Genomic DNA, 72089 nt, shown 5'->3' with positions numbered 1-72089 from the left:
AACAGACAACGAGTTTCTTTAACAACAGATCTGCGGACTTCTAGGCAAAATCTTAGTTACATGTGTTTGACAGCACATTTTATCGATAAAGATTGGACCATTCATAAAAGGATAATCAACTTTTGTCCGGTTTCTGGTCATTCCGGTGAGATAATTAGAAAATATGTGGAGAAGAACTTACTTGATTGGGGAATTGACAAGGTTTTCACGATTACAGTTGATAACGCTAGTTCAAATGACCTTTATATTCGATGCTTAAAAAGAAGACTGAATGCATGGAAGCGTAGTGTGTTAGATAGTCAACATTTGCATATGAGATGTTGTGCCCACATTTTAAGTCTTGTTGTCAAAGAAGGTTTAAAAGACGTAGACACAAGTATTCCTCGTATTCGATCAGCTGTGAAATATGTTAGGTCTTCTCCGGCTAGGCTCCAACGCTTTAAGGGATGTGTTGAGAAAATGAAAATCGAGATCAAAAGCCTTGTTTGTCTTGATGTTGAAACAAGGTGGAATTCAATATACTTGATGCTAGAAAGTGCCATCAAGTTTCAAGATGCTTTTGATTTATTGGAGGAGCAAGATAGTAAGTACATGTCTGAGCTTTTATCATTGAAGGGGTTGCCTAAGGAAGAGGATTGGGAGCATGTTAGGTGTATGTTACCTTTCTTGAAAGGTTTTTATACATCTACTTTGCGTATTTTTGGCTCTTTGTATGTAACTAGCAACAACTATTTTCATGAAGTCTTTGACATTGGAGCAATGATAAAAAAAAAGATGATAGCAAGTGATGAGGGTTATAAAAAGATGGCTGCTAAAATGAAGGAGAAATATGATAAGTATTAGAGCAATTCATCAAACATTAATGTGTTTTTATTTATTGCTCCAATTCTTGATCCACGATACAAGTTAGGTTATGTTTCCTTCATTGTTAGCCAAAGTTTTGATGAAGAAAAAGCCAAAAAATTTTGTGATCAAGTAGAGAAAGTATTGCGAGACTTGTATGCTCATTACTTACATGAAGTTGGAGTTACTAATGAAAATCCGACTACTAGTTCCGGACATTTTGAAGAAGAGATTCTTATTGATGTTGATGATGATCCGACAACTTTCTTGAACAACCAATACAAAAGATTGTTGGAAGAGAACTCAAGTGGTACAGGTAATTTACAAGTTGTGTTTCTTTTAGTTTTGTTAGTTATACTTACATAATTAATTTTTTGTTTACTTTAATATTTGGTGATAATTGTAGCTGCAAAATGCGAGTTGGATTGGTATTTGAGTGAGCAATGTGTGTCTTTTGACAACAAGTTCAATTTACTTAGTTGGTGGAAGAAAAATCAAGCAAGATTTCCGGTCATCGCGGCAATTGCTAGGGATGTTTTGGCAATTCCAGCTTCAACTGTAGCCTCAGAATCTTCATTTAGTACCGGGGGACGCATTCTTGATGCATTTCGTAGCTCATTAACTCCCAAAACAGTTGAAGCGTTGATATGTTCTCAAAATTGGCTTAGGTCCAAAAATGTTCCTATTGATATTGAGGAAAGTTTTGAAGCTCTTGAAAATTTTGAAGCCGGTATGAGTTTGTTTTTATAGCTCTTATAGTTTCATGTTTTATTAAATCTAATGTTTAATTTTTTGTTGTTTCAGAAGTGAAGGACTTACCTCAAGCTATATCCGCTCTTAGTGTGGATGATTGAAGTTTTATGATGGTAAAATTTTATATTTTTTTGTGCTTTAAAATGTTGTTTATATGCAGTTTTTTATTACAATTTTATTGCTGTTTTCTATACATTTTTGTGCTGTTTTTGTGTGTTTTTAAGCTGTTTTGTGCAGTTTTTTGTGATGTTTTGTGTAGTTTTTTTGTGTTGTTTTTTTGTGCTGTTTTTTTTATGTTTTTTTTAACTGTTTTGTGCAGTTTTTTATGTGTTGTTTTGTGTTTTTTTGAGCTGTTTTGTGCAGTTTTTTGTGATGTTTGTGATGCTTTTTAAGTTGTTTTTATATTGTTTTATATGTGCTGTTTTTTTGCTATTTGTACTAAATATATATGTTTTTTTTGCAGGTTTGGTGCTTATTTTGAGACGAGTTGTTGTTTTTTATTTGTCGAAGGGATAATGGAATGTTTTTATGTTATCAAACTAGTGTTAAACACTTTTAAAATATCTCTTGTTGAATTATTTTGTTTTGGATGATTTTGTTTTGAATGAATATTTTACAGTTGACTTATTATAGCTTGTATTTTTTGATTAATTTTGTTTTTTATATTAAGCGGGTAACCGTGAACCGAACCGTGGTTACCCACCTTTAAACGGTGCGGTTCGGTTCGGGTTTTTGCACAATTCGGTTCGGTTTCGGTTAGTGCATATAAGGTACCTGCCCCGTGATAACGGTTTACAATTTTATTACTATCCGAGCCGAACCGCCCCGTGAACACCCCTAGATGGGTGAGAGGGTAGGGCCTAGCAGTGACAGATGATGGAGATCTGGATTACAGCAGGGAATGTTGTAGGTATGTATCTATGACTATTTTCGATTCTATGTGTATTAGGGTTGCTCTTACCCCAGACTCTGGTAGTAGTATGTATGAGTTGTCTCTCTGCTTGTATTCAGATTGTACTTTCATAATTATCTTATGCCAATTGCATACCAGGAGCGATTAGTAGCTAGTGTAGGGACATCTCTCACTTCGGGTTCAAAGTGTCCAATATTATCTCAATTATGACCAAAAGCGGTTCAGGAGCGTTGCCTGGAGGTCGGTAGGCAGGGTCCAGGGTGTAACCCTCCACCATTATCAGGGTTGGTGGATCTGGTCTCGGTACTTGGGATAGTTTTTAGAAGCATCAAGGGGAGTGGTCTATCACTGATGGGGTTGATCTGAGCATTAGTTATTCGGACTTTAAGGGCACTAGTTGGAGCCCAGGGGATTATCAGTATCGGGAAGCCGGAGGTGTTCATCTAGTTTTCTGTAATCATATGGTATTTGGAATGGGCTAGTGATGGATCGCTAGCGACATCAAGGCAATGGTAGTTACCATGCCTGTTGTGCAAGGGAGGAAGGAATAGAAATCCTTGGGTTTTCGCGTGCAGTAAAGACTTAGCCGAAGCTAAGTGGGGGAGAAACAATCATGTTTTTGGAACAGCAACGGTTTTGGAACTAGGAGAAGTTTTGCTCTCCTGTCAAGATGAAAGACGGCCCAGGTGGCTGTATGAATTGAGGAAAGTGTGAACTGGAAGTTCGGAAAACTTGCCAATTGTGAGATCGCATTCTTGGGCTGCCCGATAGCAGATTGCAGAAGAATCGGTTGGGAATTCCAGATAGGTCATGAGTACAGCTTGGGGGTACTAGATTGTGCTTGCATGCTCGACTATGGGTTAGTCGTAGCATCCACTAGCAGCAAGTCGGTGTGGAAAAGTGTTGTCAGACTACCGGATGGTCGTAGCATTCACCGATGGTCAGATAGAAGAAGAGTGTAGTAAGACTGCGGTGTGGCCCGTAGCATTAGTTTAGTAAGATTGCAGTGTGGCCCGTAGCATTAGTTTATTAAGACTACAGTGTGGCCCGTAGCATTAGTTTAGTAAGACTGCGGTGTGTCCCGTAGCAATCATATGTAAGTATAGTTAGGCTGCAGTGTGGCCCGTAGCATTCACCGGTCCCTATTCGCTAGTGCGAATATATCAGGTGTGTGATTCATTGGCAGGCTTTTTCAGATAGTTAAGTTCAGGGCGAGGTAGCCACCCGGATGTGAGTGGCCCACGTGATGATTGGGTCCGGAAGACGGTAGGTCATTGGAGGCCAGGAGTGGCGTAAGACTATGGGTAAGCTGTGGCTTTCATTAGTAGCTTGGTTCGCAAAGAGTGGGAGAGGGGCCCGCATCTCTGAGGTAGCATGTGGGAAACCGGTATTTCGGGTAACGATAGGTCAATTGGGGTCTGGGCGACCTAGGTTCATCCGGTAGGCGGATGGGAGTCAACAGGACTTCAGGTAGGAATGATGGTAAGGGATTCGGTGTGAAAAGTCGTGAACTAATCGGATGATGATAAGTTGCTCATCGCGGGATCAAATGATCTCAGAGTAAAGGGTTTGGCTCGGTGGCGCCATTCTCGTCTGAGCCTTAAGCGTAGCAGAGAGGGATCTGCTACCCGAAGGATTGTCTGAATTCTCCCGATTGGGTGGAGCTTTCAGTATTGGAGCATTGTATGGGGGTTATTTCGTAAGTATTGGTATAATGGTCGGCACTGGGAGTGGCTAGGATTGCGGTTTCAGCAGAGGATCGGTCCTCGAAGGAAATTAGGAAGGTTGTTGCTTGTGGAAAGTACCTTAGAAAGACCAGTGACAGTAGAGGGTAAAAGGGGAAAACCCCTTACGAATCAAGGGCAAGTTTAACAGGAGTATCGGTATGATTACCGGTTGGATAAAAATGTTTTACTTGAAGGTAGTAAGGAACGGGTTATTCTGAAGATGACATCTTCAAGGTTTGATTAGATGGGAGAAGTGTGTACCTAGTGGTAAAGTGGTGACCAGATGGGACGGTAGTTGGTCGTGGCAGACTTCGAGGATGAAGTCTAGTTTAAGTGGGGGAGTGTTGTAAAACCCAGAATCAGAAAGACCAAGAAAAGAAAAGAAAGGCTCTAAGTCAATAGTCAACTCATTGAGTCCAAGGAGGAACTCGACGAGTCGGAACGGGATCCGGGGTATAAAGTAAGTGACCGACTCGGCTAGTCGGCTAGTGAACTCGGCGAGTCTGGTCTGGGCGAGAAAAACCCTAATCCCAGAGGTTGTACCCTATAGAAATCACATTATAACCCACCCTCAGCCTCTTTACTCCCCTTTTGAGTTCAAGAAACCCTAGAATTGAGTGAACCTTCATTATTTGAGAGAATAGATCCTTGGATGAGAGAATCTTGGAGAGGCGCTTGAAGATCAAGGGCTTTGCTGCAAAGGAGTGGTGTACATCCGGGATTTACTTTAGTTTGAGCTTTCATTTGAGGTAATAGTCTGTTGTTCGGGCTTATGTGCATCTAGATCTATCTTATGTTTGATTTTTGGGCATTTTGAGTATGGATGAGATCTATTTTGAGTTTGGAGTAGATCAGAGGTTGCTACCTCAGATCTAGGTTGGTAATAATCCAGAAAGTCATAAAGTTTAGGCCAATAAGTTGTTGGTGAAGCCTCTTTGTTGCAAACCCTAGCCCTAGAGTGTTCTAAGCCTATAACTCCTTGGTTACACGTAAAGTTTGCCACTTTGCGTGGGGGTTAGGCTCTAGAGGAATGGATCTATGGATTTGAGCCCCTGCATGGCTCGAAAAGCCACTGTATGGATTAAGAACTGAGGAGACTCGGCGAGTCACATGGGTGTACTCGGCGAGTTGTATGAACATGAGCATGGACTCGACGAGTTGGAAGAACAACTCGGCGAGTCTGTTGAAGATTGCCTAGGACTTGGCGAGTCTGTTCTTGGACTCGACGAGTCAGATCGCAGAACCCCCAGCCTCTTCTGGTTAAGACGCAGATCAATGAGTTGAGTGGTGACTCAGTGAGTTGGTCAGGATGGTGATGGGTTTTGGTCATAAGACATCCTATGTGCTCATACAAACCCTAATGCTTGGATCTAGGTTTCTCTATTGTACATGCTTTGAATCCAAGACTATAAACCCTAATTCTAGCATATGGAAATCAGAATTCACATGTAAATAGGTTTAAGAACATACCTTGATTGTTATATAGCAATAACAATCTAATTCCTCCTTGAATTGACCTTGGAAAGCTGAGAGTCACAAGTTCACTCCTCTAATGGCTTACAAACACCATAAGCAAGTGGAGAAGGTATAAAGAGAGAGGAGGGAGGTTAGAATTCGTCTCTAAGACTTCTTGGGAAGGGTTGGCCGAATTCACAAGCCTTAGGGGATTTATATAGGTGTAAAGATTAGGGTTTTAGTCCTTATCCTTATCTAGTTGCTTGTCCACCAAGCAACCATAAGATAAGTCCTAGAAATCCATATCCTAGTCAAATTCTAAGGGATTTACACCTCAAATTCGTTCACCATATATATAAGATAATCCTTACCTTATTTTGTAACTATCACATAATTACAATTCAGCCCCTCTAGTTTAATTAATTACACTTGATCACAAAATTAATTCTTAATTAATTATTGACCAATATTAATTAAACAAATATGATTTCTCCTTTAATATATTATTCTTATAACATCATAATAACCTCTCTCTCTTTATTAATTTCTCCAATCAAGTTGCTTTGGTGAAGGCAACCCAAAAGGACCATGCACCATCGGGTCAAGTACATACCAAAATAGTTATGGACTTAGACACTAATCCAACAGTCTCCCACTTGGATAAGTCTAATAACTATTCTGCATATGACTTCGGATCCCGATCTGCAATCGTAGCTTTCCAAAGCCGCTGTCAACTCTGATCCTATCAGATACGCATGTCCTTAGATAAGGGATCATATATTCCTCCATTCTAGATATCATATGAGATATGATTTCAAATCATTCTGTTTGTACTATGTCTCGATTTCCGATTTATGACAACTGACTAATTGAACAAATCAAATTAGCCCTAGCCCGGCCGAGCATTTACGTTTGTCATCACTAAACCATCGAGGGGACCAAAGATATCGCTTTTATCCTACTTTGAATAAAAGGAATGGATAAACTTTGATACAATGCTCGCTTGCACTCACACACCGAATTACACACAACAATATGTTTTATAACACCAAGTTACTGGTGCGTTTACATATTATCAATGTGCAACCGATTTGCAAGATACAACTCACACATCTCGGTTTCAAGAATATAAGATGTTATCGTCTCACCAATCACTCGCGATACAATTCATGGAGTGATCCAAGTGAGCGTGGGTTTTATCCAATGCTCAAATCATATTCATAAGCACTCATGAACGTTGCAGCAAACATTTGCTTATGTCTAATGCTCTTTAGACAATCCACACACCAATTCACGACAGTCTTCATTCATATCTACTTCCAACATATGAATGACTGTGGCCCGTTCGAATAATTTGATTATTCTTAATAAACTCAATTATTCTGGAAGTCAAAACATGCAAAGTGAAACACAAGAATAATACTAATCCCATATGGCCTCAAACCTTTGAGTAAAAATAAAACACCTTTTATTTATCACCATATCGATTACTCATTATTTGTCGTTTCGGTTAATCAACTTTTTACTTGAATTCCAACACTTGTCCCATGCTCCTAGCATGCACACAATGTTTACCTATGGTTCTTACTTTGTGAAATAGATCACATTGAACACATTTTCAATCCTTCTCATTTCACAACTCCAAATCCATTTTTCATAAGTCAAAGAATATCAAATTCTTGCTACTTATAGAATATGCTAGATTCTAACATTCTATGCAACTATCCTTTCGTAATGTCACTACACCAAAGTCACAAAGACTATTGCCAATGATATTACAAAGTCTTCTATCGTAGATTGTTACAAGACAATTCCATAGACGTGATGTCTCTCACTCAAAGTACATGCTTTGAACATCCTTTTGCATAGAAGTTTCTAATCTAATCATAGATTTCTCAATATTCAATTCCCAATATGACACACTTCCATATGTTCCATATGACAACTCATTCTTAATAGAATCTTATCTATTCGTAATGATGTCGATATGGTCCATCCAATATGGAAACATTTCCATATTTTCCAATACTATACTTCCAACTACTCACAAGCGACCAATCCTCGTCGAACTTTGGATTGTCCTTTGATAGTTGTTTAATTATTTTAGTCAAAACCGATTCTAGTCCCTTTTCCCTCTAAATGCGCTCGACATTTGGAAAATTTTAGAATGGTCAAACATTAAAGCATTTGCAATCGATCCTATACCCGAAGCGTATGGGACACGACGCATAATGTTTTATTTGCTATGTTCTCAAAATTCGAATTGTGAAGAGGGATGCCGTAATCATAATCGAAATCTTAAGAACACACTTTGTACCTTTGACTAAATTTTATTAACATTTCTCAACCTAAACCTTTAGATTTGAAATGAAGCATAATATTCTATCCCTTAATTATAGCAAAACAACTTTTCAACTATTGCGACTTTGCAAAGTATGACTCATGTTTTCTATAATTAATATTGCTAACCTTGCAATACTTTCCTTAATAATCATACAATCATAACATTTATGCTCCCACTATCATGATGATTATTATAAAACATAACACTTATGCTCCCACTAGCTTCGACATGTATTCATAAACATCTTAACTTTCAGAAAAACAATGCTTATTGAATTTCTTAAGTTCATGTTTCTAATACTTAGTGCTTTGATAATCTTTTATCAAGGTATCTTGAACTTATACACATTTGCCTTCGATAGTTCATATGTGTGTCTAAACAATTAAGACTAGTTGCCAAACTTCACAATTCAAATTATGGAAAGGGATGCCGTAACCATAATTGAATTCGAGAATGCATTTTTACAATCACTATCTTCTTAAAATCTGTCTTAGTGAAAGCATTTCCTCACAATCATTTTCATGAAGGAGGAAATCTTATGACACTTAGATTTAAACAGTGTATTTGTACTATCCATGTGAATTTGTCAAAACCAAGTTTACGACAAATTCAAACTTATATGGAGCAAACTTTCTTAATCTTGATTTCTTGCCTTATGGTAGCATAGCTGCCCACCATGTCTTCCAAGTAGTTAAGTAGCTCACCCTTTCCTATCAATGTACCTTTCATTGATTAAGGTGCTTTGCCTTTTATGCGTTCAAAATGAGAACTCATAGAACTCACATGCATAATTAACTCAATTGGATTGGCACAGAATCAAAATAATGTCAACACGATAGGTTGTAAACCTCAACTCGTGTGCTAGTGATGATCGATATGGTTTATTTGATTTGTTCTTGAAACCTTTCAAGACCATTAAGACTCCCACTGACTCCTTGACATATAAGATTCTCTTGTCAAAAACCATTTCTTGACAAACAAATATTCAAGAGTTAGTGTAGCTTTTATCAAAACACTTCATAAATTGGTCCTAGTTGATCTTTGTCTTATCTAAGACATCACAGCTTACCACATTTAATGAATGTTTTAAACCTTCTTAATACTTTTCACTCATTGTCACAATCTTAGCTCTAAGACTTGTTTTGGAACGAAGTATGATTGACTTCTTGATTTGACCATTTCTTCAATCTTTGATTCCTCTTCTTGGACATACAATTGTACCAAGACTCACTTAGAGGATCAATTGAGATATGGTTCTTAATCATCAAGACCTATCATAAAGCATAAAAGGTACTCTCCCATCTTCTTAGAATGGAGAAACTTTTATCTTTCTGCCTACTTGATTCTTCTTATTCGTTCTGCTATTGATCTAAACCCTTTAATCAATTCAGAATTACACTTAATCTTGTAAGTATAATCATATTTACTAAACCTTTAGTAAATCATGACGAATATCATTTTTACTCTTATGGTGGTCTTGATCAACACGCAACATTGTGTGCTCGATCTCTTAGTCCTTCACTTGACACTTTGTCAATGAATTTGTCTAATTTTCAAATATGAAATTTCTCATTCATCGTGCAACCAAGTTGCGTGATTCCAAATTTCTGTCCAATTGAAACTTGGGCGATGAGAACCTCTCCCTATTTGGTAATTTCTCGACTTTCCATAAATAACATAATAAGAACCAAATCCATTATTGCTAATAATAGAACCATTTTAACATCAATTTTTCATACACGCCATTGTAAGGATAAATAAATAAAATTTAAAATCAAAATTCATTTTATTGCGGAAAAATTTTGTCCTTACAATGCAACTCATTTGAAAACTTATGTTAATACATCTTTCTTAGCAATCTAATTCTAACTCTAAGTAGTAGCTCAAGAATCTTATCTTCGAGAAATGCGATCGAAATCCATTCCTTTACGGTTAGATTTTGCTCACTTCTTCCCTTAAGCTCCCTTTCTTTTCTTCGATTCTACAAAACATCAATTGTAATCTTATTACATTATGTATTAAGAATCTAGAATAGAAGCTTAAAAGAGTTAGTAAATGGATTTTACCTATATTAGAGCCATACATTTCGACTCTCCCATCTCTTAGATCTCTTAGGTAAATGGGGCAGCTTCGTCTCCAATGCCCTTTCTCTTGGCAATAAAAGCAAATTGACTCTTTTGGAACATGACATGGAACTATTTCAGACATTGTCTTTCTCTTATGATCAAACTTTTCGATCATAGCATATCTTTCGTTGCCATTGTCTATATCCATAGAGGTCTCGAAGGCAGATTCACCAATCAACTTTGCTTTTCTATTGCACCAAATCATTGCTGATTCAGCAACAATAAGCATATAGGTGAGATCTATAAGGGTCACGTCGTAGTTCATCATATAGTACTCTCTTACGAACTCACTATATGAGTTAGGAAGTGACTGAAGAACCCAATCAACAGCCATTTCCTCACAGACAACGGATCCCAACATTCTTAACCTATCAATGTGTGACTTCATCCCTAGGACGTGTGCACACACTGGCTTTCCTTCTTTATGTTTACTTGCCAAAAGGGCTTGAGTGATCTTGAACTTTTCAAGCCTTTGAACTTGTGGGTTAGGGAGAATAATTGGAGGAGGAGGAGGAAGTGAAGCATGATCTCTTGTTCCTCGATCGAATCGTGGAATATCATCTTCATGTGGAATGCTTGTTCCACGGGATTTGAGAAGACCATAGTTGTCAAACTTTGACATCTACAATACGGGAGAAAAACGAATTCAAGTTAGTTGATAGATTTGAGTCCTTGGTAGATCACCCAAATGAAATTCCAAGGCTAGGACCCAACACAATACGCTACAACCTAGAAAAGGGATGCCGTAATCTAGTTGCAGAATATTTGAAGGTAAGTGAATGACGATTCACTAATTTCCACCATGAAAACGAAAAAGAAATTTAAGTTTTAAATCTATGAAAACTCCTAGATCCTTTGAGATACATTGAACTTTCAATGGCATGTTTATATCTCGATATGCCCCTCTTGTTTGTGACTGGGATGCCGAGGATCACAAAGCGGGTGTGAATAACCATGCAAACTTACATGGTGCCCTCACATGTTACAGTCACCTATTCGATGTGCCGGTAAACCACACACGCTCCACCGAACTATGACAAACATTGAGTCACCCTTTGCTACCTTTGCTTAGACCCATTAGTGTGCCGGTTAACCACACACGCTCCACTAACGTCTTCGCAAGGGCACAAAGTGTAATTTCATGGAATTGCATCAATTCACTTTTGCCTAAGTAACTAAGATTGGGAATTTTATGAAAACATTTAGTTACTTTAGTAATTCATTATACTTACAATAGAAGGTTTCGTCCTATCCTACCCGTTCGGCTAACGACCCTCCACTAGTCAAGAGTGCGGTGGGTAAGAGTGGATACCCATTCAATCGCCATTTTATAGGCAATTTCCTTAAACACCCCTTATAGACCAGCTTCGTGAATGAGGCCTACTAACGGTAAGACTGACTTTTAGTTATACATATATATAATGTTAGACTTTTAATGTTATATATAGTATAGGGTGTATTTTATAACTTTTAAAATACTATGTGGTTAACTTTAACAATTACACTTTTAATTCTATTAAATGGTTAACCTAAACTTTTATGGATTTATTAAACCTCTTTTAATTATACACCTTAATTAATTAATAAAACCATAAGGGTGTGAATTGAACTTTTTCAAAACAATAATAGAGTTTTAGAATTTAACATTTCTAATTAAACTTTTAATCAACTTTTAAATTCCAAAACTTGAGGGCAAGTTTTGAAACATTTCAACACATTAGGGTTTAGAATTTAAATATGCATCAAAATTAAACTATTTAATCAAAATTTAAATTCCAAAACTTGAGGGCAAGTTTTGAAACCTTTTTCAAAACATTAGGGTTTCAACTATTTAAATTTCAAAACAACAAAACTTTTGGGGTTCAAATTTAAACTATAAAACCTAAAGGGATAAATTGAAACTATTTCACAAGATAATTCAAATCTAAATTACAAATAATCAAACTTTATCTAATAAAACAAGTGATTATCTAAATTTTGACAATTATCTTCTATTTAGGTAAGGATAATCACATAATAATGAAAAAATTCGGATTTTATCACAAAAACGAGTTTATGGTAATTATCCAAAACCAAAACAGGAAGAAAATCGCGAAAACGAGCTGTCAGACACTTTGACTCGTCGAGTCTAGGCTTGGACTCGTCGAGTCCAGCTGACTCAGCGAGTTCACCAAGTGACTCGGCGAGTCAAACCTTCAAGACTCAAAAAAATCGATTTTCAGTGCTTATTTCGATCAAATATGCATCAATATAATAGAAACCAATCAAGTCTCTGATACCACTGATGGGTTTTGGTCATAAGACATCCTATGTGCTCATACAAACCCTAATGCTTGGATCTAGGTTTCTCTATTGTACATGCTTTGAATCCAAGACTATAAACCCTAATTCTAGCATATGGAAATCAGAATTCAGATGTAAATAGGTTTAAGAACATACCTTGATTGTTATATAGCAATAACAATCTAATTCCTCCTTGAATTGACCTTGGAAAGCTGAGAATCACAAGTGTCACTCCTCTAATGGCTTACAAACACCATAAGCAAGTGGAGAAGGTATAAAGAGAGAGGAGGGAGGTTAGAATTCGTCTCTAAGACTTCTTGGGAAGGGTTGGCCGAATTCACAAGCCTTAGGGGGTTTATATAGGTGTAAAGATTAGGGTTTTAGTCCTTATCCTTATCTAGTTGCTTGTCCACCAAGCAACCATAAGATAAGTCCTAGAAATCCTTATCCTAGTCAAATTCTAAGGGATTTACACCTCAAATTCGTTCACCATATATATAAGATAATCCTTACCTTATTTTGTAACTATCACATAATTACAATTCAGCCCCTCTAGTTTAATTAATTACACTTGATCACAAAATTAATTCTTAATTAATTATTGACCAATATTAATTAAACAAATATGATTTCTCCTTTAATATATTATTCTTATAACATCATAATAACCTCTCTCTCTTTATTAATTTCTCCAATCAAGTTGCTTTGGTGAAGGCAACCCAAAAGGACCATGCACCATCGGGTCAAGTACATACCAAAATAGTTATGGACTTAGACACTAATCCAACAGATGGGACTCGGAGATCATTGAACTCGACGAGTCTTGGGGTGACTCGGCGAGCTGGGTCGTATTTTGAGAGCTTCTGAGTTTAAGGACTCAGCGATTCTAAGGATTGACTCGGCGAGTCGGGTCAACTGGAAGGTTGACTTTGGCCAAGACTTTGACTTTGACCAGAGTTGACTTAGTTTGACTTCTAGAGTTCAGTTTGAAACTAAGTGTTATATTGATATTAGTAGCTAGAGGAGCTAGTAGGGCAGCGGTTCAGAGAGTTGTCGGACAGCAGCCAGAGGTTTATCAGCAAAGTTCAGCAGTGCAAGGTGAGTCTCCTCACTGTTTGTATGGGTCTACGGCCACAATGTCGGCCCATGTAGTTTTGTATGATAGGAAGACCCGAGGGTTAGCCCTAGGCATTATGCACGAAAGACCCGGAGTCGGCTCCTGGTACACAATATGTTATAATGTATAATAGGAAGACATGGGGGTTAGCCCTAGGCAATATGTAATGAAGACCAGGAGGTGGCTCCTGGCGTACTGTATGCTATTGTGTATGGAAGACCAGGAGGTGGCTCCCGGCACACTATATGTGGAGTAGCCTAGTAGAGTAGTATGTATAGTTGTCTTTGTGATACTTGCATGAAAGACCAGGGGGTGGCCCTTGGCACTTGTCTGTAAGACCTAGGGAGTGGCCCAAGGTTTGACCAGGAAGACCACTTGTGGCCCGTGGCATAACCACAAGACTATGTTTGACACATAGCACCTTGGCAAGACTATGTTTGGAACATAGCACCTTGGCAAGACTATGTTTGGCACATAGCACCTTACTTGATTGTGGATATGTTGGTTATGTATGGCTCTTAGCTATGTATGGCATGTATGGATCAGTTGGTTTGTATGGTATGTGGTATCCGGGGGAACTCACTAAGCTTCGTGCTTACGATTTTTAGTTTTGGTTTCAGGTAAATTATTTTTAAGGAAAGGAGCCGGCTCGATCGTAGCGCATCACACTATGTTTTTCGCATATGAGATTTTTGGGATTACACTCTGATATGGTTTTATGATAATATGTTTTGATTACTGACACTTTGGGTTGTCATGAGATATTATAATGAATGTTTTTGTACTGATGGTTTTTTGTAATATCTTATTTAAAAATGAAATTTTTAGCCTTAAATTTTGGGATGTTACAGAACGGGTCTACGACCACAATGTCGACCCGTCTAGTTAGCAGTAGTTCCGGACTTCGGTCCAATGCAGTAGTTATGTGTGCTTGATGTCTTTTTTGATTCAAGCATGTCTTTGTGTTATGTGTTCCGGACGTTGGTCTGATACAGTATGCAGTATATGTGCTCATGCCAGTAGTTATGATTATGCTATGCTATGTTCAGTCAGTTTCCGGACTTCGATCTGATACAGAGGGCAAGGCCCTGGTTAGTTCCGGACTTCGTTCCGATGCAGAGGGCAAGGCCCTGGTTAGTTCCAGACTTCGGTCCGATGCAGTTTTCAGACTTCAGTCTGATGCAGAGGGCACGACCCTGGTTAGTTTCGGACTTCGGTCTGATGCAGTTTCTGGACTTCGGTCTGATGCAGAGGGCAAGGCCCTAGTTAGTTCCGAACTCCGGTCCGATGCAGTTTCCGGACTTCGGTCCGATGCAGTGGGCAATGCCCAATATGTGTTTATATGTTGTTGTATGGTATGTGGTAGTTTGGGGGAGCCCACGAAGCTTCGTGCTTACAGTTTCAGTTTTGGTTTCAAGTACTTTCGCTAGCAAAGGGAAGAGATTAGGTTGATGGCATCACACACACCACAACTTCAGTTTTATCCTAGGAGTTTTATTCAGATATTTTGTTATGATTGGTACAGTTTTGTTTTGACACAGTTACTATGACTTTTGAGTTACTCATTTCATGGTTCTTATTATATATGACATTTGAGGATGTGATTTTTAGTAGTATTAAAACAAAAAAAATTTGGGTCGTATTATTGGGATGTTTCAATACGAACTTTCCAAGTGATAACTTCTTGTTAAAATAGCGAGTTGTACAATAGTAACATAATGTAAACCCTAATATACAAGGGTTAGTTGAGTTGACCGGTTTGACTTGTTGACTTTATTTGATTTTGACTTGACTAGAAATCGACGGTTGTCACGATATGTCGTTCTCTATTAGTCTTATTTGTATAAACAAATTAAGCATAAACAAATTTACTCAAACGTTAAACATTAAGATTTTTTAGCCAAGAATACTTGAGATATCAAGTAATCTTTCACAAAAATAATTCCATTTACAAGAAACCTAAATGCAAGAAGCCAATACCCTATTTACGAAATCATTTACAAGAAAATCACTTACTTTGAAGTTTGAAGTCTAAATTGATGAGTTTTGGTGACAACTTTATGACCGGTGACGACGAGTTGAGTTAAGTTTGAAGTCTACTGGAGATGTCTCTTTGTCTTTGTATGGTTCGATACTTCGATGGAAGACTCAAGAAAGAGAAAAGGGTTTTTTTAAATCAATGATCGGGAATGAGGATAAAACCGTAAACAACATATGGATAAGTGTGGATATTACCTAAATGGCCATTTTATTTTTTAAATAAATTGGGTATTTCGAGTATACCGAAACCCTATACATATACCCTATACCCGGTCTAAAAAAATCGGGTAACCCAAAAACCCTAAAATATATACCTAATACCCGATTTACCCGAATTCAAAACGGTTCGGGTCGGGTAATCGGGTATTTCAACAGGCCTATACGAGAGACGATGTGCAGAGATATAGGAAGGTAGTATTGGGGTCAGAGCAACCGTAAGAAGGAGCCAACCTGATAAACAAAATTTTTGGACCATAGTCCCAAATTGTAACATCCATGAAATTCATGAAAAATTTAAACTTGTAAACACCCATAAATCATCATTGTTTACAATATAGTTTTCAAAACATGTTTAATATCAGAGTCTTCCCAAAATCATGAAAACGAAACACGATGAGGCGCACGATCACGCCTTCGCCTTCCTGCGATCCTCTGAGGTACCTGAAACATAATCCAAAACTATAAGCCCAAAGCTTAGTGAGTTTCCCTAAAATACTAACACACAACAAATAAGACACATACAATAACAACATGTAATGGGTCCATAGCTAACAGACTGGATTACCCCTGAGCCTACAACATAAGTTTTCCTTGCCCTCGACCCACAGCTTATGTTTGGCTTGCTCCCCGACCCGATCAGTCCTCAGACTGAATACCACTAAGCCCTCAGTACGAGTTTGGCATGCCCTTCCCGACCTTCAGCTCGTATCTAGAATGCTCATAAGCCCTCAGTATGAGTCTGGCATGTCCTCCCAAACCAATGGGTCAGCCTTGGTACCTTTAACCCAAAAGTATAGTGAGGAAAACTCACCTCACAAAGTGGACAAAACTGATAAAGCTCGACTCCAAATCTCATCTCTCTACACAATACCTACATCCACCAAGTGACCAGTTCCATCAAAATCCCGAAATACCCAAAATGCCCTCAAATTCAAACTTCGTCAAACTTAAAGTCAATTGGTCAAATCCACTAAACCAACTGGGTCAATCCAGGCGAGTCAACTCAATAAGGGCCGACTCATGCGAGTACACAGGGGGTAACCCAAACGTATGCTAAGTGTACGCAGCTTCACATTGACCAGCTTACGGGGTGGCTGACTGAGTACGCAAGGCGTACTACCAACTACACACGGTGTACTCTCGCAAACCTCAAATCCTCATTAAGTGCTTAATGGCTTAAGCACTTAAACCCATACTTCAGATCCACGGTCCAAATGCACCCTAGAGCCATAAAGCCTCTAACTTTATGACTTTGCATGTCCATAAAGTCCTTAACACAAGGTCTTAATCCATTAATACCTTCTACAAGATGCATGAGACAAAACTAGCCATTGGAACCTCATTTTAATGACTTAGGACCCTTCCTAGGGTCTGGAAGGACAACTCAAAATGACAATAACCAAACATGCATAGAATGGGACCTTAGTGACAAGAAAATCAACATAAAACTCCCAAAAAATGGGATCTGACAACCAATACATGAAGGTATAGACTTTATACCTTTTGGAGCTTCACAAAAGGGCAACGATACTAGATCCACAAGCTTGCTTCCACTTCAAGGCTTCTTGATGCAACTTCTCCTTCCTCTAGCACACCAAAAACACACTCTTGGGCTCAAAACACACTCTAAGGGGCTAGGGTTTTGCAAGGACGTCTCAAACACACTCTTGGGCTCAAAATACCACAAAACCCCCAAATATAGGGTTTCCTCCAGACATTAGTACGCTCAGTGTACATAAGCATACGCCCAACATACTAGGGTGCGCCCTAATACACCCAACGTACCCACATGTACGCTTAGCATACTCCTCCTACCCCAAAATTACAATATTTCCACTTGGGCTTCAAGGCACCTTTACTTGAACTTAGAGACCAAAATGTATATAATAAAATTATGTGGACCTGACTTAGAAGTACCTGAACCTCGAGGTGTTACACAAATAATTGTTGGGCTACTAAATCCAATTAGCGCCCTGATTGTAACACCCATTTATTAATTAGTTAAATAAATTAATTAATGAACGAATGGTAGCCTAAAATAAATAATTATATATGCAGGGTGTTGGGTTCGAGGAGTTAATCGCCACATTTTTAGAAGTCAGGGGTCAAAAGTGTGAGTTTGGGACTCATTTTATAATTATCTATGAAGACAGGGGTTCCGTGGTAATTATCAGGAATTATTTTAAAAAGAAATGAGGTGGAAGGGCTGAATATGTTATAATTAAGACATTGGGGGGCTGTTTGGTAAATTATGTACCTAAATTGTAAGGATTTTAATGGTGAGGGTTCAAAGGGTAATTATTGGATTTACTTTGAAAGAAAATGGGAAGGGAGGGACTAAAGGCATCATTACGGGGACAAGATTTATGGGGTCGGGTATATAAGCATAACTCCACTGGCCACAAACCCTAACCCTAACTCTCCCATCATCCGCCACCTTATACCTCCCTCACCGGCCGCCACCCTCTCCATTTTCACTTCCGGCTGCTGCCATCGCCTTTGGAACCCTTGCAGCGCCGTGTCTGACAACCCGGTTCCGCCTCTACCTCGTCGACAAATGCTACCGAACTGCCACCCAGCACCGTCGATGTCCGTTTGCTAGTGACGACGAAGACCACCGACGGGCTTCGTTCCTCTACCGTTGCTGCTTTGTCGCTCACAGTTCCTCTGTCCTTCTTCTTTCGTCGGTTTTTCGTTCCAGCTTTGACCACCATCAGCCGCCGCCGTTGCATTTTCTAGTCGATGAAGTGAGAGTTTGAGCCTCGCTGTGGTCGCTAGGGTTGTTACAACCGTCGCTAGTCGTTGTGTTGATGTCGTTTCCGCCATTTTTGCTTTCCGCCACCTTCAACCACCGGGTATAGGTGGTTGTGGTTATGCATTGGTGTGTGTGTGTACTATGATGGTATAAGGTTACATGAGTGCATCTTGGCCGGAGATCATAAGATAACCACCACCTCTGTGAGGTGGTGGCTGCCGCCGCCGACCACCACAAGGGTGGTTGTGTGAGTGGGTGTTATTTTGAGATTTTTCATTGTAAATTGTAATAGTGGCTAGAATAATAAAATGAAAACTCAAAACCACCACCGTGAGGTGGTGGCTGCCGCCATCGGCCACCGTGTCGGATGGCAATGTACTTGTCTTGTGAGTTTGATTAGTTTTAGAGGTGCTTGAAACCCTAATGGGTCTCGTAAGCCCTAATGGGCCCAATAAGGCTTAATGGGCTTAATAAACCCTAATGGGTCCAATGAACCCTAATAGGCTTAAGGACTGGATTGTGGGCCAATTGGGCTAAGATGGGGTTGCAAACCCTAATTAGGGTTTAGAAAACCCTAATATTGGATTTATGGGCTTGGACTTATTGAGACCCACTTTTGGGCCATCGAAATGGAATTGTGTGATTAAGCCCAATCACACCATATAACTTATTTAGAAGAATGATGGACTTAATGGATTAAGTTCTTAATGGGTAAAGTGAGAAACACTTAACCCTAATCGTCATTTTATGTGAAAACCCTAATTTCACTTGGGTTTATTGTTGGGCCTTTTATTGGGCCTTGATGATTGGATAATTAATAGGCTTTGAGGTAAGGCCCATCTGAGGAGTTGGGCCCAATTTGGAAAATTGGGCCATAGATGGGCCATAGTTTGGGCCTTTGTGATTATGTGATATTAGGCCGTTAGAATGTTGAATGTTGGATTGGACTTTTGGTTGGGCCTTAGAATAAGACCATATGGGGGTATAGGCCCAATTTGGAAAATTGGGCCATTTGTTGGGCTTTGATTCCTAGTTAACTTTGGGCCTATGGATTGGGCCTTGGGCTTGTATAAAGCCAAGCTTAGGGTAATGAAGTAATTATCCAAAGTATGTACTCATGGTTATATAGTGGAACCCAATTATTAATTGGGTGTTATTTTGGTATTGACAGTTCGGGAATCTATCATCCAGCAGCTGGGGTTGAGTCTGTGGGACTTCAGCAGCGTGGGATTGAGTTTTCGGGACTTCAGTAGTGCGAGGTGAGTTACCTTCCAGTAGGGGTGGGTCTAAGGCCACAATGTCGGCCCACCAACAGGAGTAGTTGGTAGATAATTATCTTTGTGATAATTATCTTGGTATGCTTATGTGATATGCTTATGAGATATACTATGTGTGTCAGTGGTAGTACCAGGGAATAGTTCTTCCCTGACTTGGTCGTTAGGATCGAAGGGTAGGTCAGCACCCTAGATATGTCTGACCGTATGATTACATCATGTTATTATATGATAGTGGTAGGGGGTGAAATAGTCCTTGGTTACCGGTTGAAAGATACCGATGGCGGATACCGATGGCAGATACCGGTTGAAAGATACCGATGGCGGTTACCGGTTGAAAGATACCGAAGGGGTATACAGAACCCATGCAATGCTTATCTGTCTGTTTATGATATGTTAGTATGTGATCAGCATGTTTATGATATGTTAGTATGTGATCAACATGTTTATGATGTTAGTACGTGATCAGTATGTTTATGACATATTATTATGTGATAGTAGTAGGGGTGAAATAGTCCCCGGTTACCGGTTGAAAGATACCGTTCACAGTTACCGGTTGAGAGATACCGATGGTGTTATGTGGTATGTGGTATGATGGAGGAACTCACTAAGCTTCGTGCTTACGGTTTACAATTTTGGTTTCAGGTACTTTGTTTCAAAGGAAAGGAGCCGGCTTGGTCGCAGCGTATCACACTATGTCTTCCGCACACGAGATCTTGGGATTATACTCTGATATGGTTTCATAATATTATTTTTTTGATTATTCACACTTTGGTTTTATGTAATAACCTAATTAAAAATGAAATTTTTCGCCTTGAATTTTGGGACGTTACACTGATACTACATGACGAATCCAAAATTGAAGCACTATATATAAACACTTCTGTACGAATGTTTTAAGTGTGTTCTCTTGTCTATTATTCTACTCTAAATGTTCATTCTTTGTTTGTCGGTATTAAATGGTATTCTGCTCCAAATGCGTGTTGCCATTATTTTCTCCAAACTTTAATACTTTAGTAGTCCTTTAAAATAGACATTTGTTTGTGTTTGTAATCCTTTGAGTCTATCTCTTATTTTCATTTTATTTGTTGAATTTGCTAGTTTTTTTGTTCATGCCTTATGGCTACTATTTGCTTCATGCCGTACCGATACTATTGGCTTTCATTGTTGTGTATATGTTATTGATGTTATAATATTAAAACAAAATAGATTGTAAAATGTCGAAGCTAGAAAAGATGTATCGACATTAGTGGCATACGCATAAATTTTTGTTGTAGTTGTACCTTACACTGGTAGTTACACATATTCTTTTAGTGGGTGCACTTTAATAGAAAAAAATGGTGGCCCAGGACCCTCCAGGATACACTTAAATTTGTTATTGATCGACACCATGACAAAAGATGCATGTATCTCTGCATAATCAAGTAGTATTTGGAATCTTTTTCCATAACTCGAAAAGTAAAATGTTGAAGGTAGAAAACCTATTCTTGTTGTCTATCCATATTGTTTAGTAACTTGAAGTTGTTAAACATGAGGAAGGTGCTCATATGATGGTATCTAAACTTGAAAGGCGAGCATATAACTTGAATAAATCTCTAGAGAAGCTATGTCGAAACGATGTAAATAGCCTTTTGATGTGTTCATACTTGATATTGTAATTATTTATATAATTATCATGCTCTTTATATGAATCCAATTTTTCATGACATCCAATTGTGCAACTTGAGAAGACGTTATTGAAATTGTTGAAGAGAATAAAGAAATCAAATTTCAATCTCAAACCAAATAATTTAGTTGATGCATACATTTGTATCTGACATTGGATGTAAATTTAGGGATGTTGAAGAAAAAATGGATGAAGTGGATGTAAGACTTGTTCAGACAAATAGAAAGAGTTAGAGACTCAAGAAAGATTGCTACAAAGTAAATCGTTGTGTAACGCTCGGTTCTTGGTATGCATTTTTAATAAATTTTATTTATTTTTATGAAGGGACTCGACGAGTTGGAGGCCCCAAACTTGTCAAGCAGAAATGGTTTTGGACACGGGTGGCAAAGTCTACTCAACGAGTTAGAGGCCCCAAACTTGTCAAGCAGTAGGACTACCAGAGTGAAACCCTAATTTTCAGGGTTTGCACCTTATTTAAACACCTCAAATGTCCTTCACTACAGCCTCCATTACCTCCAAACCCAACTCATGAAACCCTAATTTATTTTTGAGTGTTCTTGAGCTATTTGTGCCATTCTTTGTGTTTTGAAGCTTGAAAAAAAAAAGGAAGGAAAGGCTTGGAGAATCAAGAAGAAGGCAGTACATCCAGAGCTTGTGTTGCATTTCCAACTCATTTGAGGTATAAAGCATATACCTTGGCTTTTCATCATTTAGATCTTCTTTTAGGCTTGCATGTTGTAACATTTGGGCCATTTCAAGTCATTTTCGGGGTTTGAGTGCATATTAGAGTGATGACTTCAGATCTAGGAACATATGAGTTCAGGAAGCTTAAAGTTGCCACCTTTATTGAGCTATGGCCCTATTCCATGCATAAGATCTCTTTTATGGCCTAGTTTTGGTGTTCTAGCTTCATAAAACCATGCATGCACGTAAAGTTAGCAACTTTACGTGTTATGCTAGCCCAAGGGTACTAGATCTGCGGACTAGAGTGTAACACCCATAATCAAAAAGACCAAGAAAGGAAAGGAAAACCCAAAGTCAAGGGGGTCAACTCGTCGAGTTCCATCCGGGTCGAAGAGTAAGTAACCGACTCGACGAGTCGGCAAGAGGACTCGGCGAGTCCGGTCTGAAGAGGAAAACCCTAAATTCGGGACTTTATGCACTATATAAACATCTCATTCTCTCCCTTAAGGATCTCTATAACCTCTCTTATCCAGAACACGAAACCCTAAGCCTCCATTTTAGCACATTCAAGCTTTCTTGCCATTTTGGGTGATTTGAAGGACGAAGGAGGAAAGGAACCTTTGGTGATTCAAGGATTGGCTTTAAATCCAGAGTTGGTGTGACTTTTCAGATCCCTTGAGGTAATAAGCTGACCTTATTGCATTTAGATTTATCTTATGGTTGAGATTTGGGCATTTTTGGGTATGGAGGAGGTTTATTTCGAGTTTGAAGTAGATCTGAGGTTGCTACCTCAGATCGAGGCTATTAAGGATCCAGAAAGCCATAAAGTTTATGCCAATAAGTTGTTGGTGAAGCCCCTTGGTCACAAAACCTAGACCTTGAGTGTTTTAAGCCCATATCTCTTTGGTTACACGTAAAGTTTGCAACTTTACATAAGGAATAAACTTGGGAAGGGTGGACCTATGAGTTGGAGCCCCTGCATGGCTCGAAAAGCCACTGTATGGATTAAGAACTGAAGCTACTCGACGAGTCAAATGGGTGGACTCGGCGAGTTGGATGAAGATAGGCAGGAACTCGACGAGTTGGAAGAACAACTCAGCGAGTCTGTTGAATATTGCCATGGACTCGGCGAGTCTGTTGTTGGACTCGACGAGTCGGATCGCAGAACCTCAACCTTTTCTGGTTAAGGATCATATCAGTGAGTTGAATGGTGACCCAATGAGTTGGACAGGATGGGATTCAGAGATCGTTGAACTCGACGAGTCTTGGGGTGACTCGGCGAGTTGGGTCGCATTATGAGAGTTGTGAGTATATGTACTTGACGAGTCAAAGGACTGACTCGACGAGTAGAGTCAGCCAGAAAGATTGACTTTGACCAGAGTTGACTTAGTTTGGTTTTTAGACTTCAGTTTGGAACTAAGTGATATGTATATTGATATTTATAGCTCGGGGAGCTAGAGGAGCAGCGGTTCAGAGAATTATCGGACAACAGCCAGAGGGTTATCGGCAAGTTCAGCAGTGCAGGTGAGTTTCCCTTTGTGTGAATGGGTCTAAGGCCACAATGCCGGCCCATGTAGATATGAGTAGGAAGACCCAGGGGTTAGCCCTAGGCACTGTATGCCAGTATAATATTTAGGACCAAGGTTCATTGATAGCGGGCGGGTGCCCAAGGAATGGTTTGCATGATAGAGTATACTGGTTGTCTGTGTGATACTTGTATGTGCCTAGTAGGGAGGTGGGTGTGGGTGAGGTCCCGTATCTCACCAATAGCAGAGTGTGGACGGTGTTCCACATCTCATTAGTAGCAGAATAGGGGCGAGGCCCAAGTTAGGGAAGGAGTGAGTGTGGGTTGGGCCTGTATCTCACTATCAGTAGGAGCGTAGACGGGGTTCCATGAATCATCAGTAATAGGACAAGGGCGAGGCCTTAGGACAGGATTCATTAGTATATGTTTAGCTTATGTGTTGTGATATGTTTATGTGTTAATATATGTTAGCGGGCGAGGCCCAGTGACAGGCGAGGCCTAAGTGAAACAGATATATATCCGAGCGGGGCACGAAGCCAGGCGGGGCCTGGAGCGGCGGGTCCGTTGTAGCGGGCGAGGCCCGGACTAGCGAGCATGACCCAGTATGTGCAGTATGTGTTTATACAGGGTATGTAGTATGTTGGGGGAACTCACTAAGCTTCATGCTTACGGTTTCCAGTTTTGGTTTCAGGTACTTCCGATAGCGGAGGGAAGAGCTCGGGGTGATCGCATAGCATACACCATTGATTAGTCGGCCTGGGATGTTTTACTCTAATAATGAAATTATGTTTTGGAAATAATACTCTGAATTATGTTATGCTTTATGATATGTTTTTATAAACATGGTTTTAGTAATGATTTAAAGAAAAAATTTCATTCGTGATTTTTGGGATGTTTCAAGGTTGTATCAGAGCCTTGGTTTGAGGGATTCGGACATACCCTCGGGCGTGTCTGAACTCAAACTAAGGGATTGATATAAAGGTTTTCAAAAGGAAAAGACAGCTTTGTAAAAAGGGTTTTGAGAAAGAAAACAGTTTTAGTAAAGCAAAAAGAATTCAGAAAGAAAATAATTTTGATAAGAGAAAAGGATGTGGTGCATGCAATCAGCCGAGCTCAAGTAAGTACCCCAAAATACCCATACAAGTTTATGTTATGATTATCAGTTAGTAGAACAACATGATAGATTAGGACTAAGGATCTAGGGAGGATGCCTTATGTGCCTGTTATATGTGCTTTGAGCTGCATGATAGTGTTGGTTAGACAGTAGTAGGATAGCCTGTTTAGGTTATGCCTGAGTTTATGAGCTTATGTCGCATGCTCGAGTAGATTCTTGATATGAGATTATGATTGCTTGAGTATGTTATGGTTAGATTTTCCCTTCTCTGGATGATGCTTGCTTTGTGCATTGTGGGATTCTAAGTGATGGGAGTTAGCCATTAGGTGAATATGTCACGTCACATGTGGTCAGGGTTGAATAATCTCAGAGTGTTGGATTTGGCCCTATTGCGCAGCTCTCTTTGGAGTCTAACCGTTGTAAGGACGAGTCTTTTACTCGAAGTATTATCTGAACCTCGTCACATGTGATGGTATTCAGGTGATGGCTAATTGGCATCACAAGGAGGCCTTCAGCAGCTGAGGACTGGTTTGAGTTGAGTCAGAGGTTTCCCTAGGGTAAGCCTAGGATGGGATAGTGCTGGGAGCTGTAGTATTAGAAAAAGGGACCTGGTAGAGTCAAAGCAGTTCTCGAGGAAAGTACGGATAGATGTGGAAGGTAGTATGGGCCCATACTAATGAAAGCATAGGATCCGTACTCGATTCGAGAAAGGTAGAGATGAGACCGGGAAACTTGTAGTGTGTATGTATGATCCCTCAGTAGTGATGAGTATCCTGATAGTTATTGCGATATGTTTCAGCATGGTGACGTTGCGTGAGAGACCAGTGGGCAGATCAGGCACTGGAGAGGGATCAGGCTCGGGTTCAGGGGCCGAGCAGCTCGAGGAGCGGATGAGGGAGTTGATATCAGCTAAGGTTATGCGCAGTATCTTAGATCAGACTCCTGTGATCTTTGGCACGGTCAAGGAGGGTATACTGGAGATCTTGGATGAGAGGCTGGGAGCCTTTCGTACCGAGATAATGGCTTTGATGGGAGCGCGTACTATGACATTCCAAGAGTTTAGAGCTTGCAGAGCGCCATATTATCACGGGGCTAAGGACCCCATCGCTAGTAGTAGGTGATTGGCCGATGTTGCCAACGCATTCCGTACGAGTCGGTGTCCTGAGGGGGACAAGGTCAGACTCGCCTCCTGTCTTCTGAAGGATAGAGCAAGGGATTGGTGGGAAGAGGTTGGTCACGCCATTGGTGATGATCTCGCATTGGACGCGATGACCTGGAGCGATTTCTCAGCCAGGTTCAGGGCTGAGTTTTCGCCAATTATTGAGGTGCAGTAGCTGGCACGGGAGTTTCAGGATTTGACACAGACTACTGAGACTGTGGCGGAGATCACCGCCAAGTTCAGGGAGAGGGCCCTTCTTGTTCCGCAGTATGTCGCAGACGAGGAGATGAAGAAGGCCCGATATCACGAGATGTTGAGGGCTGAGATCAGGGAGTTCATGAGCAGGTCCAGCTGTAAGACGCTGGAAGATATGATTTCTTGGGCTAGAGAAAGGGAGATTGATTTGGAACAAATCCGGAAGAGGAAGTCGGATGAGGTTCGGGTAGCCACTGGTTCGGGCAAAAGGCCCAAAGGGTCAGATTTGAGATCGAGGGAGTACCAGATCCACAACCGATGCGGGAGGTGCGGTAGGACGCACGAGGGTGCGTGTAGGAGTGGAAGTGGTGGAGATTCAGGTTGCTTCAAGTGCGGCCGAACTGGTCATCTTAGCAGGGATTGTACTACTACCACCACACAGGGATCAGACCTGATATGTTTCCACTGCAGTCAGCGGGGACACAAAAGGCCTAGTGCCCCAGTTTGTTTCGGTAGGACGGGTGATAGCACCTGCCCCTGCAACTATGAGGATCACAGATGGCCGTCAGGGCCGAATAGAGGCGCCTGCGGTAAGAGGCAGGGCTTTTCAGATGACTACCTTGGAGGCGCGAGCAACGCCAGACGTAGCAGGTACGCGACTGTTGCTTTCTATTTACTTCAATCATGGTTATATTGTTATGGTTCTGCATCGTTGGTGGTGTAAGTATTTTAGAATTGAGCAGCTTGCTTGTGATTTAGTTATGCCATCTGCATGCCTTTGATAACAAAATGGTAGCTAGGGGTCGTGCCTTATGGAAGCAGGTTACTTGGGATGTAGTAACTATAGCATGCTTGTGTGGAACTCAGTAGTGACCCGCTGGATTCAAAAAGGTGTTATTGAGTGATGGATCGGTTAGATCCCTAGCTATGGCAAGCTTGGTTCTTCAGCAGATTGATTGCGGTATAGCAGAGAAGATGGGGAATTCTTCTCAGGCATTGAGCAGTGAGGTATAAGCAGGATCAAAGTGGGGGAGAACCCTCCGAGTGTACAAGGGTATGAGCACGTGAATCCAGGATGAGTACACGACCTCTGAGAAGGAAAAGAAGTAGCACGGAGATTGATGGATTGAGGAGTTCATCGTTGGGAGTTTGAGAAACTTCCCAACAGTTAGTTCTAGTAACCGAGATGGTTAGTAGCTGGTTGGGAATTCGGGTTGGCGGGTCGCTTGTAGGACTCGAGAAAGTTGGAAGGAGGATTTTGAGAACGGTTAGCATGGGATGCTTTTGTGTTAGCATTCAGTGGCAGAGACAACAGGTAGAGCATGGTAGAGTGGCGGGAGAGCCGCAACATTTTTCGTCAGCAGCCAGTGAGTATGGAAAGTGTTGTAAGACTACGGGTAAGCCGTAGCATTCAGTAGCAGCCAGTGAGTATGGAAAGTGTTGTAAGACTACGGGTAAGCCGTAGCATTCACTAGTAGCCAATGAGTATAGAAAGTGTTGTAAGACTACGGGTAAGCCGTAGCATTCCCTAGCAGCTTAGTTAGCGGAGTGTGGGCGGAGGCCCGTATCTCCTAGTTAGCGGATTTTGGGCGAGGCCCTTATCTCCTAAGTGATCAAGGTGGGGATCAGGAATGGGTAGTAGATGAGAATAGTATGGAGCTAGCCTGCATAGTTGGGTAAGACCCGTGGGCGAGGCCCATATGCGAGTAGCAGTATAGGTGAGACCTGAAGAGCAGGGTTGCTTAATAGTATGGCCGGGTGAGACCCGTGGGCGAGGCCCGTATGTGAGTAGCAGTATAGGTGAGACTTGAGAGCAGGGTTGCTCAGTAGTATAGTCGGGTGAGACCCGTGGGTGATGCCCGTGAGTTTTAGTAGCACAGGTGGGACCTGGTAAGGACCTTAGGGTCAAGTTATGGAATCGAGGACCCCAAGACTTGTAGCGCCAGGGTGGCAGAGTAGAGGGGGCAGTATTAGGTAGCCTAAGTTTCCTCGGAAGTCTCTGGGAGCGACTAGAAGTTTGTGTTGGGGATAGCGACCGGTGGGAGCCGGTAATCCAGATATTTATAGATCAGTAGGGACCAGGGTGGTCTCGGTTCATCCGGAAGGCGGATAAGGGACAGCATAAATTTTCAGGCAGTGGCAGTGATGGTAAGCAGACTATGGTGGAATACAGTTAGCTGATCGAGGGGTGCCATGAACATCACAGCAGGTTGGATAATCTCAGAGGGAAGGGTTTGACCCTGTTGCGCAGCTCTCTTCTGAGTCTAACCGTTACGGGGATGAATCTTTTACTCGAAGGATTATCCGCACCATTCGCTGAGAGGGGTGCTCAGCACTAAGTTATAGTGATGAGAAGTGTCCAGTGGATACTGGCGGTAATGACCCGTACTGGAAGTAGCGGTAGTAATGGATTGGGTGAAGGATAGGACCTTCATAGTAACAAAGGAAGTAGTTGGTTATGGAAAGTTGCCTCGGGGAGTGCCAGAAGGATTGGCAGTTGAGTAAGTTGTGTTTCCAGGATGGTCAGGGTTAGGGTAAACCCGAGAATGTTATCCGCAAGGATTAATGTTAGTCAGAATGATCGGGCGGAAGGCCAACGAAGGTGGTCAACGGGTGTTAGGTCTACCAAACAGAGTGTTGAAAGCAGATTGCAGGGTGATTGGCCGTAGAGAAACTTCGAGGACGAAGTTTAGTTTAAGTGGGGGAGAGTTGTAACACCCATAATCAGAAAGACCAAGAAAGGAAAGGAAAACCCTAAGTCAAGGGGGTCAACTCGTCGAATCCAGGGTGGAAATCGACGAGTCCGAGCGGGATCGGGGTCGAAGAGTAAGTAACCGACTCGACGAGTTGGCAAGAGGACTCGGCAAGTCTGGTCTGAAGAGGAAAACCCTAAATCCGAGACTTTATGCACTATATAAACATCTCATTCTCTCCCTTAGGGTTCTCTATAGCCTCTCTTATCCAGAAGACGAAACCCTAAGCCTCCATTTTAGCACATTCAAGCTTTCTTGCCATTTTGGGTGATTTGAAGGAAGAAGGAGGAAGGGAACCTTTGGTGATTCAAGGATTGGCTTTAGATCCAGAGTTGGTGTGACTTTTCAGATCCATTGAGGTAATAAGCTGACCTTATTGTATTTAGATCTATCTTATGGTTGAGATTTGGGCATTTTTGGGTATGGAGGAGGTTTATTTCGAGTTTGAAGTAGATCTGAGGTTGCTACCTCAGATCTAGGCTATTAAGGATCTAGAAAGCCATAAAGTTTATGCCAATAAGTTGTTGGTGAAGCCCCTTGGTCACAAAAGCTAGCCCTAGAGTGTTTTAAGCCCATATCTCTTTGGTTTCATGTAAAGTTTGCAACTTTACGTAAGGAATAGACTTGGGAAGGGTGGATCTATGAGTTGGAGCCCCTGCATGGCTCGAAAAGCCACTGTATGGATTAAGAACTGAAGCTACTCGGTGAGTCACATGGGAGGACTCGACGAGTTGGATGAAGATAGGTAGGAACTCGACGAGTTGGAAGAACAACTCGGCGATTCTGTTGAATATTGCCATGGACTCGGTGAGTCTGTTCTTGGACTCGACGAGTCGGATCGCAAAACCTCAACCTTTTCTGGTTAGGGGTGTTCGTTTGGATGGATCAGTTTGATCCGATCCAATCAAGTAAATACAAATTGATTTCAATTTTCAAAACATGGATCCGAAGTATCCAAACTAAATTCAAATCCGATCTGATCCGATCAAATTACAATTCGGTTGGATCGGTTTTTATAGTTCGGTTTTCAAAAACCGAAACATTTTAAAACGACAAATAACTATAATATTACCCAACTTTACACAAGAAGAAAAACAAATAATTTAGTTGTGATTTGAAATTTATAAACAACTAATAAGAAGATATATTATAGTTAAATATTTTATAGATACAAAACTGTTGAGAGAAAATGCATATTAATGTTTTTTTTATCGGGTGAAACGTGTTGAACCTAGTTGAAAGAATAAATTACAAAATTAATAAATAATTATAGATATATATTATAAATAGATAAATAATAAATGTTTATTCGGTTTTTTTGGACTATTCGGTTCTTATTTTATAAACCAAAACCAATCCGAAATCCAAAATAATAATTCGGTTTTGTTGAAAACCAATCCAAAAATCCGAATATCCAAACCAAATTGTCCAATTGCATAATTCGGTTTTATCCGAATTGTGAACAGCCCTATTTCTGGTTAAGGCTCAGATCAGTGAGTTGGACAGGATGGGATTCAGAGATCGTTGAACTCGACGAGTCTTGGGGTGACTCGGCGAGTTGGGTCGCATTATGAGAGTTCTGAGTATATGTACTCGACGAGTCAAAGGACTGACTCGGCGAGTAGAGTCAGCCAGAAAGATTGAATTTGACTAGAGTTGACTTAGTTTGGTTTCTAGAGTTCAGTTTGGAACTAAGTGATATGTATATTGATATTGATAGCTCGGGGAGCTAGAGGAGCAGCGGTTCAGAGAATTATCAGACAGCAGCCAGAGGGTTATCGGCAAGTTCAGCAGTGCAGGTGAGTTTCCCTTTGTGTAAATGGGTCTAAGGCCACAATGTCGGCCCATGTAGATATGAGTAGGAAGACCCAGGGGTTAGCCCTAGGCACTGTATGCCAGTATGATATTTAGGACCAAGGTCCATTGATAGCGGACGGGTGCCCAAGGAATGGTTTGCCTGATAGAGTATACTTGTTGTCTGTGTGATACTTGTATGTGCCTGGTAGGGAGGTGGGTGTGGGCGAGGTCCCGTATCTCACCAATAGCAGAGTGTGGATGGTGTTCCACATCTCATTAGTAGCAGAACAGGGGCGAGGCCCAAGTTAGGGAAGGAGTGAGTATGGGCTGGGCCCGTATCTCACTATTAGTAGGAGCGTGGACAAGGTTCCATGACTCATCAGTAACAGGACAAGGGCGAGGCCCAAGATAGGCGAGGCCTTAGGACAGGATTCATTAGTATATGTTTAGCTTATGTGTTGTGATATGTTTATGTGTTAGTATATGTTAGTGGGAGAGGCCCAGTGACAGGCGAGGCCTAAGTGAAACAGATCTATATCCGAGCGGGGCTCGAAGCCAGGCGGGGCCGTTGTAGCAGGCGAGGCCCGAGGTAGCGGGCGAGGCCCGGAATAGCGGGCGTGGCCCAATATGTGCAGTATGTGTTTATGCAGGGTATGTGGTAGGTTGGGGGAACTCATTAAGCTTCGTGCTTACGGTTTTCAGTTTTGGTTTTAGGTACTTCCGGTAGAGGAGGGAAGAGCTCGGGGTGATCGCATGGCACACACCATTGATTATTCCGCCTGGGATGTTTTACTTTGATAATGAAATTATGTTTTGGAATTAATACTCTGAATTATGTTATGCTTTATGATATGTTTTTATAAACATAGTTTTAGTAATGATTGGAAGAAAAAATTTCAGTCGTGATTTTTGGGATGTTTCATAGAGGCATTGGACTCGAGTAGAATTGACTGAATGAGTGTAGACTAAAGGGAACTCAACGACTCGATCAAGCTACTCAGCGAGTTGGATCGTAACCCTTTACTTTCTGACTTCGAACCAACCCATTGAGTTTAGAAGATGACTCAGTGAGTTGGTCAAGGTTCCTTGACTATGAAAGACTAAGGAACTCATCGGGTTCAAGGAGGTACTCGATGAGTTGCCTGGAGATGTCCCGAATGTATGAAGGACAACTCCACGAGTCCAAGAAAGGAATCGACGAGTTCAAATGGAAAGTCCCGATTGTAACATCCCGTTTATTGAGTAAATGAGTAGAAAAAGATTTATAAATGAATAATAATCCTAGAATAAATAATATTTAGTAGGGTGTTGGTGTTGGGGAGCTAATTGATATAATTTTTGGAGTTTAGGGTTAAAAGATTAAGTTATGGAATCAAATTGAGAAGGGTTTCAGAAGTCAGGGTGTGTATGGTAAGTTTTGGACCTGATTTGAAAGGCGTCTATAGAATCAGGGGTTAAAGGGTAACTTTTGGAATTGCATTGAAAATAAATTAGTGGGGAGGGACCAAAAGTGTTTAATTTTCATCATAGTTTGGGAGGATCATGAGTTAATCTTGTATACTTGTTTTCCTTTTGTTCGGATGGGATTAGGAACCCTAGCGCTACACTATTGCATATCGGCCGCCACCATACCTTTAAAGCACCTTCAGCCGTCGCGAGTGAGTCCTTAGCTGCCACCCATCATCTCCATCGATATTCCAATCAAGCGATGTGTCACCTGTTGCCACCATTGTGCACCGCCTCATACTGCTGCGGAGAACGGGATGTGAAGCCGGAGGGAAACCGCTGAAGGCCGTGATGCACGACGCGTACATCGTGTGTGAGCCGGGAGCCATCATAATTGCTCATTAAGTCCAACCGCAATATGTTTCCTCTTCCTTTCACCATCCATTGCGTATATGGCGTTTTGACCGCCGACGGTGGTCGCTGGTGGCCAAGGGTCGCCGCTGCTATGCCATTATTAGTCGTCTGCCACCTGTGAGGCTAATTTGGTTATGTTTGTGTGCTCAAATCGCATCTGTGAGCGTGTTTATGGGTTTGCACAGTTAAAAATCAAAGAGACCGCCACCACCACCACTTCAAGGTGGTGGCTACTACCCATTTCGTTTTTCTGCTACCATTGGCCGCCACCAGTCACCGTGGGTGGTGGCTGTGTGTGTGTATTCTATATGGGAGGTCATTTATACACTTTTTGGACAGGAACCATCACTACCACCAATAGAAATGGTGGCTACCGCCAGCCCGCCGCCATGAGCCGCCATGACCTCCACTACCCGGGGTGGTAATGGGTGGTGCTTGGCATAGTAAACCCTAATTGGCCTAAATGCTTGATCTGGGCTTGATGGATGGCTATTGGGCTAAAAACCCTAATTTTTGGGCTTGTTGGATTGGGCCTATTAGGACCCGCATTTGGACCAGTGAATGAAGATATAACTCATGACAATTCTATTATATGATGTCTTAGTGGAATGATGGGCTGAATGGGTTAAGTCCTTAATGGGCTAAGTCTTTAATGGGTCAAGAGAGAAACACGTAACCCTAATCGTCATTTTATGTGAAAACCCTAATTTTTCTTGGGCCTTGTGTTGGGCTTTCCTATTTGGGTTGGTGTTTGGGCCATTGATGGGCCATCCAAGAGCAGTCATGTGAACCAGAATATTTAGATGGGCTTTAGGGTAAGGGCCATATGAGGGTTTGGGCCCAATTTGGAAAATTGGGCCATGATTGGGCCTTGGTGGGCCTAATGGACTTGAGATATTATGGACCGGATTGGTGGACTATATTTAGACCTAATAATCTTAAGGTTGTACCTAATGGGGTTATTTGTGGGTTTGCTTAGTGATAGAAGCCAGAGTGTAGCAGCAACATGTATAGGATCTGTTCGCCATTCGAGGTGAGTCTTCTCACTATACTTATATGTGTTGTAATTTGTGTGTGACCGGAGGGTCTTATTTTTGTTGATGAATAGAGGGTCTTATTTGCACTATTGACCGGAGGGTCTTAGTATATTATTGACCAGAGGGTTTCAGTACATATAGACCGGAGGGTCTTAGTACACTATCGACTGGAGGGTCTTGTTTGTTTATTATGTGTTATGAGTTATCGTGCATATTGTCTTTGTGACTTATGTTGTTATGGTAATATGTGTATATATTGATCTTATGTGTTTATTTGAGTACTGCGATGTCCTGCATTATGTCCATGTGAATTATGTTGTGTATTTATTATAAGCTTATAGAGTTAGGACCAGAGGGTCCACATAGTTAGGACCAGAGGGTCCACAGAGTTAGGACCGGAGGGTCCATTAGAGTTGTGGAACTGGAGGGTCCCACTGAGACACATTGACCGGAGGGTCTTACAGAGTTATAGCCTCGAGTGGCTCATGTGTATTTGTGGTATTTTGGGAAACTCACTAAGCTTTGTGCTTACCGTGTTATGTGTTATGTGTTTCAGGTACTTCTCAGGATCACGGGAAGGCGTCGGCTTGATTGTACACATGAGATAAAGAGTTATCTTTTTTAGGATCCTGGATTATTAATCAAACAATTATGGAACTGTTTTTTGTTAAATTGATAATTGGGATTTTTGTGAACTGCATTATGAGAATTTTTGTAATTTAGAAATGAAAATTTTGTTCGAAAATTTACGGTGTTACACCGATTCTGTCATAAGGAGAAACTCGGCGAGTTAAAGGGTAACTCAACGAGTCAGATCGTGAATTCGAGATTCTCTGAATTAATCACGACTCTCAAGAAGCTACACTAACCTTTCTACAGTCTCGCAGAAGGGTAAAAGACTAGTTTTCCCCTCAATGGCCATAATTGTCCATAAATTGACCAAACCCTAAAAGTCAACCAAAAGTCAACGGCAGGGAGTACGTTACGCGTACCAGCTCTCTACGTTGGGCGTACTCAGCTGCCATGCAAACATCGGGGATGCACGACCCCTACATTGCGCGTACTGGGATTACACCCATCTTACATCCCAGTTTCACTCTTCTCATTCATTTGGTCTTAATCAGTTAAGTCCTTGACTCACATAACAGATCTGGACTCCCTAACAGCTCTTACTCCATAAAGTCAGTGCCTTTAAGCCTTTGCATGGCTGATGTGGTCACAATCACACAGAACATCCACTCTCTTAACTCAAAGAGCTCATATTTCATGCATGGCTTGATTCCAACGTCCAAGATTGGATTTTTATGACACTTCAACACTAAATACACTAAAAGGGGGTTGATCATGGTCTCTGGAGTACAATATCTCATAAAGTCTCAACTTTTGGGACAAAACCCTAAAATACTCTACTAAGATGTACAAAAAAAGAGTGGGAAAGCTTGAAGATTTATACCTCAAAATGAAACTCCTCACTCAGATAAGCTCAGATCCAAGGCCTGGAATCCCACTTCTTCTTCTTCAAGGCTCCTTCTTCACTCCAAAGAAACACAAGAATACTCTCAAGGCTCTCAAATACACTCACAAACCCTAAGAACGAAAACTATAGTTTAGGAGGGTTGTTGTCTGAGAATAGTGGCCAGGAATGAGGCCATCATATCCTTTAAATAGGGGTCTCACCCTAAATTAGGGTTTTCACTCTGGGCCTAGTACGCCCAGCGTACTAGGTGGCTTCCGCGTCAAATGCATGCATATGAGTACGTTGAGCATACACTCACGTACGCCTCACATACTCATTCACCACCTTTTTCATAAAGGGACTAAAATGGACAAGTACTCAAAAGACCAAGGGTTATGAGGTATACCTGGACTCGGGATGTTACACAAACCAGCCACCATGTCGTGGCAAGTATGCCACCACGTTGTGGCAACTGTTTAGGTACAAATTAATGGATCAAGCTCTTATCCCTTTACTATAAGGGCTCCAAATCTCATATCTAAATATCTTCAAGGTCTTGATGGGTAAGGTTTCCAACTTTATCCATTAGTATATTGCAATAAGTCAAAATCTCTAATCCTAAGCTCTTAACGGTTACACCAATTGCATGGACACCACACTAGGTCATGCACGACCACTTTCCAACCAACACCATGTTCTAGACGCTAGATAATGCTCTCAAATGCTTTGGAGTTCACCTAAACTCCAAAGACAAGAAGATTGGGACTAAAAAGCTCATAAAATGTCCTAACACAAGATCTAAAGATACAATGAACAAGGTTGAGACTTTATACCTCCACAAAGTCAGAAAAGATATCAAGATGCTAGATCCAAGTCAAAATCAAACTCCCAAACCACAAGAGTGCCCATTTTATCCCGATTCAGGAGAGCATCTCGGCCGAGAAGTTGGCCAACATCTATATCCGGGAGGTGGTGACGCGGCACGGTGTGCCAGTTTCAGTGATTTCAGACAGGGATGTGCGGTTCACTTCCAGGTTTTGGAGGAATTTTCATGACGAGTTGGGTACTCGTCTGCATTTTAGCACCGCCTTTCACCCGCAGACGGATGGTCAGAGTGAGCGGACCATCCAGACCCTGGAGGATATGCTGCAAGCATGCGTATTAGACTTCAGAGTTAGCTGGGATACCTACCTTCCATTGGCAGAGTTCTCCTATAACAATAGTTATCATGCGAGCATTGATCGTCCTCCCTTCAAGATGTTATATGGGAGGAAGTGCAGGACCCCGATATGTTAGGGTGAGGTTGGCCAGAGGGTAATGGGGAGCACTGAGGTAGTGCTCAAGAAGACATAAAAGATTCAGCAGGTCCGGAGCAGGCTTCAGACTGCTCAGAGTCGGCAGAAAAGCTATGCCGATAAGCGTCGATCAGACCTAGAGTTCCAGGTTGGGGATATGGTTCTCTTGAAGGTGTCTCCATGGAAAGGTGTTATCCGATTCAGGAAGCGGGGCAAGTTGGGCCCCAGGTACATTGGACCATTCAGGGTTATAGCCCGGTGGGCAAGGTGGCGTATAGGCTGGATTTTCCAGCCGAACTCAGTCAGATACACAACAGTTTGCATGTTTCTTAGCTGCGAAAGTGTCTGGTGGACGCCTCAACAGTGGTACCCTTGGAGGACATTCAAGTTGATGGCAGCTTGAACTACATTGAGCGACCAGTGGCAATCCTTGACCGGAAGTCAAAGGATCTGAGGAACAAGAGAGTGGAACTCGTGAAGGTGCAATGGCAACACCGGAAGGGGTCGGAGTGGACTTGGGAGCCGGTGGATGAGATGATGGAGCATTACCCTGAGCTGTTTCAGGATCGAGCAACAGACTTCGAGGACGAAGTCTAAAATAAGTGGGGGAGATTTGTAGCACCTGGTTCTTGGTACGTATTCTCTTCTTTAAAATATTTTGCATTTTGGCCTTAGACTCGGCGAGTCGAAGGACCAACTCGCCGAGTAGAAGCGGGATGAGATGCGGAGTTTAAGTTGTGGACTCGACGAGTCGAGTCCCGGACTCGGCGAGTAGGCCCTGTCTGGACAAAAACCCTAATCCGAGGGTTTGCACCATATTTAAACACCTTAACTCGGCCTCCTTCGTCCCATTAGTTCCCAGAAGACCCCCATAGCAAACCCTAGCCGTTATTAAAGCAATCTAAGGCATTTGGAGTGATTTTGGTGCTTTTGTGATCCAAGGAAGGAAGGAAAAGATTGAAGGATCAAGAGGAAGCTTGAGGGATCAGATTTTGAGCATCATTTGCAGTCTTCAGAAGGTATAAAGTCTATACCTTGTTTGCTCTTTAGATAGATCCCATTTTGTGGAGTTTTAGGGCATTTCTAAGCCATTTTGGTCACCAACCATGTTTGCAAGCATGGTTGGGGGTTGATGTTTCGGATCTAGGTCCTTAGAGGGGTTACAAGGCAGAAAGGAGTGGCTTTTGCACTCAAAGAAGGCCCCATGCATTGTAAGAGCTTGTTTTAGGACCTTTTGAGCTCAAAGTCCCATGCAAGCACGTAAAGGTTGTAACTTTACGTGCTAGATCGATTGTAGAAGCATAGATCTATCTTTTGATCAAGGGTTGTACATCAGAAATAGAAGTTTTAGTGAAGGGATGTGACCGACTCGGCGAGTCCAAAGTTTCTGTCCCATTCAGTGAGGGTCAAAAGGACCCAATTGAGTGTGTAAAGGTTTTAGGGAGTCCCGGGGAGTGACCCAACGTTCTGGACTAATCCATTGTTCTGGAAATTCATGGGACTCGGTGAGTGCATGAGCAGACTCGGCGAGTCCAAGGCAATCTTCTTAAGGATGAAGATGAACTCGACGAGTTGTTCATCAACTTGGCGAGTCAAGGACAAAACTTGTTCATCATATGAAGGTGAACTCGACGAGTTGTTCATCAACTCGGCGAGTCGGATGAGTTTTCATGTGATGTTCATATGAGAGAAGAACTCGTCGAGTTGACGGCCCAACTCGACGAGTGGGGTCATGGATGAGGACGAGTAAAGGGATAGGGACACGGCGAGTTGGCGAGCCAACTCGGCGAGTCAGGTTGTGACATCCCCTAATTTCTCGGCCAAAAAAGACCGATTTAATTTATGTTTTTTAAAATAAAATCAGAGAAATCTTTTTAAAAGATGTTGCAGAATTGGTCCCCAAACAACATATGATGAAAGTTTATCAAAACCCTTCATTAAGAAGGTATATATTTTCCATATATATCAAAACCTCGGGATGTCATGTTCCGATACAAATCAAAAGCATAAACAAGACATTATAAGCCTTTCAACAGTTATTTACAACTACTAGCCTATAATCCAAAAATCTTTCGTCGTCCTCCAACTATGCTCAGGGTCCACTACCTGTAACATAAAAAGCTGAGTGGGTCAGGCTTGGGAGCCTAGTGAGCATATAGGGTTTTCAACCCACAGTAATAATAAACTTATTAAGTTCACCAATCAACAATAGCACTGATTACCCGTTCCCGTTATCCTCACTTTACGTCCCTAAACACTTTTCACAAGGGACCTAGCCTAAAGAATATCATCAGGATGGACACTACTGCTAAGGGGTTTCCTCGGCTATACATGTCCTAAAGGCAAACATGAGGGGGATGGAGTACAGCGAATGAACACTCTTAGTTCATTGACACGTACATGTTGCGGACCTGCTAATGTTTCCCACTGGACTGTCTAGAAAGTCCGTGGTTGTCATCCAAACTCCGCTAGATGACTGGATCTCAAAACACATCAAGGCCTCTCATAAAATTTATTTTATCACATATCACTATCTACCCATGTTCTACCCAACATATTTGTAGATAAAAATACTTATACAGTTTAAAACTTGTATAAAACATCAACTCAACAATCACCTCAAATAAACAACTAATATATTTACACATAGCACGTATTATAAGGTAAATACTTCATATCTATGTGTAGAATGAAAGTGACTATACACTCACATGATTTGATGATAATCGGGCAGCAATTCGCTTCCTAAAACGATCGTTTCTAATAAAACCAGGAGTTTTATTGAGAAACTGGGCTTTGCAAAGGTCAGGCTTCGAAACCGAAAAGATAAATTTTCCGGGCTTCTCGGGCACTTCGTGGAGTATTCTGGGGCTTATAATTGATATCGGGGCTTTGGGGGATGTTAAGATGAAAGAAATATGGGTTTAGGGGCTAAAAATGACAAGATTCCAAAATATATCTGGGAGGTCTCGCACCCTTCTATATATAGGGGCGAGGCTTCTGATTTAAGGGCTGAGAAGAGGCCACGTGTCGCAGATCCGAAGCTCGCAGGGGATGGCTCGCACATGGTCTGCACATGCGAGGGGCTCGCTGTCACCTCCTGGTTGGGCCACGATCTAGTCGAGGCTTCGGACGTGGCTCCTTCTTCGAGGCTCGGACGGATGAGTCACTACACATGCGTCGGATGCGAGGCTTGCCACCGAAGTTTATACGTGTAGTCAACGGATTGGACCGCAGCTCGGACTCGGAAGGACATGACATGCCTCGCCAGGTGGCTTTGTGACTCAGCAGCTCGGATACGTGGCGCGTTTTGAGCGAGGGCGACGTGGCCGAAGTCCACGTGTGCGAAATTCCTCGGTTTTGGGATTTTTATCGTTTTTCGCGCCAAAACATCTAAAATCCATAACTTTCGCATACGAACTCCGTTTTTGACGTTCTTTATATGCACGCGTAGCTAAAATTACGCTCTACAACTTCCGTTTAGACTTCATTGACTAATTTTGAATTTAATTTTTATATTATTATTTTTAACAGACCGGACAGGAAATCCGTTAAAAATTCATAATTTCTTCATCCGACGTCCGTTTTCGTCAGACTTTTTACCGTTGTGCTACTACGAGACCTTCAATTCTCATTTAGGTTGTGTCGGCTAAAAATCGCTCAATCTAAAATTCGAGTTTTTAGTTGTCTACTGCTAAGCTGAAACTTCGAAAAATCATAACTTCCTCATACGAAGTCAGATTTGGGCGTTCTTTTATCAAACTTCTCAATTTAAAGAATACTACGACTTTCGTAGATTACTAAGGCTAAAAAGTAGTTTATCACAAACTCACTTTTTACGACATTCAGCACCGTGCCGGTTTTGTCGCGAAACTTCGACAGGTCATAACTTCTTTGTTATAACTCGGATTTTGGTATTCTTTATATCCTTGAATTCCTTGTTTCGGCCATTAAAACTTTATGTAAAGATATCGGGCTTATCTCACACTTTAATTTTGACGCTTATTTTTATTCTTAATTAATTAAATGCTAATAATTAAGCATAAAACACATAATTCACATAATATTCACATAATTCTTTTTCATTTCTTCAAAATGAGTTACAAAGGTTAACCTAGACTATCACCTCAATATAAATGCCTAGGCTAGAAACACGAGTGTTACACAGGTCAACTGGAAGTTGACTTTGACTTTGACTTGGTCAGGGGTAAAATGGTCATTTTACCCTAAGAACAGTTAGCCGGGTATGACTAAGTGTTTTGTGGGAATTATAGCCGGAGGATTTCCGGAGCAACAGTAGCAGCAGTCAGAGGATTCCCGCACAGTTCAACAAATACTATGAGGTGAGTTACCTTCCAGTAGAGATGGGTATACGGCCATAATGCCGACCCACCAGTAGGAGTTGTATGTTAGATGATTATCTTTGTGATATCATCTAGGTTTGTTACTACCTAATATGTTATATGCTGGCACGATATGTTATATATGATAGTAGTAGAGTTCGGTTGTTAGGACCAAAGGGTAGGTCAGACACCCCAAATACGTCTGACAGTATGTGATGATATGTTTATATGCTGGCATGATATGTTATATGTGATAGTGGTAGTAGGAGGGGAATAGTCCCCAAGTTCGGTTGTTAGGACCGAAGGGTAGTTCATGGTCCTTTTGGGTTGCCTTCCCCATAGCAACTTGACAAGATAATTTGTAAAGAGAGAAGAGATATTTGTAACTATATTTGGTAAGTACTTGACCCGATTGTGCATGGTCCTTTTGGGTTGCCTTCACCATAGCAACTTGACAGGATGATTTGTAAAGATAGAAGAGATATTATTAATATATTATTTGATTGATATAAGTTATATATTAATTGAGAATTAATTTGGTGACTTAAAGAGATTAATTGAATAAAGAGGCATAAACTGTCAAATGTGTGATAGTTGTGTTTTGGGCTATGTATCCTTATGGATATAAGTGTGGACGGATTTCAGGGTTAGGAGACCTTAAAATCATCCAAGCCTAATATCTAGGAGGATCTTTGGATTGCTTAGGGCCTAAGTTATTCAATTAGGGTTAAGGGTGAAACCCTAATAGCTCATAGTATAAATAGTTCCCTTGGGTGAGGGAAATCGTCATTCATGCAAGGCAAGAAACCCTAGGGCCGATTTCTTACCCTTCTCTCTCTCTCTTCCAAGATCATCCTCTTGCTAGTTGGTGTTTGTAAGCCATTAGAGGAGTGACAATTATGACTCTAAGCTCCAAGATCAAGAAGTCTCAAGCAAACAACCTAAGGTATTCTTCTAGATCTATTTTTATATGATATGATTCAATTGTTTACACTAGATCTAGAATTGTAAGCCTTGGATACATTGCATGTTCAATTAGAGAAACCTAGATCCAAGCATTAGGGTTTGCATGTGCACAAAGGAAAGTTCTTATGGCTCAAACCCATCAGTGGTATCAGAGCTTTGATTGATTTCTATTGAATTGATGCATTGGCTGATTGCTTGTTGCTTAAAAAAATTCAATTTTTGTGATTCTGTCTAATGAACTCGGCGAGTAGCTCCAACTTGGCGAGTTCGAGCGTCAGTTGGAGGTAGTTTCGGGATTTCTTGCTGTTTTTACTTGAGGATACTTGCCTTAACTGTTTTGGGTCATTAAAATCCGATTTTAATCATATATATGAGTATATTCTTGACCAAACAAAAGATAATTACCAATTAGTTGAATAATAATTTCCTTATATGATAATAATTGATTATTTGAATTGAATTGGTAAATTGTCTTGCAAGTAACAATGAATAAGATCAAATTGAGATAATCTAATTAGTTGATTTGTATTTTTTGCTATTTGATCCTTATGTTTTGAAAAGTTTAAAACTTGTCTTCAAGTTTTGAAATTTAAGTTTTGTGATTAAAAGTTTAATTTGAATAATTTAAATTTCAAACCCTAGAATTTTACAAGTTTAAAATTCAACAATATACTATTATATTATTACAAGCTTAATATATATATATATATATATATATATATATATATATATATATATAATTTAAAATGCTAGTCTTACCGTTAGTAGGCCTCATTCACGAAGCCGATCTATAAGGTGGGTATAAGGTTGTTGCCTATAAAATGACGCTTAATAGGTGTACACTCACACCCACCGCTTGCTTGACTGGTGGAGGGTCGTTAGCCGAACGGGTAGGATAGGGCAATCCTCTCCTCATTAATAAGTATAATGAATCTATATAAAGTAACTAAACGTGTTTCATAAAAATCCCAATCTTAGTTGCTTTAGGAAAAGTGAATTGATGCAATCCCATGAAATTACACTTTGCACCCTTGTTAAGATGTTAGTGGAGCGTGTGTGGTTAACCGACACACTAATTGGTTCTAAGCAAAGGTGGCAAAGGGTGATTCATTGTTTGTCATAGTTCGAGGGAGCGTGTGTGGTTTACCGGCACATCGAATAGGTGACTGTAACTATGAAGGCACCATGTAGATTTTCATGGTTATTCACACCCGCTTTGTGATCCTCGGTATCCCAGTCACAAACTAGAGGGGCATATCGAGATTTAAACATACCATTAAAAGGTTCAATGAATCTTAAAGAAATCTAGGAATTCACAATACATTTAAAACTTAAGCTTATGTTTTTCATGGTGAACAATTAGTAAATCGTCATTCACTTACCTCCAAATTATTTGCATGTTGGATTACGACATCCCTTTTCTAATGTGTAAATAAAGTTGTTGGGTCCTAGCCCTAATTTTTATTTTGGGTGTTAATTTGGGACTTAATTCTAATCAAAATTTGTTTCCTTTCTATTTGTAGATGTCTAACGCGAACAACGTTGCTGCTAGCTCATTCACGCTAATGAGCCTTTGTCAAAAAGTGACTTTTGACGGATCGAACTTTCGTGAATGGATAAGATACAATCGCGCGTTACGAGGACAAAGAGTATGTTCTCGATGAGAAGCTCGAGAAGATCAATCTAGAAACTGCTACTCCCGAAGAAATGGCTGTCTTTGAGACCCATGAGCGTGATGCAATGAAAGTCCATTGCATCATGATAGCCACGATGAAATCCGAATTCCAAAAGTCCTATGAGGACATGTATCATTATGAGATGCATCTAGACTTGATGGAGAGATACCACCAAAGCGCGAGGCAAGAGCGATATGAGATCATAACGAATATGATCACTGCTAAAATGGGAAGTGGAGAGTCTCTAACCGTGCACTTGCAAAAGATGCAAAGGTATGTTGATCGTCTTCGCAAGTTGAATGTCAACTTTGGGGAAGATTTGGTTATCGACATTGTTCTTCACTCCTTGCCCTCATGCTGCAACCAATTTAGGATGACCTACCACATGAACAAGGAAGAGGTCACCCTAAGAAAACTCCAAGGGCTCCTAAGGACTTCTGAGAGCAACCTCAAGGACAAGTCTGTTGCATTAACTCCCAATCCACCCGCTGCTCCTGTTTTGGATATTGGGCAGGGAAGAGGCAAGAAGAGGAAGGCTTCTTCAAAGAACCGCCTCAAGGGAAAGTCCCAAGATGGTTCCTCTTCTAGTGGGACCAAAGTTGATCCTACTAAGCCCAAGCCAAACCCAAAGGAGGCAGAGTGCCACCATTGCCACAAAATAGGGCATTGGAAGAGAAGCTGCCCAGAATATCTGCAAGCCATCAAGGATGGGAAGATCAAGCCATCTTTCACAGGTATTTACACAATTAAATCTAATGATTCATCTCATGTTATTTCTTGGGTTCTTGATATAGGATGTGGTTATCACATATGTTCTGATTTGCAGGGACTAGGAAGAAATAGAGATGTGGAGCTTGGAAGAATAAATCTAATCATGGGGAACAGAAGATCGTCACCTGTTACCAAGATTGGAGTGTATTATTTAGTGCTTAGTAATGGATTGAATTTAGATTTAAATAATTGTTTTTACTCGCCAGATATGGCAAGAAACGTTATTTCTTTTCATGGTTTATTTAGACAAGGATTTAGATATTCCAATAATGAGAATGGTTCGATTTATGCTTATCTAAATGGTGTTTTATATTTTGAAGCAATGCCTTGTAATGGAATTTATGAAACTGATATGATTGTAGATAACCTAGGAAAAGATGTGTTGTGTATGGATTCTTCCAATAGTATGGATAAAGCATCCTTGTGGCATTGTCGTCTTGGACATGTCAACAAGAAGCGCATAGCCCAACTCCAAAAGTATGGAGTGTTGGAGTCATTCGACCTTAGGGAAGATGACACGTGCGAATCTTGTTTACTCGGAAAGATGACCAAGTCACCCTTCACTGGCACTTGTGAGAGGGGTGAGGGTTTATTGGATCTCATACACACCGACGTGTGTGGGCCCTTTAGATCCACCACAAAGGATGGGAACCGCTTCTACGTGACTTTCACCGATGATTATAGTAGATATGGGTATATTTACTTAATCAATCACAAGTCAGAAACGTTTGAAAAGTTCAAAGAGTTCAAACATGAAGTGGAGAATCAATTGGGCAGGAAAATCAAGATGCTTCGATCCAATCGAGGAGGAGAGTACCTAAGTCTTGAATTCCATGACTATCTCAAGGAATGCAGAATAGTTTCGCAATTGACGCCACCTAGGACACTGCAGTTGAATAGTGTGGCAGAAAGGCGTAATCGAACCCTGTTAGACATGGTCCGTTCTATGATGAGTCGTGCTTTACTACCTATCTCATTCTGGGGGTATGCCTTAGAGACTGCCGCCCATATCCTAAACCGAGTCCCTATAAAAAAGGTTGCCAAAACACCTCACGAGATGTGGAGAGGGAAAGCTCCCTCGTTGGAACATATCAAGGTTTGAGTCTGTGAAGTTTTCGTAAGACGAGAAACTCACGACAAGCTCGAACCTCGTAGTGAGCGATGTATTTTCATCGGCTACCCGCAGAAATCCTTTGGATATCTCTTCTACAGACCAAGTGAAAATGTTGTCTTCGTTTCAAGGAGAGGAGTTTTCCGAGAGCGAGAACTCATAAGCTAAGGGGACAGTAGGAGGCAAATCGATCTTAAAGAGATTCAAGATTCGAGCGATGAAAGAACCTCTAACGCTGGCGCTCAACCCGAGGAGGAAACTTCGGTTGAACCGATTGACGAGTCCTTACCTCTTAGACGTTCCGAAAGAGTTAGAGTTCAACCCCAGTTTTATGGTTTTCATATTACTACCGAAGAGGACACGTATATTAGTGATGGTACACTAATAAATCTAGATGAACCTAATAGCTATAAGGAAGCCATGGCAGGCCCAGAGTCTGTAAAATGGAAAGAGGCGATGCACAGCGAGATTCAGTCCATGTATGACAACCAAGTTTGGAATTTGGTTGACAATGTGCCCGGACGTAAGACGGTTGGGTGCAAATAGATCTTCAAGAAGAAGACCGACGTGGATGGGAATGTGCACATGTATAAGGCACGATTGGTGGCGAAGGGCTTTACTCAAACTCCCGGAGTTGATTATGATGAGACCTTATGACCATTTGCTAAGATAAAGTCTATTAGGGTGATGCTATCCATTGTTGTATTTCATGATTATGAGATATGGTAGATGGATGTCAAGTCCGCTTTCCTTAATGGGAAGTTGGCTAAGGATGTTTACATGGCTCAGACAGAAGGTTTTGTTGATCCGAAGAATCCCAATAGAGTGTGCAAGCTTGAGAAGTCCATTTATGGACTTAAGCAAGCATCTCGCATATGGAATCTTTGCTTCAATGAGAAAGTCAAAGAGTTTGGATTTGTACGAAGTGAAGATGAATCATGTGTATATGTCAAGGCCAGTGGGAGTATAGTTAGCTTCCTCGTTTTGTATGTCGATGACATACTGCTCATAGGAAATGACATCCCGACTCTGCAGGAGGTTAAGTCCTGGCTCGAGAAGTGCTTCGCTATGAAGGACCTCGGAGAGGCTTCCTATATTTCGGGAATAAGGATAGTGAGAGAACGAAGTAAGAGACTAGTAGGACTTAGTCAGAATACTTACTTGGATAAGGTACTAAAACGTTTTAGTATGGAAAACTCGAAGAAGGGAGAACTACCGATACAGACTAATGCCAAATTAAGTAAGACTCAAAGTCCGAGTACAGAAGCCGAGATAGCTGAGATGAGCCGAGTACCCTACGCTTCCGCAGTTGGCTCAATCACGTACGTTATGACTTGTACTCGCCCTGATGTGGCCTTTGCTTTGAGCATGGTCAGTAGATATCAAGGGAACCCTAGCAGAGCTCATTGGATTGCGGTCAAGAATATGCTTAAGTGCCTTCGGAGGACCAAGGAATGGTTTTTAGTCCTCAGAGGGAGTGATGACTTAAAGGTGCGAGGGTATAGTGACGCAAGCTTCCACACCGACAGGGACAACTACCGTTCACAGTCGGGCTGGGTCTTTACCCTCAATAGAGGAGCAGTGACTTGGAAAAGTTCCAAGCAAGAGACCGTAGCTGATTCAACGTGCGTATCAGAGTACATTGCAGTGAGTGAAGCATCAAAGGAGGCGATGTGGTTGAAGAACTTCATTGGTGACCTTGGAGTTATGCCTGCCATAAAGGAGCCTATGGAAAATTTTTGTGATAATGAAGGAGCGGTTGCCTTGACCAAGGAACCGAGGGATCATGGTAGATCTCGACATATCGACAGAAAATATCACTTTATTAGACATCGAGTAGAAGAAGGACACCTCGTAGTAAAGAGGGTATCGTCAGAGGATAACCCAGCAGATCCGCTTACGAAGGGACTGAGTAAGGTTAAGCATTTGCAGCACGCTAGGAGCATTGGGCTGAAAGACGATATTAGTTTAGATTAGATAGTTTGGAAACATGTAATAGATAAATGTAATTGACATTTGATGATTAAATAAAGGAGTATTATTTATAAGTAAAGCTATTGTCTTATGTTAATTGTTTAACTATTGTTTCACTTTGCATGTTTTGACTTCCTGAATAATTGAATTATTAAGAATAATCGAGTTATTCGAATGATCCACAATCGTTCATATGTTGGAAGTAGATATGAATGAAGACTGTCATGAATTGGTGTGTAGATTGTCTAAAAGGTATTAGACATAACAAAGGTTTGCTGCAACGTTCATGAGTGCTTATGAACAAGTTTTGAGCATTGGAATAAACCCGCACTTGCTGGAATCACTTTATGGAACGTAACGCAAGTGATCGCAAGACGATAATATCATATGGTCTTAAAACCAAGATATATGGTTTATTGTTTATTAATTGGTTGTGCATTGACAATGCGAAACCGCATCAGTAAATTGATGTCATAAAATGCATTGTTGTGTATAATTGATTAGTAAATAATAAATGCATATAAGTCGAAGTTTGTCTGTTACTTTTATCCTAAGAGGGTAAAAGCGATATCAGGGCCCCTCGATGATTTGATTTGACTTATGTGTCGGGCCCGGTCAGGACTGAATTGATGTGTTCAATTAAGTTCTATGTCAAATAAATCTGAGATCGAGAAACCAACTGCTGGACAATAAGTTCCATGAGATTGTCCACATAATATCTAAACAGAGGACTGTACGATCCCTTATCTAAAGGACAGGATACTGATAAGATCAGAGTTTGACAGTGTCTTTGAGAGCTACGGTTGCTAATCGGATTGTGTTTGCATATATAGTTACTAGACTTATCCAAGTGGGAGACTGTTGGATTAGTGTCTAAGGCTGTAACTATATTTGGTAAGTACTTGACCCGGTTGTGCATGGTCCTTTTGGGTTGCCTTCATCATAGCAACTTGACAGGATGATTTGTAAAGAGAGAAGAGATATTATTAATATATTATTTGATTGATATAAGTCATATATTAATTGAGAATTAATTTGGTGACTTAAAGAGATTAATTGAATAAAGGGGCATAAACTGTCAAATGTGTGATAGTTGTGTTTTGGGCTATGTATCCTTATGGATATAAGTGTGGACGGATTTCAGGGTTAGGAGACCTTAAAATCATCCAAGCCTAATATCTAGGAGGATCTTTGGATTGCTTAGGGCCTAAGTTATTCAATTAGGGTTAAGGGTGAAACCCTAATAGCTCATAGTATAAATAGATCCCTTGGGTGAGGGAAATCGGCATTCATGCAAGGCAAGAACCCCTAGGGTCGATTTCTTACCCTTCTCTCTCTCTTCCAAGATCATCCTCTTGCTATTTGGTGTTTGTAAGCCATTAGAGGAGTGACAATTGTGACTCTAAGCTCCAAGATCAAGAAGTCTCAAGCAAACAACCTAAGGTATTCTTCTAGATCTGTTTTTATATGATATGATTTAATTGTTTACACTAGATCTAGAATTGTAAGCCTTGGATACATTGCATGTTCAATTAGAGAAACCTAGATCCAAGCATCAGAGTTTGCATGTGCACATAGGAAAGTTCTTATGGCTCAAACCCATCAGTCTGACAGTGTATGATGATATGTTTATATGCTGGCATGATATGTTATATGCGATAGTGGTAGTAGGAGGGGAATAGTCCCCAAGTTCGGTTGTTAGGACCGAAGGGTAGTTCGGGCACCCCAGATATGCCTGATAATATGTTTATGTTATGATATATGTGATAGTAGCAGTAGGGGGTGGAATAGTCCCCGAGGGTCGATTGTTAGGACCGACGGGCAGGTCAGCACTCCATAATGGCTTGACACGGGTAGGACGGCACCCCATAATGGCCTCATGGATAGGAAGACACTCCAGAATGGCCGAATGGGTAGGTCGGCATCCCAAAATGGCCGTACGGGTAGGTCGGCACCCCCAGAATGGCCGTACCGGGTAGGTCGGGCACCCCAAAATTGCCCGACAGTATGTATGTTATGTGATTGTATGGTATGTGGTACGATGGGGGAACTCACTAAGCTTCGTGTTTACAATTTATAGTTTTGGTTTCAGGTACCTCTTCAGCTAAGGGGAAGGAGCTGGCGCGGTAGCGGCACATCATACACACACATTGTTTTCCGCACTATGCGTTATTCTGGGATTTGTACTCTGACATTATTATGTTTTTACAATTCGGTTTTCAGACACGAGACATGTTTTTATGAAATGACATGGTATGTTGATATTATGTTATAAATATTTTGCAAATCACTTAATCAAAAATGAAATTTTTGGACGTGGAAAATTGGGTCGTTATAATTATGTTTAATTTCTAGATAGATGATGTCATATATGTGATGTAGAGTTCATGTTAACAAAAGAGGTACACGGATAAGGAGCAATATGATGGGTTACATGTAGACAGAAGACTATAAATGAAGGAGTACAAGTTCTTCTTACCATGTTAATACAAAAAAGTGTAAGGTGGGTCAAAACAAAAACATTTCTTCCATCAACCAAAAAGATGAAGTTATGGAGGTGAGTTTACCACAAGCTACATAGCCTTGAAAAGGGCAAAGGTCAAACCTACTGTAAACATGTCAAAAGGTGAATTGTGAATGATAAGATTAGATATGAAAATGTTTCTCATTTTGTTTTAAATAAAAAAAAATCCATATCGGTGACCACCGGCTAATATAAGTCTTAGGGACCTTTTGTAACATTGGAAAATTATGAGGTAAAAATTTCATTTTTAATTCAACCAAAACATTAATTATCTTTAAGTTAACGTTCAATACATACTTATCCAAATATTTAGAAGTACTTTTATAAGAAAACAGTTATCAGAGTACAATCCCAAAATCATCATGATGGGGAAACATGGGTGGGTGCGCTGCGATCAAGCTGGGCCCTACCCTTTTGAACTAGAAGTTCCTAAAACCATAACAAAAAAAAATGTAAGCACAAATCTTAGTGAGTTCCTCAAAATACCACATACCATACATAATAATCACATACTGGGCCCCCACCCTTCGTCGGGACTCGCCCGACATTGGATCCTATCCGGCATCGGGACCAGCCCGACATAGAGCCCCACCTGGTATACAGATCTGTCAATCCCCAGACTTCGCATGACATCAGACCCTGCTCGATACACATCTAAGCATATAAAAATATAATCATACGAACACATGCGATAATCAAAAAGACAATAACATACCATACAATCATCGAGCCCCGCCCGACATCGGGCCTCGCCCGGTAAGCATGAAACACATACTGATAACTAGCATACAATATACTCATCAGACCCTACTTAGCATCGGGTCGTCCCCAGCAAGCATACCATCAAATAACACATGCAAGAGTCAAACAAACATCTAGCATCCTAACACATAAACCATGGGCCGACATTTGTGCCTTCGACCCACTAAACACAATGATGAGACTCACCTGAATCCGCTGATAACCAAATAACTGCTCGAACCGTTGAACCGGATAACCTCGCGCCAACTAAAAAAATACAATCTTAATCAATAATTAACCCGATAACCCAAAATCCGAGGCCCACTCCATAAAACCAACTCCCTAAAGGGTAAAAGACCATTTTACCCTTTTCTTAGTTGTTCCATAACCAAGGCCCAACCCAAAATGCATAAAAAGCCCAAAACCCAAAATGGCAATCTAAAGCCCAAATAAAAAGCAACAAAAGACCATTATGGCCCAATAACCCTATTGGGCCCCAAAAACCATCATGGACCTACTTCCAAGAAAACCCTAAGTCCATCCATGCCCCAAAGTTAGAAGTCCAATGGCCCAGCAAGGCCAAAACGTCAAAAAGTCCAAAAGGACAAACTGGGGAGTACGCCCCGCGTACTCACCATCGAAGCACAGAGTACAAGTCCATTATGCAAAAAATCATAATTACGCTAAGTGTACACTTACGTACGCCCAATGTACTCCTCAGGGGCCCAAAAATCTGAAATAAGTTCTTAATGGTTAAGACAATGACTTCCAAACTCAGATATGGTCCTAATGAGATGTCTTAACATGTAAAGTTGGCAACTTTACTCCCTTCTCATTGCTTAATGGGAAGAAAATGGATCTTCTTTCTTTTCAGAAAGCATTTTTTGAAAGTAACAATTCCATTCAGTTCGGTTTCGGAAAACTTTTCGCCGGGGTATACTACCATAATGAAACTGCCTTTTATTAACCTTAAAAGAACCACAATAAACACCCAAACTCATGAATTGTCCAACATAACTAATCAAGATGACATTTTTATGAACAAGGGACCTCCCAAATGTCAAGATCCAACATACAAAGCTCTTATAGTAGCTCATACTCACAAGGATGACTCTAAGGACCAAAATGAACCCAGAATACTCCTTAAACTATATTTACAACCTAGAGTCATCAAGATAGAAACTTTATACCTCCAAAATGTAGATCAAGATGCAACAAGCCTGGATCCAAAAGCTTCAATCAATCCACCACTTATCCAAGAAGCTCCTTCTTATTCAAGGATCACCAAAATGCATGAAATACCACCAAAAGCTCAGAAACCACTCAAATGGGGGATATGGTTTCATTTCTAGGGTTTGGAGAAATGAAGGCTAAAGATAATAGGGTTTGGTAGTGAGTTAAGGAGCTTAAATAGTGTCCAAGACCCTAAATTAGGGTTTGGGTCTAACTGGAGTACGCCAAACATACTTCTGGTACACCCAACCTACTCCCTTAAGGCTCCACGATCACTTTGCTTAGTACGCCCAACGTACTCCAATGTACGCCCCGCATACTTGCCTTCTCACTAGTACGCCATGAATACATACCCCCCACGTACTCAGTTTAACCCTAAAACCACCAAACTTCCGAAGGCCATAACTTCTTCGTTCTAAGTCTGATTTTGACGATCTTTATATCCAAAGAAAGATAATGAGAAGATATACGCTTCTATCAACTCATCATTACCTTAAAACTTCCCAAACAAAAATCCAATATTCATAAAAGCTTGAACTGACACTTTACCGAAATACCTTTTGGCTCAAAAACACAAACTGAACACCCGGGTCATCTAAAATACATTACCCACACCCAAATGAGTCTAAATCTCTCTTTCCTAAAGGCCCTAAGCCTTATGATAACCGATCTTCGGGCCACGTCCCCGAACTAGGAACGATTCGGAACAAGACGTTACACCTTTTTAACCGGTAAATATAGAGTTTATCAGTTTATGCCCTTAGACTACCAAAAAAACATGAGGAACCTTTTAAAGCAAATAAGAAAAGTTTATAAGGCTAAAATGAGATTAACCATTGTTGAAAGCTTTGAAACCACAAAGACCACCTATGAGATTTTTTAAACTTATGACTATATCACAGATTTTGGAAAACCACATGGACCATTTATGATGTTTTGTCTTAATTTTATGAAATACTATTAATTTCGTTTTTATGATAAAAATATATTCGAAACTCAAAAAATGAATTCGAAAATAACCATTTTCCAAACTGGATTGTCGTTTACGACATCTATAAGATGTGTAGTTATTTTCTAGTATTTACTAGTTGTGAGACTCATGTATTACATGAGTTAATTTTAAAATAAATGTTAAATATAAATGTCAAAATATTTGAGAACTTTGAATTTATAAGAAAATAAGAAAAATAATGATTTATTATAATGAAAATATTTTTTTATCTTTTAAATTTAAATAAATAATTTAAATAAAGAAAACAATCTAATGAGCTTTAATTTTGGAAATTTTAAAATTAAAAGGTAAGTTTATTTGTGAAATTAGTATCAATTTATTACTAAATTTATTGTAATTATTACATTAAAATATTATGTGAGATTTAATAAAATAGAAAAATTCATAAAATAACATGTAGAAAAAAATTAATTCAAAATAATATAACAAATGGTAAAAATAACTTTAATTTATTAGGGATGATTAATGAATGATTATCTCTCAATTTTAACATGCATGTTAAAATGTTATTCTTTAAAATTTTTATTATTATAAATCAAAAATTAAATTTTTAAAGACAATTATTGTGTTTCCAAGCACATTCAAACATGAAACACCTCACCAAATTTACTCGTCTTGTATTCGAAGCCCACGTAGACAGCGTGGCAGGTGGTTCGCTGACCCATGTTCAGCTGTCTTCCAAATGCTTCTCTATTCGGCTGTGCCATCGACTCGCGTCGGCTTCTGAGCTCAGCCATTTCTCCAACATATCTTATTATAAAATCGATTTTCTAAATAATTGCCGAAATATTTGATGATTTTAATGTTATTAGAATATACTATACCATTATTACACGCGTATATTTAATTTCTGTGTATTTAACTAGAACAAAGGAGTAACTATATATTTGTAATTTATGCGATAATATCTAGTATAGTTTCCCCTGTAATTATAATAATGTTTATTTTCGTGACGTCGAACACATTAGTAGAACATGTTAGAAATAAATTAAATCAGTTTTTTTTTTTTTTTGAAACCGAATGATATTTGTTCAATTTTTTAAACACCACATAATTTTGTGACGTTTATCTTGAAAACACTTTTTCACTGTGGACATCTCTTTATTTTTCAATAACTTTACTTTTCTTGTTTTGTTTATTAGTTTAATAATCAATACTCCGTATTTGATAAAATAAAAAATACTTCAAAAAGTAAATTACATTCAGACCTTATTATTTATAATATAATTTAGTATAACTGCTTATCTATTTATTTTAGATGGAGGCATGGATCATCTTCAATTGATTATTTTTTTAAAGCTTTTTCTTATTAAAAAGTTCTGAAAATGTTTTTATCACTAAAAGCATGCATTTTTTATTCAGGTTACTCCAACCAATCAAAAAATGGTTATTGTAGTAGTTTTTATTTTGACTTCCTTTCTTTTTGCTTTGATATGGTTTTTTGTTTTACCTTCTAATAATATTAAAATATTATATATTTATTATATTTTAATTAATCTATTTTACTAAACATACACTACAAAAATGATTATTACATATATATAGATACATAATTGAAAAACACAACAATACAAATAACATAAATATCATATACCAAAAAACATAACTCGCATATAATATATTACATTTCTTTAGCATAATAATTTCTACGGTCTTCTTTATAACAAAAGTATGAAAGTTTAAAAATATCAATCTATATAAGAAAGTTTTATAAAACATTTATTATAATTAAAGGTTAAATAGTTAAATTTCTTATTTTTATTTTGAAGAATGTATGTAATTAGAGAAGCCAATTTTTTAGTATTAAATAAATATCAGTAAAATTAACATAAGAAAAATAATTTTAATGGATTAACCATCGAAATTTTGGGAATAGCTGAAGCTTAGGTGGGTCGCCATAGCCAAGCCACAATGAATAATGAATAATGAATAATGAATAAATACTTAAATAGGGTGATGAAAGAACCGAGTAACGTGAGAGGGGGCGAATATATATCATAAATCATTGCGTACATCTTCCCTCAAATAAATAAATTTGCAAAATCGGCAGTGAATCTATATTTCACAGAAAATCTCACATCTTGCTGCTCTAGAGAACAAGAATCAAGTAATCGGCGTTGAGTTGAGTTTCCGGCAATGTGGAAGCTCTGGTGGCTAGTAAGCTTGTTTATCTGCTCGATTTCGTTGGCCGCTGCTCAGGGATCTAGTAGCAAAACCAGTCCTTGGCTAACATTAAGAGGTAATCAATACACCAACTACCTTTACTCTTTTTTGTATATGATGTTCACACTTCGATCTCTGTCGTCGGAAATTTATTCCAATTTCGGAGGATTTCGGCTTGTGGAATTGGGAATGCATAAATTATGAAACCCTTCCTCTAGTTGTTTACTCAGTTCTAGACTTCAAGTCCAAACGGAGCAAGAAAAATGCTTAAAAACCATAGGATTTTGTGTAAATGAACTTGTCAACTTGTGATCTGTCGCTTTCAGAAAGATCTATGCTTAGAAGACGAGCCGGTTTAGAACGACTTTAATAAAAAAAAATTAATGTGATTTTTTTGATTTCGTTAATGGTCGATTGATTGTTTGACGCTCCAAGTAATAAGACATCTTAACTAAATTACTAACTTTTGGCTTTGAAGTATTTTTCTATATCATTCCAGGATTATTTCCCGACTCCAGTCTACTACATTTTTAGGGTATCATGTTCTGAACACTCCATGTTGTAACTTTTTGCAGGAGATCCTCCTTTAGTGGTTGCACGTGGTGGGTTTTCAGGATTATTTCCCGACTCCAGTTACAATGCCTATACTTTCGCTTTGCTTACCGGTGTGCCTGACATGATCCTTTGGTGTGATGTACAATTGACTAGCGATAATGCTGGGATTTGTTATCCAAATCTTGATCTTAGCAATGCTTCCACAATTTCTTCTCTGTTCAATAACAGGAACAAAACCTACCCTGTGAATGGAGTCCCTACAACAGGATTTTTTCCAATGGATTTCTCACTTGCAGACCTAGAAAATGTCTCCTGTAAGTTTAACTTAAATTTTATTAATCTGTGATAACTGCTACTCACGTTTTATGTTTGTGTGTGTGTGTTGCAACAGTAACACAGGGCGTGTTGTCTCGAACTCCAGTTTTTGATGGGTCATTGAAATTACTTACTGTGGAAGAAGTTTCAGGGCAAGTGAAACCACCTGGACTGTGGTTGAACATCCAGCATGATGCATTTTACAGCCAACACAATTTAAGTATGAGAAATTATGTGATCACTACAGCTAAAAAAGCCGCTATTAACTACATTTCATCTCCAGAAGTTAACTTTTTAAAAAGTCTGGTGACAAACTTCAAAGCAAGCAAAACAACCAAATTAATTTTCCGGTTCCTAGGTCAGGACGAAACCGAGCCAACCACCAACCAAACATACTCTTCTCTTTTGACCAATTTGAAGTTTATCAAGACATTTGCTTCCGGAATCTTAGTTCCTAAATCATACATATGGCCTGTGGATCAAGATTTTTATTTGCAACCATCTACATCACTGGTGTTGGACGCCCACAAGGAGGGTCTAGAAGTTTTTGCTTCTGATTTTGCGAATGATGTACAGTTTGCGTATAATTACAGTTATGACCCTGTGGCAGAGTATCTCTCTTTCATTGATAATGGGAAGTTTGCTGTGGATGGTGTCCTTTCTGACAACCCGATTACTCCATCTGCAGCTTTTGGTAAGTTTACAGTCACATTGATTGCACCCTCCTCCTCCAACACATTCATTTCTTTTCTCTCTAAGTTAAATAAATATATCTGAAACCAAACCATGCAGATTGCCTATCTCATCTGGGAAAAAATCAAGCAAAGCAAGGTCAGTCTCAGTCCTCCTTTAAATTAATACCTGTAAATGCGCATTTGATTGGCCTTTTTAGCTTTTTTTTTTTTTTGTCAGCAAAACCTTTGATCATTACATCTGAAGGAGCAAGTGGGGACTACCCTGGTTGTACTGATTTGGCATACAGAAAAGCTGTTTCTGATGGTGCTGATATAATCGACTGCCCTGTTCAAATGACAAGTGATGGGGTGCCTTTTTGTTTAGGCTCTATAAACCTTCTTGATAGAACAACAGCTGCAGAGTCAGGTTTTAGCAACCTTACTCAAGTCATTCCTGAGCTTCAGCCTACTGCTGGGATATATTCCTTTAGCCTCACATGGACCCAGGTTCAGGGCTTGACACGTAAGCAATCTACTCTAATCACTTCTCTTTGACTTTTTTACAATTTCTTTCTTTTCACATGTTTTTGTTTTTCTTCTCTTTTTATGTTGCTAGCTGCAATATACAACACATATAAGAACTACAGTTTGTTTCGGAATCCAAAAGCCAAAAATGATGGAAAGCTTATGACCTTGTCCGACTTTCTGGCTTTTGCAAGTAATGCTACTTCTGTTTCTGGTGTCTTGATCAACATTAAGGTAAGTGTATGCTCTCCATTTCCTTTTTCTTTTTCTATTAATTGAAATCTGGTGAATCTGACACTAGTTTTGTTGTTTGATTAACATCCAGAATGCACCATACCTAGCAGCAAATCAAGGATTAAGTGTCGTGGATGCAGTCATGAATGCATTAAGTAACTCTACTTACAATAATCAGAGGACCAAAAAAATATTAATCCAATCTCCAGATGGTGGGGTTCTGAGATTATTCAAGGCAAAAAGCAACAGACATGAGCTTGTTTATGAGGTTGATGAAAACATTGGTGATGCCCAGAATGCAACCATCTCAGATATTAGTAAAATGGCTAATTCTGTAGTGGTTGGAAAGGAATCTGTATTCCCTCGCAATAGTGGATTTCTTGTTGATCAAACTGATGTTGTGACAAAACTTCAAGCTTTTAAGCTCCCGGTTTATGTACAGATTATGAACAATGAGTTTATTTCACAGCCATGGGACTTCTTTTCGGATCCATATGTTGAACTAAACTCGTATGTTGTGGGAGCTAATGTTGATGGTGTTATTACAGATTATCCAGCTACTGCAGCCAAATACAGAAGTAAGTTTATCAATAATTACTAATTACACACTATTACTGTTAGTGTGTAAAAAATAGGGTTTGAGTTGAAATCTTCCATCACAGTGTCCACATTTGGTCCCTCAACTTTTAAAATTTGTATCAAATACACCATTATGACCTGCTCTGCTATAGCATGTAGCTTTCTGGTCATCATGGTACAAATCAGTAAAATAAAATGAGTTTATGTACCTTTGATGGACAAAAAATCCATAATGACCAAATGTGGATAAGGAAGATTTGGTTATTAATATATACTAATTTTTTTTTTTTTTTAATAATATGGCAAATCCAGTCAACAGGTGTTTAGGACTACCACCAAATCAGACGCCGGCATACATGGCTCCTGCTTCACCTGGACAGCTACTGCCACTGATGACACCACAGTTGATGCCGCCAGCTGAGGCTCCCAACCCCATTTTGACTGAGGCTGACGTGGCAGATTCTCCTATCCCTCCAGCCATAAAACCATCCCCGCCTACTGGAAATGCCACGTCACCACCTTCCGCCTCCCCAAGTGGCCAGCCTCCTAAAGCCGCTGTTGGGATTCTGTTTTCTTCTTTGGCCATTGTTGTGGTTGCCTTTCTTCTCATGATTTGAAAGGATGGATCATTAAGTTTAGTTTAGATTATTATTATTTATAAAGAATGCTTTGATGCGTTCTCGGCTTTTGTACCGATTGGTTTCAGTTTTTAGTGTTCATGTAATTAAGTATTTATTTGTTTGTTCCTGGTATGTAATTTGAGAACAAACATGAGACTGTGATGAATTCTTTGTATGTTATGTTAAGTATTGTATTGGTTTCATTTGTTTTGCAACCTATGTATATGATTGAATTTGGTAACGGACACCGTTATACATTCTTAGACATGTTTATGTTTTAATTGAGTAATTCAAAACTTTGTAAATATAACTTGCTGGAATCTATTATTCTATACCCGTCAAGTCATATATATATATATATATATATATATATATATATATATATATATATATATATATATATATATATATATATATATATATATATATATATATATATATATATATATATATATATATATATATATATATATATATATATATATATATATATATATAGGCTAAGAGAATCGGAAAGAGAGTGTTTAGAGAGACATGAGGGAAATAACAATAGAAATTTTTTATTCGTATGAATATTCGATGATTTTTACAATCGTTTACAATCCTTTATATATATAGGCAAAGGGTAGTGTAATATTTACAATTAAAATATCGACAGACAAAACTTGACATTACATAGAGTAAAAAAAGACTACACACCAAATAAAGTGATGGCACATCTGTAAAAAGTAGGAAATAATAATTCTATATGACAATTATAATTTCATAAATAACCCTTATGTCTTGTTTTTTTCACAAATGAACCTTAAATTTGTTCAAATGAAGATATATGCACAGCTCAAAAAACACTTTTACCACCTGAATTATAAACTCCTAGCAGAAGGACACTACTTACAAATTTGGTCTCATCAAAATTGGCATATGCTCTTGCCATTCAACGGCGAAGGAGATACATTATTGAGACTAGAAGATATCATGAAAAGTGAAGAACAGGTTGACACAAAACCAGGATCACCGGTTTTTATTGACAGTACTCATCGGGATTTTTAGCAAGTGATGTTTTTTCAACAAATGATACAAAATGATAAGTTTGAACAAATTTAAGAGCCATTTGTGAAAAAGACAAGACATAACAAGTTCAAGAGCCATTTATGAAATTATAGTTGTCATATAGAATTATTATTTCCTAAATGTGTCATCACTTTATTTGGTGTGTAGTCTTTTCTTACTTTATGTAATATATATATATATATATATATATATATATATATATATATATATATATATATATATATATATATATATATATATATATATATATATATATATATATAACCTACTATAAGAAAAATTACAAAGATGTGGTGCTTAAAATATCAATATAGTAATTAGATTAAGGACACCATAAGTTCATGACAACATATTTTAAACCAAATTTTATGTAGACGGTCTATTTTCTTTACATACAATAACAATATACTTCAATTGTTTAATGATAACTTTTAAATTTAATATAAAAAAAAAAAAAAAAAATTATCATCGAACAATTTAAGTATACTGATTTTTATATTTTAATTGTTTTATATATGAGGGTTTGATAGTTAAAACGAGTAAAAGATGACTGGTTTGCCAAAAGTATATTTTCTTTACACACACACAATAACAATATATTTTAATTGTTAAATGATAATGATTTTTTTTATTGTTTTGTGCATGACAGTTTGATAGTTAAAACTTAAAACGAGTTTAAAATGACTCGGGATTTTAAAAAAAAAAGTGACTGAAAACTTTATAGTATAAAATGAAAAGAATAAATAAATATGGTTATAATGAAAATTAACCAATAATATATGTTATTATTGTATTAAGCAAAAAGAATATTTATTCAAGGGGTTCACACAACTTTACAGAGATTAGAAGACTTCCAAAACCCAGTGTTTTAAAAACCGGTTTGAACCGGCCGGTCGAACCGGTTGGACCAGGAATCGGGGAAGGAAGCGGTTCAACTATCACCGGTTTTATGTCTATTTTTGAACCGGATCGAACCGGCCGGTTTTTACAAAAATCCAGTTGAACCGGTTCAATTAAACCGGTTGAACCGGTTAAATTGAATAAAAACACATGGAATTGAAACATTTTGCATAAAAAACTTTGATAGTTTTTTCACATTTATTAAAATTTTTCTGAATAAAAACACATGATAAATGTTATGAAGTTTTTTTATACGTTTTTATTCATCTATGATTATATTTTCTTTTTAATGCACAAGAATTGATATAAAACTTATGATTATGAGTTATTTTAATGTATTTAGATTGATCTACAACTTGTGTTTATGTGTATTTTAATGTTTGAACTTGTGGACATGAACTTCTTGATTTGTGTATGTATGTATGTCAATGAAAATACGAAAAAATATGCAAATTATAGAAACCGGTTTACTAAGCGGTCGAACCGGAAACCGGTAACCATACCGGTTCAACTAAAAAACTAGTTTTTAAAACATTGCCAAAACCTTTGCTTATCTGTAATCTGAAATCTATATCATTTCCATGTCTATGGTTTTCTGTTTCCATCATTTGAGCACTGCAATTGCATCTTCGTTTTTTTCTTACACCCATTAATTGATTTCCACAAAATGCAATGTTCCAAAACCTAAATGATAAGATTATCCTGTTTCTCTTGGATATTAACTCAAATCCTTTTAAGTAGCCTAAAAAAATAAGATTAGCATTGTTTCCTTGCCCTAAAAAAAGAGACTGCCAGATTGGAGAAAGCGAAAGAAACATTATAGGGTGCATACATCAAAAGCCTGAAATTCTATTACTTGTATCACCTCTCTTTCCATACCATGATATTTTATGTTTATCTATAACATCGAGTATTTCTATAAAGCTCTTTCGTGTGGTGGATTCAGGAGCAAACACTTTTGGTGACATGCTTCTGAGTATTCAAACCTTTCTCACACAGTTACAACTTACAAATCGGTATAGTGCCTCCAGAGTAACTGGCTTTTGCCAATTCGACCTAAAGTGGTTTTTGTAGATAGCCGTTGCTTTGCAATTTGATGGAAATTATACATACATGTACACTCTATAATAATTACTAAAAGATACAAGTAAAGTTGTACAACCATGGATTGTACACATTACTGCACATGGCTTTTGATGGAAGAACTAAATCCAGTTTGACTGTCATGGTACTTATCCCACAACTGTAGTGTTCCATTTACTATTGTGTTTTTTAGACTTTTGGTGGTTGATTATGACCATTTTCTTGTTTTGCTGGTTTATTATGGCGTTTATTTTTTGTTAATGCATTAGTTGTTGGTTTATACTACAGTATTATTATAAACATGAGTAAAATTGTGATTTTTTCATCATTCAGCAATCAAACAGCATGTTTCAAACTATATCTTGCAATTTGCAGCCTCATCCATAAGGGCCTGATTGTTAACTTCCAAACAAACTTTCTTGGTTTAGAAAAATGCAGACTTTGGTACAATAAAATGCATGTTCTTCCCTTTGAAATTGCTAAAGGCAAATGGACCACGTTTGTTGATATAGTTCTTGAATAATACAATATGATTATAGAGTAAAAAGTGTTGGAATATCATTCATTCATTTGTGAGATATCAAAACAAAAAATTGTCAAGTGTGAAAATCCATGAGAAATGACTTTCATATTGACTATATGAAGTGTTCCGGAAGTCATTTCAAACAATAATTTTTTATTAGATAACAAATCAATCTAAATTTTAATGTCTCAAAACACATAAATAAAGACTATTGAAAGATTGGATGATAAATAAACTTTTCAACATTTTTAGTAAGTTAAAATACTTTTATGCAACTATCCATCGAAGTTAAATTAAGATTTATTTTGCAGGCCTAACTCCTCTTGCTAAATAAGTTGACAACTCTAGATTAATTGCCAAATAAACAAATCTTAAAAGCGTTTTTCGAGATGCTGAAACATGGCAACAATAGAAGCAAAATTGTTAACAAAACCAACAGCATGAACCCGGCATTAGTCTTTCAACATCAATAGAAAAACGAAAATCTCAGTCATGCCTCCCTTAAAATAAATAAGAAATACAAATCTATAAAAAACCAACTTAAGCAGTGCCAGCACCCTTTCCTTTCTTCTTCTGCAACTTCTTCATGTAGAATTCAAGCTCCTTCCCTTCCAATATGTATCTGCCAAATTATTTTACCCCACCAAATCAACACACATACAAATATTTTAGCTTTTATATAATTAATTACATATAAGAAATATGAATTTGAGAAGAAATAAAAAAAATACATACCCATCAGCACGACCACACTGGCCAGGGCGTGAAGAGATAGCTGCAAGAAGACGACCACTGGAGAACTGTTCTTCAACATGTTGGTCAAGTTTGCGTTCCTCTTGACGCTTTTCCAATTTCCTCACAACATGATTACTTTTCTTCGCTTCCTCTGTTGCACCTTCTACTTCCTATAATTAATTAATTAAAAAAAAATCAAACAACTTAATATTCATTATACACGTATATAGATAATTTAACAATGCATATCTGTAAACAGGAACTTACCTCTCCCTCTTTTTTGGTGGCTGAAGGAGCTGGCTTCTTCTTGCGACCAATTTCAACACCATAGTGTTGAAGATACCATTGTTTGAAAGGTGCAGCATCGACCTGAACAATGGCACTCTTGACAAGAGTTTGGGTCCTGACCAACTCATTGTTGGATGCATTGTAAACCACATCCAAGATACGGGTCTTACGGGTCACAGCCTCACTACCCCAGGAGTAGTTCCCTGTATCCAACCTCAAAGCACGCCACTTCACGTTTCCACCACGAACTCTCACCCTTCTAACAGTCTTGTTGCTTGAGATCTTCGTGTTGGCAGGCTGTCTTCCGAGCTCATACCTCCATAAAAAAAAGATCAAAGTGTTAGGATTGCTAACCAACAAAAAACATAACTCCGAGCTCTTAAATTTGAAACTGATAAGATACTTTAGGTGTAATACTTTACATCATCCTATATATCATCCTTCTGTTTACAAGATGACACGGATGGTCTTGTTAAAAATTTAATTACTAGGAAATGGCTGAAAACGGTTTTATCATCTCTTTCAACGTATTTATGTACTTCACTGATTGAGTCTCCAAGTAGAAGCTATGAGGTTATTGTGAGCTAGAATGAAATCCTCAACAGCACTTTTAATTAAAAGCATAGACTTCAGCTTTTCGAATAGAACATTGAGAAAACCAGCGATAATTAATTTTTTGAAAAAACTATGATCTGTTGAAACTAATAGCATATCTGTCTGAAACAAAGGCAATGAGAAAACACTGAAGAATAGAGTGACAATTGATACGATTATCGCACTATCTGAATATTATCCATGAGAACGATTAAAACAGAGAAGAAAATCAAACAAAGAAAGAGGACCAAACACACGTTGCAAGCACGTAGAAGGAATTATGAAACGGATCAAGCAATCGGAAAAGCGTAATTAACGACCGACTATAAAAGCAAATAGAGGCTGAATGTGTAAATTACTTTCGCTTCTTTCTCCAGGCCTTCTTCTTGCCACCGGTCGCACGTCTCTTGTGCATGGAATCACGAGAGATACCTGCAATAACAATGGGTCATCATCGGAGTGTATAAAATTTGACATCGAGAAACTAGACGAAGTAGCAAATCATCAAACTTGTGAAATGAAATTACTAACTCATGAACCGTACCCATGTTTGCAGATGGCGGACGATCCTCCTACTCTAGGGTTTATGCCGCGCCTCCGAACTCAAGACTTCCGATATATAATTAGGGTTTGTAAGGACTTAAAAGGCGAGGCGGATCGCCTCTCTACACTTACAGAAAACCTACTATAGGCTGAAAGCCCAAAACCTCCATGAAATCTGTATCTACCCAGCCCACTAATGTTTATAGTAATACTAATAATCGATAAAAGTGTCATTTTATTTAAACTTATAGTTCTCATATTTAACAAATGCATGTAGTAATTAGTTTAAAGAAAAAATAATCATAGTAGCCATTTTCAAAGTTTTTATCACAAAATAACTATAGAAAATAAAAAATAATTAAAATAGCTACCATTTTCACAAATGACCATCTACGAAAATGGATGTCATTTGCGATTTTTCATTTTTTATTTTTGCAAAATGCCGTTTTGCTATCATTGATTGTGGAAATCTCTATAGATTTTCGCAGCTTTGGCTTAAAAAAAATCTAATTTATTTCCCTAACTTTGAACATTCATAATTCTTACACACGAAGTCCATTTAGGGTGGATTTTTTTTTCATTGTGTCCTATGAAACAATTGCTAGCAATGGAAATATCACACTCCAAAGTCAGCTATTAGGAATACATATTTTTCCAGGTATCTTTAAATCCTTCGATCTTTGGCTTCCTAAGTTCTATTGATCTTGTTGGTTATCAGTAGTGAATCACTAAAAGCCCAGAGGTGTTTCGCTTCGAGTTCTTGTGCCAATCGGAGGCCTACGAGGAGTGCTTCGTACTCGGCCTCGTTGTTCGAAACCTGAAATTTGAATCTTACGGGTGTATGTGACATCATCTCCCTTGCGGTTTTTAAGGGTTAGGCCTACACCTGAGCCTTCCTTACTCGTGGCGCCATCGGTGTGTAGTTCCCATATGCCTTTGCTTACCTTGGGCTCTAGCGGGTCTGCCGGTAAGACCTTTGGTATTCCTCTAAGTGCATCTGGTATTTCAACTAAGAAGTTGTTGGATTAGTGTCTAAGTACATAACTATTTTGGTATGTGTTTGACCCAATTATGAGCATGGTCCTTTTGGGTTGCCTTCACCATAGCAATACGTAGGATGAATTATGGGAAGAGAGAGGATTGATTATGATTTATTAATATATTATGAGAATAATATATTAAAGGAGAAATCATATTATTTAATTAATATTAGTCAATAATTAATTTTGTGGCTAAAAGAGATTAATTAAACTTAAGGGGACTGGAATTGTAATTATAAGATAATTGCAATTGGGCTATGGATCACTTAAGAATAATAGGTTGGACGAATTATATGGGAAGCCCATAAGGAATTCGTCCAAGGGATATTCTAAAGGGGTCCATGGGCTGCTTAGGGCCTAAGTAGTCAGATTAGGGTTTCCTAGTTTGATAACCCTAACAACCTAAGTATATAAGGAACCCTTAGGCACCAAAAACGTGGCTAACACTTGGATTAAGGTTTCCTGGATGTTTTAGAGCCTCCTTCCTCTTCTCTTCTTCATCCAGTTTCTTAGTGGTGTTTGTGACTCCATTAGAGGTGCAACACTTGAGGCACTAAGGTTTCTGAAGCCAAGGAATTGATTGTTATTGTTGTATAACAATCAAAGGTAATCTCTAAACCTTATTTCAGTTAATAATATTTTAGATCTAGGGTTTATGGCTTTGGATATTCAATCGCATGTTCATTAGACAAACTATATCCAATAGTTATTAGGGTTTGCATGTACACAATAGGAATGATGTATTGCTTGAAGCCCATCAGTGGTTTCAGAGTATAGGGTTGTTTGTTTGATGTATTTGATGCTATAGTTGATTATTCATGCTTAAATCGAAATTTTTTGGTTTCTGGGGGCTGGACTCGCCGAGTCTATAGCTGAACTCGCCAAGTCCACTAGGAACTCAACGAGTCCAGTGCTGACTCGACAATTCAGAGTCGCATATACCTGATTTCGTGGGATTTTGACCTATTTTAGTTGTGGATAATTACCTAAAATGTTTTTTATTAATAAAATCCGAATTTTATCAATATTTGGAGATTATCCTTGCCAAAATAGAAGATAATTGTCAAAATTTAGATAATCTTTTGTTTTATTAGATAAAGTTTGATTATTTGTAATTTATATTTGAATTATCTTGTGAAAAAGTTTCAATTTTCTCCTTTAGGTTTTATAGTTTAAATTTGAACTTAAAAGTTTTTTTTTGAAATTTAAATAGTTAAACCTTAATGTTTTGAAAAGTTTCAAAACTTTTCTTTAAGTTTTGGAATTTAAATTTTGATTAAAAGGTTAATTTTGAAATATTTAAATTCTAAACCCTAAGTTTGAAAAAGTTTCAAAACTTACCCTCAAGTTTTGGATTTTAAAATTTAATTAAAAGTCTCAATTTTAAATTTTAAATTCTAAAACCTAAGTAATTTGAAAAGCTCAAATTACACCCTTATGATTTTATTAATTAATTAAAGTGTATAATTAAAGGAGATTTAATAAACCCATAAATTTTGGTTTACATTTAAACTAAAAGTGTAATTTGTTAAATTAGACCACCTAGTATTTTAAAAGTGTAAAATACATTATATACTATATATAACATTAAAAGTCTAATATTATATATATGTATGAGTAAAAGTTAGTCTTACCGTTAGTAGGTCTCATTCACGAAGCTAATCTATTAGGGGTGTTTAAGGAAATTGCCTATAAAATGATGATTGAATGGGTATCCACTCTTACCCACCGCACTCTTGACTAGTGGAGGGTCGTTAGCCGAACGGGTAGGATAGGACGAAACCTTCCATTATAAGTACAATGAAGTACAAAATAACTAAATGCTTTTAAAAATTCCCAAATCATAGTTACTTTAGACAAAAATGTGAAATTATATGCTATTCCATGGAATTTGTGATAACTCGAAATTTATTCCGTTGCGGTATCCCATTTCCGTTAATAGAATGTTTTATTTTATTATTATTATTAAGATTTCCGTTAACATTTGGGTTAGACAAATCGACTAATGATTTATTTTATTTTAGTGTCGAAATGAAATAAATAAAAACACGTGTAATACCCTCAAATTTATTTGGGATAAATTTTTAGTTTACAAATAAGTCGGGTTACAACCATTTAATCGGGTAAAAATTTAAATTTCGTTTAACGTCAGTATGAGGTGGATCCCCACCTGGCCGCCAACCCAAGCCCTATATAAGGGATGAGTGGCTTTCCCCATGAACTTTTTCTCACTCTAGAAGCTTTCTCTCTCTACTCTCTCTCTCTACAAGTGGGTCTAGCTAAGAAACACCTCATTCAAGCTCCAAATCCATAAGTAATCATTCCTAGCTTGTTGTTTTGGTTTGTATTCATGCAAATAGGAGATTTAATCACCCAAATACCCCCAAAAACTAGAGTTTACGGTTGGAGAACACCTCCCAAAACCGTAAACTCCCATAAAGGGGTTTTAAGGCCCCAAAATCCCACCAAAACCCTTCTAATGCTTGTCTATGACTTGGAATCTTGCATGCATGAAATTAGAAACCTAAAATCGTGCCTTTAGGGGGGTAAACATGAGTTTACGGTCCATGAACATTCATGAACCGTAAACACCCAACAAAGGGGTTTTGATGTCCCAAAACCCTCCCAATGCTTTGATATTGACCTAGAAACTTGCATAAATGACCTAAGGACCCCAAATCATGAAATGGATGGAGTAGCCATGAGTTTACTGCCGTAAACTCATGGGTTTACGGTAGTAAACTCCCAGGAACCATTCAAGAACTGTAAACACCCCAAAAAGGGTGTTTTGATGACCCGACTCCCTATCTAGCATGACTTATGGACTAGGAACTTGCTTGGATGATCTAGGAACCCCAAAATTTGAAGTGGATGGATAAACCATGAGTTTACTGCCGTAAAATCATGGGTTTACGGTAGTAAACTCCCCAAAAAGGGTCCAAGGACCGTAAACTCCAAAAAGAGGGCAATTATGCCCTAACCACTTCCTAAACCCTTGAAATCGACCCTAGAACTTTCCTTAGTGAGGCATGAAGCTAAAAACCACACAAATACACCTCTCCCATGATTTTACGACCGTAAACTCATGGGGGAAAGGGTCCCTCAACCGTAAACTCACCTAAGGTGGGTATTTGAGGAGTAAACTCCAATGTGAGTCCATACACACCTTATATGCAACCCTTGGTACTCCTAACACTTGTAGTAAAGTGTTTTTATGTAGTAGGACATCTTTACTTGCTTAATTAGTTATTAAATGACTAATTAGATACTTAAATGTATCATTACATGTTAAATAGGATTCGCGTGTGTGGTCAAGTCCTCACTTGACACTTAGCATCCTATATCGTCCATTCCTCCGAATCGCCCACGTCAGGTGAGTTCATACCCCTGAATTAACCTTTTAAATGATTTTAACTGCTTTTATAGGGGGAATACAAGTTGATCTATACAGTTATTATATAAATCACATGTGATTAATAACTGTATAGCAATATAGATTTTTGCATGATAACTATTCTATCCAGCTTAAGATGTTCCAATCTCGCTTTCAACTCTTGTTAAAAGGTTTTCTTCACTTAATCTGTTTTATAAGAATCATTTTCAAAGTTGTTATGAAAGGTTTTTCAAAGGATTCCAAAGATTCTCAAAACTTGTTTTACAAACTGACATCAAGTCGTAAATTTCTTATGTGTAAAGGTTTTTCCAAAGTTTTCATTAGAGTTTTCTTCTATGATTTTATTTCGTTTAATGCATGCCTATATTTGTATAATTATATAAATAATGTTTAAAAGACTTAGGAAGGCTAGTTCGCCCTATTTCCTTTTCCTCGTTGGGATGTGGTCTGGTGGGTATCGGTTATCCGTCCGAAGGTCGTTTAAACATTAATTATATATCATGTATACATATATGGACATAAAAGCTCTCTCTATCAGCTAGTGCTTCGCCTTTGGGTAGTAAAGGCATCCTTTTATTGTTCATGTTTCTAGAACCCTAGTAACTATTATAGGAATAGTTAGGAGACGATATCTTTATCTCTATCTTTATCTCTATCTCTATCTTTAGAATGTGACACACTATTTCCCTCTACCACGCTTCATTGCGCCAATGTCGTGTAACCAGAGTCTCCGGAAAGGAGAGCGAACATCATGTGTATAGATCTATACGGGACTGACACTCCCACACCCAGGCTACTAGCTACAGTCCGTGCCGGTAAGGCCCATGGGTGACATAATGCCACTACCTCTAATGTCACTACCTCTACGCGTGACCTGGAGGGTCATCGGATGCTCTATCGTCGATCAGCATGGTTACATACGGGTTCACATTCACCTTTTTGTTTTAGACTTTGCTAGCTGTTTCGTTTATTTGATACTGTCTGGAGTCTGTGCTTCCTTTTGTTAGACTGAGCCAGTCGTATCTTTCATTTGATATGTACTCTCCTGGAGTCTATGATTTCTCTTGCCTTAGTCAGCGGTATTACTGCTGAGGCATATGTTATTTTTTCCTTAGTATTTTACTAGTGATATTCTCATATTTTTCTTTAAAGCCAATATCATATTTTGGTAATGATAGCATTTCGGGGAAAATTACTCCTTAAAACATAAGTTTTTCGGGTCTTGGTAGAAGACTGCTTTTATTTAGAAAATATAGGATTTTCTGGAAAGGACGTTAATACACCGTAGATTCTAAATTACTATCTTTCATAAAGTTATTTTGAATAAAAATGCTTACTTACACAAATGACACTAAATATTTATGGACTCACCAGCATTATAAAAATGTTGATACTCGCTTTCAAAATAACTTGTATTCTCAGGTCAGCGATAGACATGTACGTCCCGGGAGCTTTTGTGGAGACAGCCTAGTACCGAGCTGCACCTATATTAATACTTGTATTACTTTGATGTTGCTATGAAATGTAAACTATGTAAAATTATTACTATTAATGCAATGGCTGTTGTACTTTGATTACTATACTGTAATTGTTGTGATACTTGACATGACGTCATCCACCCCAGAACGTTTCTGCTGTTCCGGTTTTGGGGTGTGACAGATTGGTATCAGAGCATTGTTTATAGTGAGCTCAGTATATCAATTCATAAAAGATATACAACCTATAAATACATAGGGATAAAACACTCTGACCAAGAACTATACTTTAAAATATAACCATATTTACAAAAGTATAAGAACACCCAAAATCTAAACTCACGAACAAAGTATCACAAGAAGAACAAGAATAAAAGTCTTCAGATGATGAACATTACCGTCAAACCTGGGCAGTTATGTAATCGTAAGCTGGAATAAATGTAACCTGATCAACTACATTTATTCGATATGCGATGAACGTGTGCTTGGGAGTGATAGTGGTGTTGCAACAGTCTGAAACTTACCAAATAGGAATGCTAGAGCCAAACATAAAGTTTAAAATACTTTGGGAGTATTTTGGAATACTAAAAGACTCACATTAATCCCAGAATCATATTCAGAAGTTAAGAATCAAACAAATAAATAAAATACCATATGGGTATTTTAGGATCCATAGATAACCTTGTGTGAAAAACTAAAAAGATCCTTATTGATATACCTATGATTACAGAGGGTATACTTCCAAGGTTATATATAATAAGGATCCCATAGACTAAGAATGTGTGATTTCGCTCTACTTCCTTTTCCTCGTTGGGATGTGGATATAGGGTAGTATCACATATTCGAAGGCCTATCGGATCTAAGCTATATATAATTTGTGTACCCTATGTAATTGTAGCAGGACTCGATATGGATCACCTAGTGAAATGTTAATAGTTTCTTAGGATTCTCTAGACATTTCCATTCTCACACGAACCCTATAGAAGACCCTATCCACTTCAGTGCTCGACCAAAGAGTTGAATCAGACCCAGAAGAAGATCATTAAGAAGATTTCCAGTTCGGAAATAAATGAACCAGGACGAGACTATTGAAACCACCAAGTGCCTATACCTTTTAGAGACACCGGTGGGAAATCCATCTGAACTTCCGAGATTTCCAGTCATCCATCATGAAGCAATGACACTCAGAGTCAGGATCGGAAGTAAGGCGGAGTAGAAATTCAATATGTCTTCATGAGAAGAGAACCCTAGGTAACTACCCGAAGAAAACCAACGCCGGTCCCAGTCACGGACAAGAAGTAGACAGAGGGAGCCAATACATGGAACCCGAGAAGTGTCTTTTCCTCGTATTCGTCGCGCTAATACACCCATAAAATAATACAATTTAGTGAGTTAGTGATTACACTACTCACATTATGTGCTAGGTAAATCGCCTTTCCCGTCGCAAGTAATACGATTAGATCGGATTTCGAAACCTCAATTGAGGGTGTTTAGCCATAAGTTTTCATGAGCCCTTTTCTTCCGTGATCCTCGTTCTGAACTTCCCTTAAATCTTTCCAAGCCGGAGAGTGAATCTCTCCAGTATAAGGATAACTTAGTAGGAACGACCCCCATCTTATGGTTTTTCGATATTCATACCCCTACCTTGATACTCGGACTGCATCATAGGGATGTAGGTCAAACCTTCGAGAACATACTCCTACCCCATTGGTGAACGATTGAAATAAATCTTTATTGATTGTTCGTGGTGTTCACTATGTATTACGTGCTTTTCTAGTGGGTGGTCTACTTTAGATTTCTTGGGGGTGGTGACGAGGTCTGATGCCTCCATGATTTGCTGACATGTCCGCCTGTGCGGAGTGTCGGTGAAAATGGTTGCTGATCCGAATCGTGTACTGAATTTTATTGTGTCGTGAATTATTGACGGAACAACTTGTAACTCGAAGAGTGTCAGGCTCCCTAACAGTATGTTTTGTTCTACTGGGTAGCATATCATGGAGAATTCAATTGTTCGTGTCCTTCTCTCACTCTCCTGTC

General features: G+C 39.0%; 2 protein-coding genes across 2 annotated transcripts; one reads left to right on the top strand and one right to left on the bottom strand.

Annotated features, from left to right (window-relative positions):
* The first annotated feature begins 54709 nt into the window (after window positions 1-54709).
* On the top strand, window positions 54710-58609 carry LOC111889631 (glycerophosphodiester phosphodiesterase GDPDL3). The gene is made up of 8 exons (XM_023885776.2): window positions 54710-54980; window positions 55480-55773; window positions 55851-56468; window positions 56567-56605; window positions 56687-56971; window positions 57065-57207; window positions 57299-57785; window positions 58099-58609. Exons 1-8 carry the CDS (start codon window positions 54878-54880, stop codon window positions 58401-58403), a joined length of 2274 nt encoding a protein of 757 aa, XP_023741544.1. The 5' UTR covers window positions 54710-54877; the 3' UTR covers window positions 58404-58609.
* Window positions 58610-62310: 3701 nt separating this feature from the next.
* Window positions 62311-64282, bottom strand: LOC111889632 (40S ribosomal protein S8). Its single transcript, XM_023885777.3, has 5 exons — window positions 64145-64282; window positions 63960-64032; window positions 62986-63322; window positions 62719-62888; window positions 62311-62605 (listed from the first exon to the last, which is right to left on the bottom strand). The coding sequence occupies exons 1-5, from the start codon at window positions 64146-64148 to the stop codon at window positions 62524-62526; spliced, it is 666 nt and encodes a 221-aa protein (XP_023741545.1). The 5' UTR covers window positions 64149-64282; the 3' UTR covers window positions 62311-62523.
* Window positions 64283-72089: the final 7807 nt, after the last annotated feature.

Source organism: Lactuca sativa, chromosome 5, assembly GCF_002870075.4.
Source record: "Lactuca sativa cultivar Salinas chromosome 5, Lsat_Salinas_v11, whole genome shotgun sequence".
Taxonomy (NCBI): Eukaryota; Viridiplantae; Streptophyta; class Magnoliopsida; order Asterales; family Asteraceae; genus Lactuca; species Lactuca sativa.
This window is presented reverse-complemented; position numbering and strand designations above follow the sequence as displayed.

Excerpts from the sequence above, each read along its gene's own strand:
- LOC111889632 (XM_023885777.3), bottom strand. Across the intron at positions 63,323-63,959 it reads GCCTGGAGAAAGAAGCGAAA|GTATGAGCTCGGAAGACAGC; the intron begins GTAATTTACACA and ends TTTTTTATGGAG. Across the intron at positions 62,889-62,985 it reads CCACCAAAAAAGAGGGAGAG|GAAGTAGAAGGTGCAACAGA; the intron begins GTAAGTTCCTGT and ends AATTAATTATAG.
- LOC111889631 (XM_023885776.2), top strand. The coding sequence starts at position 54,878 with ATGTGGAAGCTCTGGTGGCTAGTAAGCTTGTTTATCTGCTCGATTTCG. Across the intron at positions 56,972-57,064 it reads CCAGGTTCAGGGCTTGACAC|CTGCAATATACAACACATAT; the intron begins GTAAGCAATCTA and ends TTATGTTGCTAG. Across the intron at positions 57,786-58,098 it reads TACTGCAGCCAAATACAGAA|TCAACAGGTGTTTAGGACTA; the intron begins GTAAGTTTATCA and ends TGGCAAATCCAG.